The following is a 72,089-nucleotide window of genomic DNA, read 5'->3' as shown; positions in this document are numbered from 1 at the left end:
TGCTCTTCCTCGAGCTTATACTCAATCACCTTTGAAACTCCCTTGACAGCAAAAATCGAATCTCGGATTTCATTCTAGACATCATAGTCACTAGAATCCATTGCTATTCCGTAACCTTCTTCGTATAGTAATACTACTCTTTATCGATAAGAAGGAATAAATATATCATAGGTAAATGATCGCCTTAGTTAGTCTACCGATGATTACTTATACATCACCACAACCCGATTAGTGGTACCCAATCTCAACATCCATTACACTACAACTCTCACGGTTGTAATCGGCTCATTATTCAAAGAATCGTTGCTGCATTACTATGGTCCACCACTGACCTACTATAGTCATTCATTTTCTATGAAGTTTTAATAGCTAACCATACGGAGTCCATTAATATCATATCGAATCCTTCTAAGGAGGTAACATAATCACCATTCATGATTCGTGAAGAATATTCCTAATTCTGACGTACATACATGACATGAAGCAGATAAAATTGCAGAAGAGTTTCAATCAAAGCAACGATAGCAGGCTAATACCATTATTAACCATATTTCTTTACTGGGAGACATGAAGCTCAAAGGTTTATTTAGTCCTTTCGTAACATGCTCCTGGCTTATCCCAAGATAGGACCTTCTAAGATAGATAGCCCGCTCATGGTGATTACACGAATTAAACCTTTACCAAACTACTATTACAGTTGGGTATTGCACAGTCATCAGAAGGAATGTCAATCTTCTAAACCATAATACAACCTTCACGGCTTCAACCATCATCACTGTATTCCTCTGGCACGAGCGCCTATAATTATCCTCTTACATTTAAAGTGTCGGCCATCTCTTTGGGCTTTCCTGATAGTAAAATTTCCTTACAATCAATGTCATTTTAACCACCTATAAATAAATTTTCTACCTCATTTCAATCACCTCTTATGTGAAAATGCTTTTCTTAAGTCCTAGTGAGAGAGAAAAAAAATTCACCATTTTTCCATAAGGCATTGCCTTAGTCTTTAGATGTGAACATTGTCACGACCGACTCTCGATCATACTTAGGACGTCTCTTATCTTGGGTCCTTCTCGTTTTCACCAATATCGACCTTCATTGGGTCTATCTATACTTTCTTATGGTTCAACACGTGCCCACCTGGCATTATTATAATTATGTCATATTTTCTTATCAAAATTTCTATTCTTGAGAACTTTGAATATTACCTTTTTCCTTATAAAACCTCTAAGGTTATCCTTAAATTCTTCATCCGGTACTCCCTAGGTACAGGGCGTATCAAGATACCATTTACTAATACTAGAACCATTGTTTAAGTACTTCTGAAAAATTTATCTACTGATCTTTAAAGGTTGTTGTTACCTTAGTCCTTCATTCCATACTACCCAACTCATAATGTCCCTATTAAGGGTGAAATGCCAACCTTTATGCATTCCTCTATGGTTCATCTCAAGTTATCGAGGTTCCATCCTTAATTCCACCTTTTTTAAAAAGGTACTTGCATCCTTCCATAGATAAATCAAGTCATGTATCCCTGATAAGGATGTCTTATTCAATCATTCCCATCTCGATAGTATATGCCTAATTTCACAATAACATATGTACTCAAAATGAGGTCAATCAATATGGCCTCCAAAAGATAACAACGGTTATCCGCTTTTCTTGCCTGATTTGGTAATGATAACAGGGATGTTCTAGAAGATATTGGTCGTGTTCAACGTGAACTTCTTCTTAATAAATCCTTATTTACTTTTGTTGTTTATCTCAACAGTCATCTCAATGTTGGGATATCTTTCATACCTAACGTCTCCCTTTCTGGGTATCATGCCCCCGGTCTTACACTTCACTTTCTTGAAGGTCACTTCCTTCATCCAATTTTCCTAATTTCTTACTTTCTTGTCTCCTCAGTCTATCCGTGTCTCCTTGTTTATCCTTCGGACTATCTCAAGGTTTCCTCGAATCCTCCCAACTTAAAGGGGATAAAATATATGTATCTTTCATGCCTTCATCCATCAGCTTTAACTCATGGTGAATCACTCTCATCCTGACGATTACATACTTTTCTATTTTTATTGCTACGAGTCTTTAGGGTTTCCTCGTATCTAACTCCCTTATCATTCCTCCAACTCTATTGCCTTTATATTCCTTTCCACTTCAGTTTCTTTTTTTATCTACCTCTCTCTTGCAATCATTTCACGAACCCACTAATCATTGACTTCAAACATCACGTTGTTCTGGGATTCTAGTCCTCAGAACAAATCTTGACAACTTTTACAATCTTAGATTCATAATTTATCATACTCGTCCGCCTTTGTTTCGGCTCTAAAGCTTCTACACTATTTCCATAACCTTGGGAAGTACTTTCCCGAAATAATTGACTAAACTTTAATCAGTTTATTATAACCTCTGGCTCCGTGCCTTTCTTGGTCTTTCACCAGCGGGTGGCCTCTCTCTTAGGAGTGTAAGTGACAAAAATAGACTTTTGTGATTCGTCCATCAATTAGAATCTCAAATGATTCCTATATTTCCTTTAGCCAGACTCTCGCCTATACTGGGTTTGCTTGTTCCTTGGAACTCTGAGAGCTTAGCGACTTAAAGGTCCTGAAAGAATTTCCCACCGCACTGTCTCCTCAGGGTGGTGGTTGGGGATAATAGTCTAAGTTCTTTTTAGACAGGTCCATGAATTGTCGTATAGGAGTACCGTCTCAGGTCTCCTTTCCTTACTCGACTTTCTGTTTCCTTAGTATGAAATGTTTCATCCTTCTCCCATACTTGGGGTTATCTTATACGTTAAAATCCTTGTTTTCCACTTCATTATGTTATGGGCTCCTTCTTTCTTAATGGCAACCTCCCTGACTATCATATTCGGGGTTTGCCCTAAATCTTATTCCTCGAGCTATGGATTTCATCTAAGATCCAGTCCTTACGCTCTTAAACGTTTGGAACCCAAATTCTGTAGGAATACCTCGTTATTCCCTTATCATCTTTCTTGATATTAATCTCTTCTCCAGTCATTGACTCTCTGCCTTCATTCATCACTTTTTCTTGGCACAATATGATCTTTTTCGATAATTTGGGCTATATTGCAATCTCAAAAAGCGTTTCGGTATCGGCTCCGGTTACCTTCACTTCTATTTCCATTTTCTCAAAATCTCTTATCAACTCTCCCAAAGACATTTTCATCTTGAGTCTCTCCTTTATACTAAGGGCATTAGCCACCATTTTGTCTTTCCCTGGATGATAAAGAATCTCATAATCGTAATCCTTGATTACCTCTAACCACCTCCTCTGGCGCATGTTGAGCTCTTTCTGCGTGAAAATGCACTAGAGCACTTATGGCTTGTGTAAATCTCGCACTTTTCTCCATACAAGTAGTGCCTCCAATCTTTAGGGCAAAACTATTGCCACGAGCCCAAGCTCATGGGTGGGGATATCGAATTTTATATTCCCTTAATTGTCTTGACGCGTACGCGATTACCTTGTTGTGCTGTATAAGAAGCACCCTAATTCCTTATGCGAAGCGTCACTACAAATCACAAAATCTCATTTTCCATCCGGCAACGCCAACATAGGAGCCGTCACCAACCTTTGCTTCAGTTCTTGAAAGCTGTTCTCGCATTTCTCTGTCCATTCGAACTTCTCAGTCTTATGAATAAGCCGCGTTAAAGGGGCTACTATCTTTACGAACTTGAACGAACCTCTGGTACTGACCGACCAATCCTACCTCTGGTAGTTTCCCTAACCATGGTTATCAATTCCTCAGTGGTCCTTTATTCATTCTTGTCAGGATCCCCCACGGGATCCTCCTCAGCAACAATCCCTTCTAGGACAACATCTTCAACCGCTACATCTTCAATATGAACATCATCGGTCCCTCTTTAGGACGCTCTATCGGATCAACAATCTGATCCCCAATATGTAGTAAAACATCATAGCGTTGTTGCTCCTCAACCTCAGGGTTCGGAGTCCCGCTACCATATATGATAATGAACTACGCTTCTATCACGGTATTTATAAGGGTTCCCATAAGGGTTTTAACTGTCAGTACTACATTAGGTAGTCCGACTATGAACTTGGCAAGAGTTCTTATTATCTTAGTGAACTTATTATTTTAACGTCACATCATCTCTGAGGTTTATAACGCTTAGCTCTGATACCATTTCTGTAACACCCCCAAATCCGGGGTCGGGGATCCGGGTTGTCACGAGTTCCATTTCCCTTAATAACACCTAATTCTTAATAAACAATCATCTACTGCGTACTGTGACCCCACAATATACACACACACACCACAATTTATAGTCTCAGAGATGAATACCAAAAAATAACACAAGTCATTTTATTCCACAATTATAAGTCATTACACCTCAAAAGGGTTTCTGAATAAATTTACATATTATTTGCCATTATTACAATTCATAAATGTACATAAGTCTGGTACAACAAAAGTTGAAAGCCTAGCCTATTGGTAGTTCCTACCTCTACTACAACGGCATCAACGCCTACAGGAAACTGCGGAACATTTCCTATCCGCTCACGAATTGGGAGCTTGGTCCTGTTCATCATGTCTATCTGTTGTTGTGTGATGAAAGAAGAAAGCAAGGGTGAACAGCAAGCCCACCAAAATAATATGTATAATAATTAACAATATATGAGCATTCTCATAGTACTTATAAAAGTCTTGGTCAAGAAGAAATGAACCAAGTTTGATATCTTAACGCGACGAAGTCGTAAAATATTCAGTATATATACTTATATACTTTTCAAAATCTTTGAAATCCTCTGCCATGTATAATATACATAGAGTTCCAGTTTATAACTGTATAAAAATATCGTTGCAAGGTGATCTTATATATCTAACCTTGTCTCAAAATTTTTTTGAAAATCTTTGTCATGCATAAGATGAGACTACAAGATAAGACTTGCATAGATTCGATCTTTGAAATATTATTGAATGAAATGAAGTTACGAGATACTTTATTAAGTCCCGATATATATATATATATATATATATATCCATATATATCTCTCATACATCCTGAAAACCTCTGTCATGTAAAGTATGAACAGAGTTGCAATATCCAATGAATTTTGGAAAGAAAAGAATTTTGACATAAACCTGATATCTTGCTGATCAGGCAAAGATAATAATAAGTAACCTTTTCTACTAGTAGATGGATGAATCCCCCACCGGTCATCACCCTGGCCTCATTAGGACCTTGTGCTGGACCGCCACCCGGCCTCTTACGCGTTGATGGGCTGCCCCCCAGCCACTTACACTTTGATAGACCGTACCCCGGCATGTCGCTTATGCCGACTCAATTATATGGACTTACTTCCCGAACGTTGGGTAAGTAATCAATTCATTTATCAAAACAGCAACCTCGTTGCGAATATAAAATACATCACAGAGCCAGATCCCTCAATTTTTAAGCGAGTATTTAAATCCCCTTCGAAAGGAAGATCTTAAATTTGAAAACGAGTTTTGGGATCCGCTCTAACTTTTAAAAATCATTTTGAAGACTCAAAAACATTTTTAAGAATGTTTGGAGTAATGCTGATTTAATAAAATAAATCAGTCCCAATGTATTAGAAAATATCTGAATATTATTATTTAAATAATATTCCCATAAAGAATAATCTTTATAAAAATAATTGAAGTAGAAGTTTTAAAACTCATACTTGAAATGAATATTAAATAACCAAAGATATACATATACGAAAGGACGATCTTTATTTGAATAATCGAAAATAAGTTTGATTATCGAAACATTATTTGTTTGGTCACACAAACACTGTAGAGGGGGTGAATACAGTGTATAGTACACTCAAATCGAACTTTAAGAACTTAAGTAACAGAAAATAAACTTTATTGAAACAATAAACTCTGTTACAGTATGGAACTGTTACCTCTCAGTGATGAACAAATATCACGAGAGCTGCTAGGGTTACAATGAATAATCTTCTCTAATGATGATAACACTTATAGTGTAAACCCTATATCTGTGTTTATATACTACACAGTTACAAGATAATCGCTAATTGATATGGAATATAATTCTGCTTCCTAAAATATATCAATCAGATATCTTTTCTTCCAAGTATTCCATTCTTCACGGAATTCCTTCTTCATCCATATCACTTCTTATGTTTATCTTGATCTTCTTTCCTTTAATCAGCTATTGTCCTTATCTGATTGTCCTTCAGCACTTAAGTTCTGATATATATCTTCTGATGATTATCTCCTGATAACATATATATTGATATCCTTAAGTCCTGACTTCCAGTATAAGTACTGATCAACAGTTAAGTACTGATTTATCCTGTTCAAGTAAGATCTGAAAGCTAAACATAAAACATATTAGCCATGACATTATCAAATATATCTAACAATCTCCCCCAACTTGTAAATTAACATAATATACAAGTTTAACAGATATTTGATGATGTCAAAAACATTAAGTACAAATGCATGAGAATTAGACTAGATAACTACAACTTACAGTCCTTAAAGCTTTTACCAATCTCAACTTCTGATAACAACTTCAGTCTGTATAAATATCAGAATTTAAGCAGTTGTAGATCTTCGATTTGGCTTCATCATTTTCTGATCTCTCTGATGTCAGGAGTTGTTCTAAGATAGTTCTTCAACAAACATTTCTCAGCATATCTGAGTTCATCAATTATTCTCTTTTTGACATTTTTAAGCTCTGCAATATCTTCACCAGTTTGAAAGATTGCAGCTCTGAGATCATTGATCTTTGCTTTTCTCAACTCCTGATCTAGTCTTATGACATAAGCTTTGTCAGACTCTAGATTGAATTCAAGTCCCTTAATACCAAGATATGTTCTGATCTGTGCAGTATTAGGCTTCATATCAATAATATCACCATTGTGATCTCTGTACTTTGGAACATATATGCTGTCAGACTTAACAGAATAAAGCCTTTTCTGTCTCTGTTATTCTGTCATCCACTTGAAGTAAGAAAAGTACATGCTCCAATTCTTCAAAATACTTCAATGGAATGACATTTTGTCTTATATGATAAACCCTTCCATCTGTCATGAAATACAACATGATGTATTCTTTCAAGTAGGTATGGTAAACCATCTGTACAGATTCCAGTTGATTCAATCTCTCAGGAGTTGCTCCAATACCTGGTTCACTCAAGGAAGTTGGATCATTGGTAGTGTTGTGTACTCTTCTTTCATCAGCACTTCCCAATCCGGTTTTATCTCTAGCTTCCTTTCCAGTAACTACTCTTGCTTCAAAACCACTTGCAGTAGTCTTCAAAGATTGAGTCTGTTTTGCTTTAGTGAATCCTGGTAGGAGTGTCTTTGATCTATTTTCTGATATCAAGTTAACTTGAGCTCTGTCAGAGGTTACTTGCTTCTTCTGAATATCATAACTTACAATTTCTTGACTCTGAACAACTTGAGCCATGTCAGAGGTTGTTTTAAGAACTTTTCTTGAAGTCAGAGCAAGATCATCTTTTTCATCAGTAATTTCTTCTTCCTCAGGAGGTACATAAACCTTGATAGGTTCACCAACCTTTTCTTTACCCTTGGATCTTGGATCTATCTGTGGTTGTGATCTAGCCAACATTGCTTCAGTATGTGTCCTTTCTTTGATCACAATGCCTTTGATTTTTGGAAGTGACTTTTTACCAGAAGCTTCAGATTTAGATGTGACTTTCTCTGATTTAAGTCTGGCTTCTTCTTCCTTTAAACTTTCCAAGTCCATTCCTGGATTTTCTTGAAGAAATAACTGTCTTGACATTTCCTCATCAAGATCTAGAAGTTTATCAGAACTTATCCTTTTACCAGCAGCAGAACTTATTCTTTTCCCAATATCAGAACTTGTCCTGTGACTAGCTTTTCTTGATGTAAACCTTCTACCTTGACTATGACCGCTACCCATTCCAGAGTATCCTTGATCATCATTTCCATCATCTTTTCCTTGCAGTGTCTTGTTAGTGTTGCATTTAGACTTAATTACCTTCTCCCCCTTTTTGGCATCAGCCACGGGTAAAAGAGAGATATGTAATTCCACTGAGGATTGGATTTCAGTAAGTTGCGATTGCTGAGAAGCTTGATTTGTCAGAATGTCATCAAACTGAGCTTGTTGTTTCTCTTGAGTTTTCTCAATATAAGCAATCCTGTCAATGGTAGGTTGAAAGAACTTTTTCTTATCAATTTTCCAAACTTGTTCTTGTTTGATAAAGTTCTCCTGAATCTTGTGTAGCTCTGCATGAGTAGTTGAATGAAGACCTTGTAGATGTTTAATACTCAATGCAGTGACTCTAAGCTGGGTTTTTAAATTATCAGAATTTAACATTTCATCAGCTTTAGTCAAGTGTTCAGCAAGATGTATTGCAGTTGGAACACATGAAACTGAGTTCCATTCCTTAGTCCACTCCTGACCTGCAGGAGTTTCACTCCAAGGTACTGGTGCAGCCCTGGTAACAAACTTCTCTACCAGTTCAGACTTAGGAAGAGTCTGTTGAGGAGTATGTCCTGAAGGATCTGCTTCATCAGCATCTACAGTGGGAGCAGCATCACCAGTATCTCCAGCATGTGCAGCATCAGAACTTAAAGAATCAGTATCTTCTGATAAGACAACAGTGTGAGTAGCAATGGAGGCTTCAACATCCTCTAATTGCTGATCTGATACTAAGTTCTGATCAACATCCATATCCTGATGCTCACCTAAAGTCTGATCATCAGCATCTTGATGCAGAGAAGGTGTTGTTGATAACTCTGGAGTTTGAACAGCATCGGTAACAGGTGTTGTGGAAGGATTATTTGCTGTTGGAGCTTCTAAGAGAAATACTTCAGACACGACCAAGTGTTGAACATCAATATCAGCACTTGTGCCTGGATCAACAAAAGACACAGATGGTGAGTTAGCCTTGTCAGATACAGCTTCCTGAGATGGAGTTGATGGAGAAGAAGTGACAGGAGCAAATTCCTTGTCTTGTGAGATCAGAGATTCCTGATCCCCTTCCTTAGCTGCTTCCTCTTCATCATCTGAGACTGGCCTTTGTGCCCTCTGTTTCTGAACCACCAGTCTCATAATCAACATCACTAGCTGTAGAGGGCAAAGCTGTGATGGCATCCTTAGCTCTTTGCATTGAATCTGTGGTGTGCACCATATTGAGCATTCTTTCTGCATTGTCATTGCCATGTCCAGCTAGAAGTTGATATGCTGGAACAGGGTGAGTAAATGTCTCAGCATCAAGGGAGGTAGAATATATAACAACTTGACTTTGCTGAGATAGTCCCTCCCTGTTTGCATCCTGGACATTCATTAACTCATTTGCAACAACATCCACCCTTATATCTCCAGTTACTGCATTTCTCTCATTATCTCTTTTTTCTTGCATCAAGGTCTCACCTTGGCTCACACCCTCACCTTCACCATCTAAGGTGGGACTCCTCACACTCACTTTTGCCAGTCCTGAAGAAATGGACTGTATTGGATCACTCTTTTCCTCTCTTTTTTCCTGGGAGCAACCCATACTCTCACTCAAATCATTATCTTCTCTCAATCCTAAAAGTGATTGTACAATTACTAAGTCATCTGCACTTGTAGCTATAGTTGAACTTTGAATTTGAATTTGTGCAGAGACTCCCGACGGATGAGAAATATCCATCGGGTTAGTAATTTGACTATTCGACGGATGACTGCTGTTAGGCACATCCGTCGGGATACAATCACTACTCGGTGAATGAATAATATCTATCGAGTGAGTAGAAATGAATGAGTGTGGAGTGGAGAATATTGTAGACTCTGTGCATATTGAAGAAAATTTTGGCACAAGCGTTTCAACAGTCTCAGAAAGAAATGGCAAGTGAGCCAATAAATCATCTAGAAGATGATGCTCACTTGCATGGATTTTTGGCTTCTCCAAAAGAGTTAAAGATGGAGAATTTGGTTGAGATGTATGAATCATATCAACATCCAAAGAGTGTGTGGGAGAGTTTGGTGTTTGAGGTGTTTCAATTTGTACAGATTTTGGCTGTGACTCCACATTTGTTGGAGCCACATCAATTTGACTTTGAGATGGTGCAGTGACTGGGTCTTTAGCTCCAGTTTGCACTGTGTGTACCTTGTGCTTCCCCAAGGGTTTTAGTTTTCTTCTTTCTTGTGTAAGTTTGTGGTAAACTTTTGTCCCTACCCCTTTTGTTCTATGCTCCTGGTTGAGAGCTTGTTTCAATAGTTCCATCCTTTTGGGAGGATGAAACTAGAATTGAGCTTTTATCCTTATTAACAACCACAGTTTGTTAGGAAACTGTGGTGTGGCTTGGTTTGGGCAAACTCTGCTCACCATCCTTATCCTTAGGACTTCTTTGATTTTGACCCTGTCCCTCACCTGTCTTTCCCACCTTCATACTCCCCTCTTTGTGTTTAGTGGATTTTATAACTGGCATCTTTTGAGAGACACTAGAGGGGGCTTTCTTTGTCTTTGTTTTTGAAACTTTAGTTTTGGTAGCTTGGGTAGGCATATGTTTGGTCATTGACACAGATGTCATTGCTACACTAGAAGGCAAATAAATGTTTGAGGTTGGAAGAGTAGAGACGGTAGAAATTACCTCACTTACCTGAGGTGCCTCCATTACTGGAAAATAGAAGAGTGGCACCTCTTTGTGATGATCTGCTCTATTGAGATCTGCAATAATTCTTCTTTCTTGAACACAACAATTTAACTTGTTGGTTGGGATCTCAATCACAATGTCCTCAGAGAGGTCGTTATCAAGCATCATGAAAAATCTAGCATAATAAACACTCTTACCCCTCTTATTAAGCTCCCCTAACTTAAACCCCAACTCAAACAGGACTAGATCACTAAAATTGAAGTACTTATCAGTTACTAGCATGAATAGCATGTTGAGTATGGAGATATTAACAGAATCAAAATTGCTAATCTTACCAGAAAATACTTTAGTAACTACATGACATAGATAACTCCATTCTTTCCTAAGACCCAATCTCCTAATTTCACTTAATTTAGAGATGGTGAGTGCATAACCCATGGAGTTTAACATGTTAACAATATCAGTGTCTGTGTGTGGGGAAGTAACAGTATTATCAGGAATCCTAAAGCAAGCTTTAACAATGTCACTATTAACATAGAATTCCTTACCTTTAATAGTGAAAGTGATGGTCTTGTCAGTTGAGTTGTACATTATAGTTGTCCATATCTCCTCTACAACCTCATAGTAGATAGTGGGAGACTCGAGCATGGCATAGTTGAGTTTACATCCTTGCACAAAATCCATCAATTTGTGGTAGTCACCAGACTGTTGAATCCCCTTGTTCACAAAAGCTGTGAAGTTGTTCTTCTCATAGATAAATCCAGTTTGAGACATGATTTTGACGAATTGTGCCATTGTTAGAGAGTAAAATTGCAAAGAGAGGGTAATTTCTTTTGAGAAAGAAAGAAGTTAGAACAGATGAATTGAGAATGATAAAATAAAAGTAGTGTAAATGAATTTTGCTTTTATACTTTCTCAAAAATAAACTGACAAAAGTAATAAAGAACCAATCAAATTTGCCCAAAATTTCCATTTAAATTAAAATAAACTGTCAAAATTCTATCAGCCATCCATCGAAATATACTTACAGGCTGTAAGTAAACTCGATGGATGATGTTTGGAGAATTAACGGCTGTGATTTGGACAACTCGGCGGATGAGGATAAAACATTAGATCCATCGGGTTATTAAAATAATCCAGAAAAATAATTGAATTTTAGATATTCTATTCCGACGGATGATCAAACTCGATGGATAATGATCATCCTTCGGGATGTAAATTTTGACTTAGCCAAAATTTCATCCAAAGCAGAAAACTCAATTAAATTTTTGGCTGCATTACAACTTGCAAAAATATCTGAAATGATTTAAGAATAATTAAGCATACCTAACTCACTTACCAACCTTGAAAAGGTGGATTCATCCAGTGGCTTGGTAAATATATCTGCAAGTTGTTTTTCACTTGGAACAAAATGTAGTTCCATAGTACCATTCATTACATGCTCCCTAATGAAGTGGTACTTAATGTCTATGTGCTTTGTTCTTGAATGCTGTACTGGATTCTCAGTAATGCCAATTGCACTTGTGTTATCACAGAAAATAGGGATTCTTTCCACTTGCAGACCATAGCCTAGCAATTGGTTTTTCATCCACAAAATCTGTGCACGGCAACTGCCAGCAGCAATATATTCAGCTTCTGCTGTAGAAGTAGAAACTGAATTTTACTTTTTACTGAACCAGGATACTAGCTTGTTTCCTAGAAATTGATAGGTTCATGTTGTACTCTTTCTATCAATTCTACAACCTACATAATCTGCATCTGAATAACCAGTTAGATCAAAACCAGAATCTCTAGGATACCAAATGCCAAGTTTTGATGTACTTTTGAGATATCTGAAAATTCTCTTAATAGCAATTACGTGAGATTCTCTAGGATCAGCTTGAAATCTAGCACAAAAACATGTAGCAAACATTATATCTGGCCTACTAGTTGTTAAGTATAGAAGTGAGCCAACCAAGCCTCTATAACTTGAAATATCCACAGACTTTTCAGTAGTGTTTAATTCAAGTTTAGTTGCAGTGGCCATGGGAGTTTTTGCAGATGTGCAATCTATTAGTTCAAACTTCTTTAAAAGATCATGAATGTATTTAGTTTGACTAATGAATATTCCATCACTAACTTGCTTAACTTGTAAACCAAGAAAGTAAGTTAGTTCTCCCATCATGCTCATTTCATACTTACTTTGCATCAATTTGGCAAACTTTTTGCAAAGTTTTTCATCTGTAGAGCCAAATATAATATCATCTACATAGATTTGAACAAGTATGCTAGAGCCATTAACATTTCTAAAGAATAAAGTTATGTCTACAGTACCTCTAGTGAAGTGATTCTCTAAAAGAAACTTTGACAAAGTGTCATACCAGGCTCTAGGTGCTTGCTTTAATCCATAGAGTGCTTTCAAAAGATAGTAACATGATCATGTAGATTTGGATCTTCAAAACCAATAGGTTCCTCCTCCAAATCTCCATTTAGAAAGTGTGGCACCCTCCAAACCCGGGTCAGAAGTTTGGGGTCCACATACACACATACACCCTTTAATTAACCTGCTTATAATAATAATAACTAGAATAATAATATGCAGTGACCCTAATTACCAACTACTATGGATCGTGACAGGTTAAAGTATGCACACAAGCCACACACACACACTTATATTACAAACGTCCAAATCCCAACTATTCAAACTTACAACTACATAATTAACATTATTACAACTTCACAAACTTAAACTATTCCAAAAGCCTTTGGCTAGCTTATTCCGATCAACCTGAAATCCTAGCCCTCGCACTGGATTGGGGATCCGCGCTACCAACAGGTTCCTTCTTAACTGGAAAAGAACATAAACAATATCGCACAAATGAGCTAACTAGCTCAGCAAGTCATATTGACAAGACTGAGAATAATGATCATCAAATGAAAAGAATTAAAGTATCAGGTGAATAATGAGTAACAATTTAGAATTGGATATTATTTTTTCATTTTAAAAACCAAGGTTAGGCTGCTGATCAGTCACACACTAACCTCGAGCAAGGCACACAACTCTGCTCTAATTACTGGATCCAAGGCACACATTGGCCTAACTTGACCACCAATCTGGTCTGACCACGAATCTGGTCCACAATTTTATAAAACAATCTAATTCTATCATAATAACAGAATAAACAATGTAAAATAATAAATAGAATCATAATCAACATGAAAATCTACATCATGAGAGGGTCTCAATCTTCACAAGGAAACAAAGCAGTAATTACGAATAATGGATATCAATTGGTAGATAACAAAAGAATTAAAGTTTCAGAGATATAAGGATTTGGTTTGTCAATGCATAAAGTATAATGGTTTGAGTATGTAAGAAAATCTGGGTTCAGTATTTGGTATTTAGTTTATATATATTTGTGAATTAGTATCGTATGTTTGTGGTTTATATTCGGGTGTTTCTGAAAGAATAAGGTTTACAGTTCAAGATTCCATAACTGGAAATCAAGGTTCAGGGTTTAGAGCTTCAATGCACTCGCAATATGAAATTGAACTATCAACTATTCAAAATATCTCGAGAAAGTGCAGAACACTTGCCTAGTAGTAGTCTGCTACGCTTCACTAACTTTCAATCACAATCTCTTCCTCCTCGACTACTTGCTTTCCTTTCCTATGCCTGGCCTCTTATGTTCGTATATCATAAGTATCTATCAATACTCAACTCATATGATTCTATTAGGTATACACTTCTATCTACCCTTCGTTTTACCCAAATCCGACTAACGGATTACAAGTTACGCTAAAAACAAGTAAACATGGTCCGACAATCAAACAACAAGTCACATATAACATATAATAAGTCGAACAATCAATGAAATTTCATTTGTAAGGAAGTCTCGGGTCATAAACAGTCTTTCGGGCATTTAATATAATTTTTAAAACATTTTTCGGAGTCAAAACGGGTCGTTGGATAAATTTTAAAGCAATAAACAGGGTTCGGTTGGCCAAATCTGGCTTCAAAATAATTTCTAATAATTATCGAGCCTTGGGAATAATTTAAAAATAATATTTAAAAGCTCGAAACTATTTTTCAGAATTTTTAAATCATTTATAAATAATTAAATCTAATTAAATAATTAATTAAAATCAATTAATAATTAATTTAATTAATTAATTAATTAATTTTTAAATTAATTGACCAATTAACTAATTAATTATTAACTAAAATTAATTAACTAATTAATTCGGATTTATTTTTGAATTAAAAATAATTTTTGGAATTAAAATAAAAAAATTTGGAATTTTCAGAAATTAAAAACGAATTTTTATAATTAAAATAAATAGAAAATATGATTTTTAAATATTTTATAAACAGGAATCCTAAATTTGCAAGTTCTGGAAACCTGGGGGACCAAACTGTATCGTTTTTAAAACTATAGGTACTAAACTGCAATTTTACAGGGGTTCGCCGGAAAACAATCGGAATTCGGCAGAGAAGACGATTCCGGCGTCCTCACCCCACCATCACATCCAGATCACAACTACAATTCACAAGGAACACAACCATGCCATCAAATCGTCCTAATAATCCCTGAGTTGGCCGGAAATTGGCCGAGAATTTCGCCGGTTTCCGGCGAGCTCAACGTAAACTTCAAAACACAACTCCCTCCTCTACAGACCTCGTCGACTTGCAAGACTTATACGAATCGATTGCAAATTTCATAAGGAACACAACCTACCCCATTAGAACATCTATCTATCCCGAAATAAGAAACCCCCAAATTTAATTAAGAACATTCATACGGTTATAAACCCTAATTTCAAATTTCGAAAATCAAACTCAATTTTGAACATGTTATTGAACTCCAAATCAATCATATGACATACCAAAATGATCAGGAAGACAAGATCTACAACTTGCAAGCATCAAATCATACAAACAATTGCTCGAACTCAAAACCCTGATTTTAATTCTTAAAAATTCGAATATAAATAATTAAATAGCAGATTACCTGATGTTTCTAGGTTGAAATTGATGAAAGATATGGATTCTAGATTTCAGTAGCTTCGTTTTGAGTATATGTACGCCAAAATCGGATATCGATAACGCCTCCGAATTTGTGTTTGAGTATGAAGAACAGTTTATAAATATAATATTTTCTCTGAAAATTATAATTTTAACTAACTGCAAATGATTTTCTGTAAGAAATAAATTACGGTAAGGGCTATTTATATTTACGGAAAATTAATACCCCGTTGGATCATTCTGGATATAAAATAGTACGTTTATTTGTAAAAACGGATCCAAACGGTACCGGTTTTCGAGATAATTATCCAAATCTATAAGATTTGTACTGCGGTATTAGTCTCAGCGCCTGGTTACACGTATTACGAGGTGATAATTTTAATAGTTCAATAAAAAGATCCCGTTTATCGAAAATACAGGTTTTATTGATTTACCGAAACGAATTTTGTATCGAAAATATTGCGTCGGGACCCGCACAGGACAAACCGTACGCCGGATCGAAAAAGTCAAAACATGGAAAATGCTCGGAATATTGCAATTAGGTTAGGAAAGAGTTCTCGAGAAAGTTTCAGGTTATAAAAACATAAAAATGATTGAAGTCGGCTGGTTTTCGATTATACGAAATAATTTATAAATACTCGGAAAAAGAATTTATTAAATCAATAAGCTTCCTATAAAATCATTAATCAATCATAAAAATAAACAGGAAGATATGACAATTATCTATATTTTATTTTGCACATATAAAAATTAAAATACTCAGTTTATATTATTTTTAAACATCCAAACACATATACCACTTAACAATTAATTCACAGAAGTAAATACATAACATACATAATATTTATTTATTAGCCTAATAATACACGATACATCCCAGATATTACAGAAGGGCACTCTTTACATCCATTTGATAGACTTTGAAATTGGCATGAGCTGCATAGGCTAGGAAAATTCTGATGGCTTCTAGTCTTGCAACAGGAGCAAAGGTCTCATCAAAATCAATTCCTTCTTATTGACAATAGCCCTTGGCAACCAATCTAGCTTTGTTCCTTATAACTATGCCTTTTTCATCTATCTTGTTTCTGAATACCCACTTGGTGTCAATTGAATTCTTTCCTTTAGGTTTGGGTACCAGCTTCCAAATATTATTCCTTTCAAATTGGTTTAGCTCTTCCTGCATAGCTAAAATCCAATCAGGATCCAACAGAGCTTCTTCTCCCTTCTTTGGTTCTTCCTTAGAAAGGAAGCTGATGTACAGACATTCATCTTGAGTTGCTTTCCTTGTCTAAACTCTAGAAGATGCATCACCAATAATTAGCTCATAGGGGTGATCTCTTGTCCATTTTCTCTGTTGAGGTAGATTTGCTCTAGATGAAGAAGCCTAATTGTTGTATTGATGTGTGACTGAGTTTTGATTATTAGAAACTCCCCCTGAGTTTGTGAATCTTTGATTTGAGAAAGGGGAACTTTCTGTGAGTGATCTGCCTTGACTTTCAGCTTCTCTTAATGACCCAACGGATGATGTACTTTGAGTTCCGACGGATGAGGCTGATTGTCTCCCGATGGATGATATAGATTGTCTCCCTAAGGATGAAGCATTTTGTAACTCGACAGATGTTGAATTATGAGCTTCATCAGTAGTAGATTTTTCTGCATTATCCTTGGTTGTAGTTTCTTGATCACTTTCATCATCACTGTCATCACTAACCATCTCCACATTATCAAATTTGAGGCTCTCATGGAAATCTCCATCTTGCAGTCCTTCAATCTTTTTGTCATCAAACACAACATGTATTGATTCCATAACAATGTTGGTTCTTAGATTATAGACTCTATATGCTTTTCCCACAGCATATCCAACAAAATTTCCCTCATCTGCTTTAGCATCAAACTTCCCATGTTGATCAGTTTGATTCTTCAAGTTTTAACATTTACAGCCAAAGACATGAAGAAAATTTAGAGTTGGTTTCCTATTCTTGAATAATTGGTAGGGAGTCATGCACTTTGCTTGATTCACCAAAGAGATATTTTGAGTGTAGCAGGCAGTTTTCACAGCTTCAGCCCAAAAATATGTTGGTAACTTTGATTCTTCAAGCATTGTCCTTGCAGCTTCAATAAGGGACCTATTCTTTCTTTCCACTACTCCATTTTGCTGTGGAGTTCTTGCTACAGAAAATTCATGCATAATCCCAGTTTCTTCACAAAATAATCTCATCACAGAATTCTTGAACTCAGTTCCATTGTCACTCCTGATTCTCCTTACTTTAAAATCAGGATGATTGTTGACTTGCCTTATGTGATTGATGATGATTTCACTAGCTTCATCTATAGACTTTAGGAAAAATGTCCAAGAGAACTTTGAGAAATCATCCACAATTACTAGGCAAAATCTTTTCCTTAAGATGGACAACACATTGACTGGTCCAAACAAATCCATGTGTAGAAATTGCAAAGGTTCTTCAATTGTTGAATCAAGCTTCTTTCTGAATGATGTTTTGATTTGCTTTCCTTTGTGGCAAGCATCACACAGTTCATCTTTTGTAAACTCCACTTGAGGAATAGCTCTAACTAGTTCTTTCTTGACAAGTTCATTCATGGTCTTGAAGTTTAGATGGGACAACTTCTTGTGCCATAGCCAACTTTCATCTTGACTTTCTTTACTGAGAAGACAAGTGGCAGATTCTGCATTTGATGAGTTGAAGTCAGCTAGATACACATTCCCTTTTCTCACTCCAGTGAGAACCACATTGTTGCTTCTTTTGTTTGTCACAACACAGGCTATTGAATTAAATGTTACTGTGTTGCCCCTATCACAAAGCTGGCTGATACTAAATAGATTATGCTTGAGACCATCCACTAGGGCAACCTCTTCAATGATGGCATTATCTTTAGAAATCAAGCCATATCCCACAGTAAAACCCTTGCTTTCATCTCCAAAAGTAATACTTGGGCCAGCTCTTTCCTTGAATCCAGTGAGCAGGGTAGAATCTCCAGTCATGTGCCTTGAGCACCCACTATCCAGATACCATAGATTCTTTATGTTTCCCTGATTACTTGAAGAACTTGTTTCTGTCTCATCAGACTTGGCCATCAGGGCTAGGTTGACAAAGCTTGTATCTTCATCTTCATCTAGTCCAGTAGCTTCCCAATCATTTTCTTGTGTTATGAAAGCCCTTTCCTTTTGCTTGAGCAACTCAAAATACTTCTGTTTATAATCAACAGGCTCAAACTTTTTCTTTGAATCTGACTTTCTGCATTCATTTGCAAAATGACCAGCCAAGCCACATTTGAAATATTTGAATTTTGATTTATCCACCATGTTTCTATTTGGCTTAGCAGCTCCAAAGTTCTTTTTGAACTTGAGAGCTTGGCAAACCTCCTGGATAAAAATGTTAAGTGTTCATCAATATCATCCATGTCATCTTGACCAATGGATCTTCATTATCAGCTACCAACCCTTTTCCCTTGCTTTCACAAACCTTTGATGTAGATTCAACAGCTTCCATCTTCATCTCTTTCTCTTTCTCTAACTCAGCAACTAGTGTAATGGACCCTCCTTTCTTCCTCCCTTTCTCCATTCTTTCATCTTGCTCTATTTCAAGCTCATAATTCTTTAGAATGCCATACTGTCTCTCTAGAGTAAACTCCTTGTATTCTTGTGAATTTCTCAAGGAGACTGTCATTGGTTTCCATTCTTTTGGAAGGGATCTCAGGAATTCGAGGTTAGAGTCTTTGGTTTGGTAGACTCTTCCATGCAGCTTCAGAGCATTTAGTAGCTTTTGAAATCTACTAAAGATATCAGTGAGAGTTTCACCTTCTTCACAGTGAAAATGCTCATATTTCTGAATTAGTAACTGCATCTTGTTTTCTCTAACTTGTTCAGTGTCATCACAGATTATTTGAATGGTGTCCCAAACTTCCTTGGTTGTCTTGCAGTTAATGATGTTATCAAACATGTCACCATCAACTCCATTGAACAGAATATTCATGGCCTTCTTGTCTTTCCTGACTTGTTCAATATCAGGATCTAACCATTCATGCCTTGGTTTGGGAACTGATGGCTCATTTCCAGTTGCAGCCCTCATTGGTACATGAGGACCTCTCTCTATGAAATCCACATAGGCCTCATCTTGAGAAAGTAAATGAAGATGCATCTTTACCTTCCAATGGTGGTAATTATCTTTATCCAGAAAAGGAATCTTGACTCCAACATCCTTCTCGTTCATCTTGCTGTTTGTTGTGATCTTTAAACTCTTTGTACTTCAAGATCTTGCTCTAATACCAATTGTTAGTCCCTAAAAATGCAACAAGAATTATATAAGGGGGGTTGAATATAATTCTAGTAAACTTTTTCTGAATTACAAAATGTTCTAACTCAAACTATATATATGAGTGTTTTGATTTGCAAGGTACGGATTTACAAGTTAAATAAATCAAAAACACAAAGTAATAAAAACACAAGTCTTTAAAACTTTTTGGTGGATTTGAAAGTATCCACCATATATATATATATATATCGAGTAAGAACTCTGTGAAGAACAAATTGTCTCACGGCTGTTTTACAAGTGAACAAACAAACTACAGAGAAATTCTTAACAGTTACAGCTTTATCTATTTCTCTTCTAGAAGTGTTTGCTTTGTTAAGTTTGTTTCACTAGCTACACTTGGTTTATATATCACCAAGTTTACATGGTAATAAGACAGGATAATAAAAAAACTATCAAGTCAAACTCCATGCTACGTCACTACTCTATTCCAGCATCTTTGAAAATCTTCTTAACTTGCATGGAAATGGTAATGCTTCTTTGTTCTTTATTTCCTGTTAAACAGGCTCCCACATTCCTTTTGTAAACACCTGACGCATGTGACTGACTTGTCACAGTCAACAGATATTTGAACTGATCATCCGTCGGGTACATGCTTGTCATCCGTCGGGTAGCTTTGTTGATCATCCGTCGAGTTGCTTTGTTAATCATCCGTCGGGTAGCTATTTGACACTTGACTTCATTTTACTTATGCAGAATTACAAGACATCTCATATTTACAGTTAATCAGCCTATTATGCATATCTAATAATAGTCAAAATGACTCATATGATACTCCCGCGCTCGGGAAAAAAGGAGCTACTCCCAGAAAAAAATACTTTCGAGAAATGACGAGTTAAGCAAACTTTACAACGTTACAAAAGTAAAAATTTTGGTAGATAGGGTCAAAAAAATTTCAAAATAAATTAATTTCAACTGTTACAATACTTATTGTTACATAAGCTACTCACTCGATGGATGTCAAATCTATTGGATCTATCAAATCTTGGCCCTGCGTTTTATGATACTAATTGAAAGAGTACGAATAGAACACTAACCTTAATCGCTACGGCGCAAGCGATTTAAATCCACGTTTTCAATTGTATTCCCTGATTCTCCTTGGACGAAGTGTGGGCTTCGATCTCCCAAGGTGTACCTCTCCCAAAGCTCCGAAATTCCAAAACCCTAGCTGGCTCCTTGAGAAAAACGGCTGCCTCTCTCAAACCCTAGGATGTGATTTCATTTTTTGTGTGTTAACCCTAGCTTTAGGAGAATGAGAATAGTTATAGGCTACAGTAGGGATCATGGACCATTAGGTCAGGCCTTCTAATGACATTCCGGGCCAAGCCCAATGTCATTAAATATTAATTCAATTCACTAAAGAATTAATATTTGCACTACCTTCCCTATTTCCGTAAATTAATTATTTAATTCGGCTCCCATATTAATTGCTTATAAATTCCACATGTTTAAGATATCGCATGTCCATTAATTAAATTTATTTCTGACAATTAATTTAATCAATATCTTTTATCCTTGATCATCCACTCAACCTTATAATTATGCAAGAACAAATATGTCTGCAGGACTAAAGCATAATTATCTTTATGAGCTTTCAAGAGGACATCATCACCCGAATATATTTTTCGGACATAGTTTTCTTTTATAGTTAATATCCTACTCTGTATATAATATCATTTCCCGATACATAAATTCATAATTTAAAATAAACTACTTAATATATGAATCAAGGCATGTGCATTAAATACAAGTGTCAATTACTACATCCGGATTAAGAACCTAAGCAATAATAATATCGTAGAATCTTAGTTCTTCTTTATTGTCAGAATAAAAGAAATAATTATTCTACTATTTTGATCACGTTCAATATACACAAAGTATAAAAGTATTATTCAATAGTCAAGATAAACTATTTCTAAATAATACTTCAGTCGTTCCAGTGGTTTGTCTAATACCACTTAGACTGTGAACCTTTATTATATTATATAAGGAGTTTGACAATCTAATCTTCTGCTATCCCATTTGATACTAGATTGTCTACAATATATAATATATAGACTATGTGAAAACATGCATTCAAGATTCTCAAATAATTTATTATTAAAGTATATACTTCAAACGAATATTTCAGTATAAACCCTAACAAAATCATCATCCGTCGGGACTATATAGAGTCATCCGTCGGGACTATATTTGATCATCCGTCGAGTGCTACATTTTTCACTAAGTTAAATCTACTAAGGTGTTTTGTTAATGTAATCATCAAGTCCACACCTATTCCCAACAAAAATCACCATTTTTCCACAAATTATTGCCTCAATCTTTAAATATGAAAATTATCACGGCTAATTCCCAATCATACCTAGGACATCTCTTATCTTAAGTCTTTCTTGATTTAAAATAATCTCAATATTCATTGATTCAATCCATACTTTCTCTTTGTTAAACACATGTCCCTCATGGACTTATTATTATTATGTCATATATCTCCCCACCATAATTTCTATTTTGAAAATTCAAATTACTACCTTTCTTCTTATAAAATTTCTAAGGTTATCCTTAATCCTTCCTCCTGTATTTCCTAGGTACAGGCCATATCAAAATACCATTTACTAATACTATAACCATTGTGTTTATATAGTTCTGAAAACCTTCTCCACTGATCTTTAAAGGTTGATGCTATCTTAATCCTTCTAATTCCTACAGTTAGATCTCAGAATATCCCAATTAAGGGTGAAATGACAACCTTTTATGTATTCCCCCATGGTTCATCTCAAGTTATTGAGGTTTTATCCTTAACTCCACCTGTAAAAAGGTACTTGCATCCTTCTATGGATAGATCAAGTCATATATCCCTGATAAGGGTATCTTATCCAATCATTCCCACCTCGATAGTCTATACCTAGCTTCGTGGTAGCATCCTTTTTCAAACTGAGGTCAATCCATATGGCCTCCAAAAGATAACAACGGTTATCTCGCTTTTCTTGCCTGATTTGGTAATGATAGCGGGGATGTTCTGGGAGATATTAGTCGTGTTCAACGTGAACTTTTTATTTCTAGTTACTCATTTACCTCTTTTATTTGTCTCAACACTCATCTCAATGTTAGGATATCTTTTATTACCCGGTGTCTCCCTTTTGGGTATCAAGTCACATGTGTTATATACACTTCACATTCTTGAAGGTCAGTTCCTTCATCCAATTTCCTAATTTCTTGCTTTATTGTCTTTTTAGTCCATCCGTGTCTCATTATTAATCCCTTGATCTATCTCAAAGTTTCATCGAATCCTCCTAACATAAAGGGGAATAATTATATATCTCGTTTATATATGCCTTCAAACCTCAACGTTACCTCATGGTCAATCACCATCACTCTGATGATTACCTACTTCTCTTATCTTTATTGTTAGGGTTCCTTAGAATTTCCTCATACCTAACTCCCTTATCGTTCCTTAAACTCTATTTCCTTTATATTCTTTTATAATCCTTTCCCTTTCAGTCTTTTGGTTTTCATATCTCTTACAATCATTTCATGAACCAATAGTGGTCGACCTCTCCTTTTTGGAAGATAAGTGGAAAAAACAGTCTTTTGCATTTCATCAATCATGTAGAATCTAAAATGATTCCTCTTTTTCCTTTAGCCAGACCCTTGCCTTGGCTGGGTCAGCTGTTCCGTGGAACTCTGAGAGCTTAAGCGACTAAAAGGTCCAGAAGGAATTTCCCACTGTATTGATTCCTCAGGGTGGTGGTTGGGCATAATAGTTTAAGTTCTGTTTAGGCAGGTCCATGAATTGCCCCATAGGAGTGCCATCCTGAGTCTCCTTTCCTTACTCGAAATATGTTTTCAAGTTTGAAACATTTCATCTTTCTCCCCATAATCAGGGTCATCCTATACACCGGTGTTATTTGTCAAGAAGAAGGACGGAAGCATGAGATTATGCATCGACTATTAGGAACTCAACAAGCTTACTATCAAGAACAAATATCCCTTACCTCGAATCGACGATTTGTTTGACCAGCTGAAGGGAGCCAAGTATTTCCCTAAGATTGATCTGAGATCCGGATATCACCAATTGAAGATTAAACCTGAAGATATACCAAAGACAGCTTTCAGAACAAGGTATGGTCATTATGAATTCTGAGTGATGTCTTTTGGATTGACCAATGCCCCGGCAACATTTATGGACCTGATGAACATAATTTTCAAGGAATATTTGGAAGAGTTTATCATTGTGTTTATAGACGATATTTTAAGCCTTCGAGAAATCTGAGCAAATATTCGATAATATCCCGCTAATCCCAAAAAAAATCCTCACTTACGTTGGTGTTTTTGGCCTTTCCCCATTCATAACAGCTTCAATCTTCGCTAGATCCACTTTGATTCTTTCACTACTGACTATGTGTCCTAAGAACTGAACTTTCTGTAACCAAAACTCAAATTTTGAAAATTTAGCGTACAACTTCTCCTTTCTCAAAATTTCCAAAGATATCCTTAGATGCTCCGCATGGTCTTCAGTTGACTTTGAATATATAGACTAAACTTGCTGACTAGTGTGTAGGCCTGTTGTACCTTTTTGCTTTTGTTGAAGCGTTTTCACGCTTGTACTATCAAACTTTGATATATATATCAGTACATTTTCCTTTCCAGCATTATCATTTACATTACTGCACTTGTTTTATCTTACTTTATTTACTGCACTAGTTATAAACTCTTGTGATAACATGTATCCTATCCCCTTAATTGTTTACATTCTTTAAAAAAGCATGCAATGTACTTAGTTCAACCATTGAAATGTTTTTAAAAAGAGATATTTCTCTTTTACAAAAACTTTTCATAAAAAAGAATTTGATTTAAAGGCTAAATAAGTTGTTTGATTCTTTACAGAAAATGCCTCCCAGAAGAAATACCCATTCTACCAACCAGAATGAAGAAACCAACAACAACAAAAATAAAGACAACAATAACCAGAATGCTAATCCAGGTCCCATAGACCTAATTATTGCCCAGATTCTTCAGATCTTGGCTCAACAAACAATCAACCTAACTTAACAATAACAAAGACATACCAATCCTCGGGTAACTTTTAAGACTTTTCAGGCGGTGAATCCACCGGAATTCAAAGGTTCTTTAGATCCAATTAAAGCGAGAGTTTGGTTAAAAGAGATTGAGAATTTGCTTTAGTCAAGGTGAGAGAGGAACAAAAAACTGAGTTTGCGAGTTACTATATGAAGAATGAAGCCACCTACTGATGGGAAACTGTTAAGATATTTGAAGGTACGGATGTTATTGCTTGGGATAAATTCAAGGAATTGTTTCTAGAGATGTATTTTCCTCAGTTTGTTCATGATCAAATGGAATTAAAGTTTCCGGAGTTAAAGTAGGGGAATATGTCAGTAGCATATTATGAAAGTAAGTTTAAAGAATTATCTAGGTTTGTACCATCATATGTAGATACTGATAGGAAGAAAGCTAAGAGATTCCAGCAAGGTTTTAAGCCATGGATCAGAGGAAAAGTAGCCATATTTGAGTTGAGCACATATGCAGGAGTTGTACAAAAGGCTATGATTGCGGAGACAGAGAGTGAAATGTCACAGAAGGAGAAGAGAGTAAGAATAGGAAGTTTGAGGGAAATGAAGGACATTCACCAGCATGGAAGTTTCCAAATTTTAATCAGAAGAAAGTCAAGTTTCAGCCAGGAAGGAATTTTAATTTTAGAAAGCAAAATACAGGTGATGGAGGACAAGGCAACCGTCCAGCCACTGGGAATCAGCCAAATCAGCAAAGGCCAGCTTTACCAGAATGTCAGGTATATGGAAAGAAATATGGAGGGAGTTTGCAACAAGTTAAATATGGTTTGTTATAGATGTAACCCGAAAGGGCACTATTCAAGGGAGTGCCATAATCAACCAGCCAGAGAGCCAGTGAACAAGGTTCAACCTACCAGGAATCAAGCGGGCAAGGTTCCAGCAATTGGGTTTACATGCTTCAAGTGTGGAAAGCCAGGATATATAGCAAGGGATTGTAAGACACCAGCCGCAGTCAATAATGCGTTGAGAATCATGGAATCTACTACAGCAGTGAATGAACCTCCCAGAGCTAGAGTTTATGATATGTCAGTGAAAGATGCTATTCAGGACACATATGTTGTGCCAGGTACGCTTACTGTGAATTCTTTATATGCCAAAGCGTTAGTAGATTCGGGAGCAACTCAATCATTTATTTCTCAAGATTTTGTTGATAAGTTATATTGTCCAGTTGAATTGTTAAATGAGATTATAACTGTAGAATTAGCAAATCAAGAGCGTGTATCTATTAACCAAATATGTACGGACTGTGAGATTGAGATTTATGGCGACAAGGTGTATGCTGATTTGATACCATTTAAGTTAGGAGAATTTGACGTCATTCTAGGAATGGACTGGCTATCTAAGCACGATGCTCAGATAGACTTTCATAACAAGAAGGCAATTTTGAAGACACTGGACGAGAAAGTGGTAATGTTTAAAGGTCAGAGGCAAGTAAAGAAGTTCTTAATGATGATTCAAGCTAAGAAATTACTGCGACAAGGATGCGGGCATTTCATTGCTTATGTGAAAGATAGAAATCAGGAGGCAACAAAACTTGAAGATATTCCAGTAGTTAATGAGTTTCCAGACGTGTTTCCAGACGAGTTAACAGGACTTCCTCTAGACAGAGAAATTGAATTTGCAATAGACTTAGCACCTGGAACGGAACCAGTATCTAAAGTCCCGTACATAATGGAAAGATGAACCCGCAACTGAATGCCCAGTAGAGCCAGAACCAGCAGGTGGGGGTCCTCGAATAGGTGGCCTCATACCAGGGGGAATAGCTCGCAGTGGTGCAGCCGTCACAACATGAGGTAATATAGCTAACACCGGTGGAAGAGCAGGGCATGGATCAGATGACGGTCCTCCAAACCCGGGTCAGAAGTTTGGGGTTCACAAAACACACACACACAATATATAAACCTGTTTATGAAAATAATATATGTAATGACCCTACTTACCATAACCACGTATCGCAACAGATTAATGTATGCACACAAGCCACAACCTTATTTACATTACAAACGTGCCAATTCCAAACTAGTTTAACTTACATCTGAAAATAAAACATTTTTACAAACTTCAAACTCAAAACTAAAACAAAAGTCTTCAGCTAGCTTATTCCTTCTCAACGAGATTTATGAGTTCTCGAATGAGCTTGGCTTGTTGAGGTCTTCAAGTCTTTGCATGTAGAATTAACTTGTCGATATCTCTAATCTTCATATCTTCATTTTGGCTTATCGATATTTTTGAGTTCTCTAATGCAGAAATGACTTGTCGATATCTCCAATCTTCATATCTTCATTTTGGCTTGTCGATATTTCTGAAACTTCTCTATAAGCTATTTTTGACTTGTCGATAAGTCATTCTGGAGTTTTCGAATAACTTCTCTATATGACTTGATCTGTGACTTGTAGATTTCTTGACTTAAATTATTTTTCTCAAAACAGATTTATTCAATTCCAAGTTTCTTCACACTTTCTCTGGGGCATGATCTTCATGATCTTATTTCAGAGGGTATTCTTAGACTTGAGACTGTTTACAGAAAAATACTCCAATCTAATCTATTTACACTTTTACAGACTCAAGTAATACAATACAAAATGCAAACTTAGATTATCATAAAACTTACTTAGGGTTGTCAATTTTGATTTAGTTTTGTTATAGTACATGCATGTCTTGCACAACAGGTTCCGTTATTGTCCATAATTAATATTTACTTTCCACCTCTGAATAAATTGCTAAGCTATTAAAAACAAATTTAGAAACTTCTTTACGGGTCTTCACAATTTTGGTATTCGTCTAAATAAAAACTATTTAAAATATAAATCCATTCAAAATTATGGAATAAAAGCATATTTCTTTTTCAAATCAATAATTCAATATTATTATTATTATTTAGGGAAAATCAATATTAATATATTAATAAACTAGTTTTCTTAATTAAACGGGTATCGAATTAATTCAAACACTGGGCTATGTTTTGGTGTAACAGCAGACAGCCCAATTTGTTGCAATCGACATATATTGTGCAATTTAGAAAGGCCCAATACTGCACTACCACTATGGCAGCAAGCTTTCTTAAAGCCTGCAATTTAAGTTTCTTTCATATACAGGAGAGCAATAAAAAGCTCTCTCTCCGGGTAACATTTTGAAATCCGGAAGCAATTTAGATCAAGCGTAAACTTCTTTCACGGCTTTGGTATACAAAGGTCTCCCTCCCTGATAGTACTCACGTCGCGATCAGATGAGTATCGAGTGAGAAATGCAGGCTGATGAAAAAACACTTTTACGTTCTTAGCATCCGAGCCATGTCCGTCTACCGCGGATTTTGATTATAAGAATGACAGGCTCTTGATAGACTCTTCTATGAATAATGCCACAACGGTATCTGGTATTTTTGACTCTGACGAAATGCATGGACCTTCTTACATGAACTGGGATACCAGGGTACGATATAAACAAAGAACATTCGAGAGAGGAAGGGGAGGGGGCTTGCACAATCATGTCCAGATATAGGTCCTGCAAAGCTCGTACTTGCACGTATGAGAAATCCAATTATTACAGACTGTACGGACCTTGAGACACACTCGACCTTGCTGTACATCATTTAAATTCTTGATTAGTAGACACTTACTCATTGCGTCAAGCGCGACCTTGTTGCTGGTGCTGTGATTGCTTAAAGTGATAACACAAAAGAAGGGTTTCTACAGAACATCTAATATTCTAAGGTTTAATATTGTTTAATAATAAGAATTTTTGCTGGGGGCAACTGAGGAATGGACTTATGTGGACCTCATCCTCTCAACTATATCAAAAAAAGAGGAAAAAATAGTTAAATACATATATATCGATAAAAAAAAAGCAGGATGCCAACGACACTCGTGAGATAAAATATGAATGACAGGCAACAATTTCACAAAATCCGTTTCCATTAAAGACGTGTCCCTTTGACTTTTGATAGTTTGTACTAACATCCAACAAAGAAAATAAAGCTCACAAACAAACAAGCATATCACACAATATTACATCAACATGTTTGTGAATTGAAGTTGCAAAGCATAGAGCTAAAGATCAAGAATGGACTCAGCATCGTCGTCCATCTCATTCACTGCTTGAAGTGGACCACTTCCATGAACAAACGCACTGTCGGAAAAGCTAGTTCCAAAGCTACTCCCAAATAAGCATACTTGTGGCTCTATCTGGTTTAGGCGGTTCCACTCACTATCCGACAACGACCAACTGAAAATGTCTATGTTTTTTCTTATGCGATCAGGCTTTACACTACAAGGCAGAACACTTGTGCCTCTCTGGAGTCCCCACCGCAGAATAATCTAATTTTTTAAGAAAATTAAATAAATAACAAACTGTAAGTGATGATTTTAAGACTTTGCCGATAAAAGATTAAATTAAAAACCAGACTTATCCCTTCATATACGCATAACATTATTAACTTTTCTCAATACACGAGACTTTCTAATAAACTAAAATCGCAAGTGCTGAAGTGCATAAGCTACCTATAGAGTCAAGTTGAACATTAATTGCCCCAGAAACAGAAAAAGAAAATATTCGAGTTATCTTCCACAACTCTAACAGGGACAGAGGAACAAAGAAAAGAGAGCCTACACATATAAGAGATTGTGGGACTCCACAACCTAGTAATAGCAACAAGTAATTTGCCGCTAATCTTTGCCACATGTTGAGTTGTGTGAGTGTGGACCACCATGTCACCAAATTGTGCAAATTTTTTATCTATTAGAAAAAATCACCATGTTGTTCCACCAATTTTCAGCAGACATGAACTTGAGTACTTGCAAATCTTTTTATCCAAACTAGTTGAGTCTGACCATCAATGTGAATGCAGTAAGGTAACTTTTAATTAGAAAATAGAGGTAATGTAACTTCTACAAGGTACAAACTAACTTTTACGGATTGCACTTCAAATCGTTCTCATTGTTGGAGAAAGGCAAAATGAGCAAGTTGATATATCCGAATGTAATAATTTGTGATCCAACCTAAGGAAAGCATGCTATCAATTAAAAGTAAATCTGTTTCGATGAATCAATATTACGAGGTACAAACGCCTCGCTGTTGTCAAAGAGGTAAGCCAAAGAAAATGATTACAAACACCGACTAGATCAGAGATCCTCTAAGGCGAAAATGGAAAACGAACAATCAATACAAGCTTCTTCTACCTCTTACTATTCAGTAACCAAAATCATTGTTCGGCAATCACATTTTCTTTTTTGCTAAATTCAGCAAGCACGTAAGCTTTCAAAGTAGTGGGAGTGAGCCCTATCTTCATTGCTTACATGTCAAAACAGTACATTTTTCCACTTCAAATTTAAAGCAATAAATATACTAGACTCACTTTAGGTACTTGTGACAAATGGTTTGCTTGCAGGAGGTAAAAAAAACAGAAAATTGTTTTCCAAAAAACCACAGTTCTTTACATGCTAAACTTTAGGGGTTCAGAGATTCATAAAATAATATTATAAATTTCTCATAATTAATTACTAACATGTCAACATATTAAAAGGAAAAGGGAGTGATGGAACAATGAGAACTGGAATGGTCTCTGAATTATATATTTGGAACCAACACAGAGCATAGAAATAGATATTAACATTTTGGGGGAAAACAAACAAATCATCAAGATCAGGGGATACAAGTCAACTCTACCTGTTCTGGTGTTTTTTTATGCTTGTCTGCAATCTCAGCAACGACTGACAATTTTAACATTGGCCCATGAACTGATCTTGACCTTCTAAAAGAAATGCGTGGAGTTCCAGGCTCATCATCTTCACCCGATCCACTTTCAGAGAGAGTAGGAGTGGAAGTTGGTACTCCTAATGGTGTGTGAGCAGATACATGAATACTTCTTGACTGACAGAACTTGACAAGTTCATCTTGCCTCCAGAATGGATGTAACTCCATCTAATATAAACAATCAAAAATCAGTCATAACATCTGAAAAGTTTCTATTTCAGTTTGTTAAATATTACATTACAAAACATCCAACACTAGACCCTAAACCAGTAAGATATGGAGTGCAGTTAAAGTCCATCACTTCTTTTACGATAACAAGCTTTTATTGTATAATTGGAACTTTAATATACTCTACAATTTCATTGTTTCTTGCACCAAGAAAGAGGCCTATATATGCATAATCCAGAATAACAGCGTCAACTAAAAGAAAGAAACTTTTCACCAATTTGTTTCTAGAAACTACTTAAGCTTAGAGTTTCAATCTTTTGATCCATCAAAGTGATTTTTTGTTTCATCTTGGGATCATCCACAAAAAATAAAGATATTATTGTAATTGTTCACACACTCTTATGGTTAAGCAATCCTTGTTTTTCTCTTCTATACAAGCTTTTGATTGGATATATTTAAATTAGGTAGTCATGATAACTACTTTTCTTTTTCTAAGTATACCATGAAAACTTTGTTTTTGCTTGTGCGCTCATATTTACAAAAATAAACATGCATATATCTACGTAATGCTTTAGTTTGGTTTAATAAAATCTTTTAAATTATGTAAATTTCAAAGTTAATATTTCAGATTCACAAGGTTGGTGGTCACTTCAAGGGGTGAACCATTTATTCAGAATAGCATATTTCCAGCTAACTGCAATCCAAACTCCAGTACCTTGGTACTGCTGGAAAAGTTTCTTCATATAAACTTATCATAGGTATTTTTTTTAAAAAAGTGAAAAAAATTAGTGAGGTTTTAAATAGAAACAGTTAAAAACAGTATCAGTATGGAGGAAAAATGATAGAAGATGACCACCACTAGATATTCCCAGTTTCAATTCCATACCAAAACATTGGAGAACTTTTTCATTCAATTCTAATTCAGACTTATTTTCGATATGATAAAGATATGAAAAAAGACTAAATAGAAAGAGTTGCTTGTCATTCAGCTATTTTATTTGGCCTAGAAAACATCAAAGGTTGGAGCTTTTATACAAATATCAAGGAATGAGCTAATGACAATTTCTCGCTAATATCTATACACTTAAAATTTGCAGGAAGAACATGTTACCGACCTGATTAACTGCTGGCACAATTTTGGCGAATTTAAGCAATTCTTTCATCTGCTGTAGACTAAAATTGCTAACTCCAATTGCTCGTACAATACCCAACTGAATCAGATCTTCCATTGATTGCCATGTAGCTTTAAGCCGGTTTAAAAATTGCCTATATTCACTACCGGTCTGAGCAGGAGGATCAGTAGCATCCCCAAACGCAGAGCTCTCAGGCCAATGCATCAAATAAAGATCCAAATACGACACTCCAAGATTCTTAAGCGAAACTCTAACAGACTTTTCAATTTTATTAATCGAATTCATAGTACAATACAACTTCGATGTCAAAAAAAGATCCTCTCTTTTCAATGAACCTTTAAAAGCTTCACCCAACGCTTCACCGACTTCAACCTCATTCCCATAAAGATGTGCACAATCTATATGTCGGTAACCGACAGATAATGCAGTCTTTACTGCTTCAGCACAAAGATCACCACCACTCTGCCAAGTCCCTAACCCTATAGCCGGAATTTTAGCCCCCGTATTCAACACAAAGTAACTATTCAAAGTCTCAATCTTTCCTTTCATCCCTCAAAATTTCCAACTCAACAACCACAAAAACACCCAAAAACCCTCAAAACCAAAATTCAAATGAAACCCAGATCGAAAAATCCCAACTTTAGCAAACTGCAATCAACACAACCCAATCAGAAAAAAACCCATGAAAGATAATCACTAAAAATTCAATCTTGGCATACATACACACATAAAAATATATTTAAAGAGTACCCAATTGAGATATACTAAAAAGATTCCTAAAAAACAAGACAATGAAACATTTATAGTAAAAACACAACAAGAATCTTAAAAAAAAACAAACAACAACCGTCGGTTGAAGTATTATAACAAAAACCCAAATAAGCAAATGATCATAAAAAGAACCAAACTAAAAAAAAGGCTGTAAGATTGACTAAAGTTAAGAAAGGTCTGACCTTTGTTTACAAGAAAATGAGACCAATGTAATGACTGTGTTCTCACTGTAAGTATATATGTAAGTATGTATGAGGGGGGTTGGTCAACAATGGCAACACAGGAGAAAACAGAAAACAAAGAGGAGTTAGAGTAATCGAGATGGTGTGTTGTGTTCTCTTTCCTACTCATTGGAGTCCCTATCCCTTTGGAAGAAAAGACAATTGCTAATCATTTTTTTATGATACGTAGCAATTGTATGCGTTTCTTTCTTTTGTTTTGTTACTTGGACACTTGCATTGTTTATATCCCACCTAAAATTTAATACAAAATTCAATACAAAATTTGGTATAAAATAAAACGTGTTAAATTTTAATCGGAATGATTCATGTATTTATATCAATAATTTCAATTAAAACATTTAAAATCAATTGTTATGTCATTGTGTGCAAATTTTTGTACACGAATTTGTGTACCTAGCACTACTTAAATTTATTATGAGTATTTTTTTAAAAAAAATTATATTGGACAAAGCGAGGGGCGAACCTGGAATAATAAATGATATAGGATAAATTCTTAAACACGATTTAAAAACTGGAATAACAGAAAATAAACTCTTTAAAAACTCCATTATGCATAATTTTAGTTAAAATTTAGGGATGATGAGATAGTGATTTAAGTCTCTTCGTGATTAGTCCGGAAGGTTAAAATAATCCGAACACCTGATTATCTAAAAAATAGTTTAAATTATGAGAAATTACAAATAATGAAAGAAAAGGACTTGGCAGGGAGGATGGAGATCCAAATTATATATTTTAAACATAATATTATTTATTGAGAAATTTTGTTTTAAATGTGTATCGTTTAAAATGTCATTTTTTAAGAAATTTAATATTCAATGTGTCTCATAAATGAACGTTGAATATTCATTTTTGATCGAGTGAAAAATAGGTTTAAAATATTAAAATATAATATAATAATATTATAAACAAAATATGTATTTGCGTTAGATAGGTCAAGTAAGTTTTGCATGCAGCATACGCGTCATATTACAAAAATATGTAAAATAAAATTAGAGATAAACATGATTTTTCTCTCTTTTTTTAATTGATTACACACGCACATATCTACATATCTAGACCTTTTGTAGAATGGACAAAAACTGGAGCGAATATTTTGTTATTGCCAACATCACATAAACCATTTTATATAATAAAATTTTAGCTAATAAGAAAACTAAAAATAATCACACTACGAAAATGTTGTACAGTTTGTGTGGTTTATTTATTCAGAAAAATAATATTTCATATAAATATAATAAAATTTTAGCTAATAAGAAAGCTAAAAATAATAAATTTTTGATTCAAAATAAAAATTTGTCAATAATTTGTAATATATAAATTAGTATTTATAATACAAAATTATAATAAATAAGAAATGAATCTATAATATATAAATATATCTGTATGTACATTATATATTTATATGTTATAAATAAATTATACATATGTGGTACATTTTGAACCGCAATATTAAAATATCAAACCGCAAATCGCATCGCACCGCACAGTTTATGTAAAACTCAAACCGCAATCGTATCATAAAAATTAAAAATTACATTTTACGGTGTGGTATAGAATGGTGCGAGCGATTTGATGATCACCCGAACAGGCATGTAATCAAATAGCAAAAGAAAATGAGTTTCACTTCCTAGTTTTCATCTTCTCCGAAGCTCAAACGAAATTTTAAGTTTAATAGTTAATTAAGTTGTACTCCATTTTAGAAATGTGTTTAATTTTTAAATGATAATAACCTCTTTCCTTTTTTTTAGCCAAGGATAATAGTCTTTTTCTATGCCCCGGTCGTACTCCTGTATTTTTCTTTTTGCTTTATGAAATTAAATACATATACAATTACACTGGTCGAACTCGTAACATTTCGCAAGTTGCGGGGACAAAGAGCACCAACCGTTGCTGGGATATTCCTGTATATCGTTAGTATATTCTTGTATTTCGTTCTAGTGTAAAGTTGAAAGGAAAAAATGTAAACTTGAGGTAAAAAAAAAACACAACAGAGAGGCCTAACCAACTCAACTGCACCAGCCTAGCTGGCTTCTCCAGACAACGGACTAGTAGTCATGAGTTAAATCTTGAAAAAAGATGGGCCAAGCCAAGACAATTACAGTTCCTTTGTCTGTGGGGGGGGCATTCCACGTGGCCCAACAAAAAAATGACAGAACAGCATTGCAGATGGGGGCTGGTGGGGGGCTCCAAAAGTCTAAATTGTGGAACTAAAATGCAAATAGTCATGGGGGGTATTGCTTATTTTCCTAGCAAGGCTTTCTTTCTTCTACACTTTTTCCGCAATTTTTTCATGTTATTTTTTTCATGACAGGGAATCCCCCCTTGCTATTCTAGAACCTAAATATCTATATTATACTATGTAGGAAATGTTATATTTTACAACATAATTTTAATTTATATAGAAAAATGGACCAAAAAGATGATAATACTTTTATATATTTTGATTTATGTACTTCGTGGGATAATTTTGTATTTTACGTTAAATTTGTTTTAAAATTTTAAAATTCTGAAAATAGCGTTTACCTAAATTATTAGATGTGTGATATTTTTTGAAGTTGGCTATTAAAACGTTTTTTTTTTTGGTTAAAAACTTAAAATTATGCTCCATTTGGTAGTGAAAGATGATATCGGTGACTCACGAACTCCTCTAAAATCATATACTTCAAACAAAAAAATATTATTTTAAAATAATCATTATATTAGAGGAGTTTGTGTAACAGAATTTATGAATTTAAAGAATATTAAGTTATTGAAATTCTTTTTATATTCAACTTTATATTTACTGAAAATCTAAATTTTGAATTATTTAAGTCAAAAATAAATTATTTTTGTCATTTTTTCTTTGGGTGAAGTCAAATTGGTCACTAAAATTAATGTCATTTATCATCTATTATCTTTATAATCTGCAACATCAAGTTTTTAGGGAAATATTTTATTCGAAATTACTATTTTACCCATATATTTTAATAATAGGAATCGAACCTATGCCAACTATTTGTAAATTAAACACATCAACCACTTGAGCTATAGAAACTTTTGGTTAAACTTTTATAACATTAAGTATTGAGTTAGAACTTATTTATTTACATAAGGTGTCTTGCCTTATATTAAATTTTATATTTATTTTAATATTTATATAAACATAATGATTTGAGACTTGATTGAATAACTCATTTATAAAATTTTAATATATATATAAACATAATGATTTGAGACTTGATTGAATAACTCATTTCGATATGTTAAATTTACACTTATAACAAACATATGACTTCGACCAAATGAGCTAAAAGCTCATTTGGTTAAATTTTGATAAAATCAAGTATTGAGTTACATACTTCTTTCTTTATTTTGGGTGACTAAACATATATAATTCAATATTTATATAAAATAAAATTATTCAAAGACTTGGGTAATTAGTTGATTACAATATAATAACTTTACACTCATGTGCAACAACGGGATTATAATTTTTTTTAAAATTATACATTCAATATATAACTTCTTATTAATAATATATTATCATATTAACTTGTTAATAATATCTTACCATATAATAATAATTTATTAATTATCGAAAATCGGATAATTAACTCACATCGAGATACTAACTTTATAATTGTGTAACAACCAGGGGTATAATCAATCCGAGACGAGTCGAAAACTGTTAGGCTCGTACTCGATTAAAAATATTCGTGTTCGAGCACGAACTCGAGTTCAACCGAACTTTAAATTTCAAACTCGAAATTCAGGTCGTTAAAAGTTCGATAGGTTCAAATTTTTTGGTGAAAATATATAATTCGAAATTAATATTTTGCGCCCTTATTTGAATGAATATGAAAAAATATTATTGGCTTGTATAATTTGAACTTGTGACACCTATATCCAAACATGTGACTTCAATCGATTGAGTTAGAGGCTCATTTGATTATATTTTGATAACATCAAATACCAAGTTATATATTTGTTTCTTTATATTGGATGGTTAAACCTATATAATCTAATATTGATATATAATAAAATTATTCTAAGAGTACTTGAGTAATTAGCTCACTACAATATACTAACTTTATACTCATGTGTTAGGAAATAAATAACACATAGAGGGGGGTGAATGTGTTTTACTGTTTTTAGGCTTTTCTTGAATGTTTTTGGCTTGGTTGAACAAAGTAAATTAATTCTTGTAGTGAAATGTGTTCATGCAGAGTTTAAGTTTGCAGAAAATAAAGAACACAGATCTTCAAAACTCACTTAATTTTATATTAAAATTAAGACTATTTTGCTACAAAATTTCTAGGCTCTTTGTTGATAAAGAGCTTAGCTTCTTCTTGAGAGTGTTACAAGAAATTTGATCTAAATTGTTACAACTGACTAATGACCAGTGTTAACTTTATAACTCAGTTAATTGCTGGTTTACACAGTGTGTAATAAGACATGTTATTAGCTTTTCTAAACTGTCACTTGTCATTTCTATTTATAGAAAAGTAGATCTTCCAATTCTGGCTTAACATATCTTTAGCATCCCGTGTTCACTTTGATCTTCCTCTGTCAGTTAATCTTTACCATTGATCTTGCACATTCTTCAAGCTGCTTTTTGTAGACTTGTCAATCCCGCTGTTGGATTGTTTGTTGATTGTTTATCTTGGATATTGAACTGATCTACAACTTTGTACTTTGAGATTGTACCTCGAGATCTCCAGTTTAGGTCTATAGAACATTTGACATCTCGATAAGTATAAGTATATTGGCTTATCGAGATCTCTAGTACTCCATATTTAGTTTGACTTGTAAAGGTCTTCAGTTCTCTATAAGAGAATTTAGGCTTGTCGAGATCTCTGGTCTTCACATCTTCATTTGACTTATCGATAACTCTTAGTTCACTAGTAGCTTTTTGATTTGTCGATATCTCAGAGTTCTCTAGTCAAATTTAACTTGTCGATATCTCAGAGTTCTCTAGTCAAAATTTAACTTGTCGATGTCTCTGAGTTCTCTAGTGAATTTTGACTTATCGATATCTCTGAGTTCACTAGTAGACTTAGACTTATCGATAACTCAGAGTTCTCTAATGAATGTAGACTTGTCGATAACTCTGAGTTCTTTAGTGAAGAAATAACTTGTCGATATCTCCAATCTTCATGTCTTCTTGACTTGTCCATATCTCACTGAGTTCTCTAGTAGCTTTTCTGACTTCTCGATAAGCCATTCTGGAGTTCTTGAATGACTTCTCTGTATCATTAAATCTGTGACTTGTAGAGATCTTGACTTAGAGTATTTTTCCTAAAACAAATTTATTCAACTCCAAATTTCTTCATAATTCTTCTGAGGCATGATCTTCTTGATCTTTTTCAGATAGAATTCTTAGGCTTGATACTGTTTATAGAAAAAGACTCCAGTCTGCTCCTTTGACATTTTTACAGACTTTAAATGTTACAAGTACAAAATACAAATTAAGATAACAATACAACTTACTTAGGGTTGACAAAATGTCTTAGTCTTGTTAAAGTACAAGCATGTCTTTCACAACATCATGTACAACCACACGATTTTAATTATTTTTTTTATTTATAAAAAGTTTACAAATATTAAATAAATAACTTGTTGATATTATGTTGCCATATTAATTTATTGATCATATATTACCATTTAATAATAGTTTATTAAATATTGAGACTTGGGTAATTAACTTACTTCGAAATACCAACTTTACAACAACTAAGGGTATAATCAAGCCGAGTCAAAAACTTTCATACTTGATCTCGATTAAAAATGTCCGTTTCATACTTGAGCACGAGCTCGGTTTCACCCGAATCTTAAATCAAGCATGAAACTCGGGTCGTATATAGTCTGGTAGCCTCAAGTCCAGCTCAAAAACTTGAATCAATTTCACCAAATATAGACAAAAACTCGAAATAGGATAGGTTATGCTCGAATTCGATTCTAATAAATATAAAAAATATTAATAAAATATTAAATATTTAGATAAAAATATATTTCTATTAAAAAATAATATCGGCTCGATATGACTCGTGAACCGTATGAGTCGAGTAATTTGAAATTCGAGTTCGACCGTGCAAAAAAAGTTACTATTTTGCCCCCATATTTTAATAAACATGTCACCTAAACATTATAATATTTTTTGTATCTCCCGTTGAAAAAATCATTGAGACTTGATAGAAAACCATTATTTTTAATGATAAGAGTGCACTCTTAACTTTACATTCGCGACACAATATAAATTTAAGGATATTCGTCGTTACAGTAGTCCTTCTAACATGAACCACACAATATGGTATGAAACAACACGCAAATATCATAAAAGTACACAAAAATAGCAATTTTTTTATAAATAAAGCTAGCTCGTGCCTTACACGGGTAATAAAGCTAGTTTATCTTAACGACATATCAAAGCCGTAGAAAATGTAAAATATACCTCTAAACATGTGTCAATAAAGTAAATATTCTCTTTTATTGAGTTTTATACAATTTTCTTCAACACTACTATAATTAAATGAAAATTGTGAATTCTAGTATTTTAGATAACATATCTAGATTTTTAAAAAATATTTACTATTTATTTTAAATTTTACAATATTTTATCCTGTTAAGAAAATATAAATAGTACATAATTTTTTTAAATAAAGATATATTATCCAAAATACTAGAGTTTATAATTTTTCATTCGGTTATAGTATTCTTAGAAAAAAAAATTATATAAAACTTAACAAACAAAAAATATTTACTTTATCGACACATGTTTCGAGGTATTTATGATATTTTATATGACTTTAACTGAAAAAAATGATCACCGAAAGAAGTTTTATCTATACTCTTTATTAATAAGAGAAATCATATTTAGTTTGGTACTAAAAGTATCAAAATACCATAGTACAAAATTTTGGTACTATAATTACTATTTTCATCTCTTTATATTTATTTTCAAATTATTTAATTAAATTCTATCTCACGAGTCCTATTCTCCATCGACTTTAATTAATATCCACCGAAATATTGACATCTATATATTTTAAAATTGAAAGACCTTAATTTACTTTTAAAATTAATTTTTTAAAAAATAAATTATATTTGTATTTAAATTTAATTAAGTAGAATTAAACTAATATCTATTTACTTTTAAATTAAAAAAATTTATCAAGTAATATTCTCTTAAAAGTTCAATGGAGACCACATTTTCTTTGAATACCACTTATGTTCTGCAATTAAAATCTTGCATAAAAATACTGCAAAACGTATTATTTTGCGAATAATGTTCTACAAAGATCATTATTTTATTCAAAATTTTGAATATCATACATGTACCACATGTAAAACATCACAAAAAGTTTTATTTTACGAAACATGTTTAGTTTGCTGAACATTTGTTCAAATTGCAGAACATACACATTATATTTATTAAACTTATATGATCTTGAACAATTTTAAATACTTTACAAAATAATATATTTCATAGTGTTTTAATTGCAAAATATAGGTGGTTTCCGAGTTCTGCGATAAAAAAATGTGGTCTGCATAGAATTTTTCTCTTAAATAATATTAAATTATCTAAAATAATAAAGATGTTTGGTTAGTAGTAATAAAATTAACCTCTTGAAATTTTATAACAAGTAAAACTAGTGTGGGTTCATAACTATACCTTTATGGTGAAATTTCATAACACCACATGGGATTTAGGATTTAATAATATTTATGTACTCTTTATTAATAAGTGAATTCAATTTTCACTTGTACTAAAAATATCAAAATATCATAATACCAAATTTTGGTATTAATGCTATAATTATTATTTTGATTCCTATATAGTTATTTTAAAATTATTTTATTAATTAATTAAATTTACTATCAACACGAGATGAATACAACTTCTTTTAGTTAATATCCACCGAAATATTAATTCTATATATTTCTAAATTGAAAGACATTGTATTTAAATTCAAATTAAGCAGAATTAAAATAATATCTTTTTACTTTTAAATTGAAAAAAATATATCAATAATTATCAAGTAATATTAAATATTAAATTATCTAAAATAATAAAAATATTTGATTCATATGTTAATTATACAATTCGTTTAATAATTTTTTTTTGATAATAATAAAGTTAAAATTCTATAACAAGTAAAATAAGTACATGATCAAGACTATAAAATTTCATAATATTCAATACTAACATTTATGTATTATACATTCTTGTCTGGTTCAATGTTTTACGAGTAATAACTACCATTTTATATTAATATTTTAATTTCGATCCGTGTCTCACATGGAATTATAAGATTGAATTATATACAAATAAGGATTTAAGTTTGTAATATACTATACATTTTCATTAGGTTCAGTTATTTACAAGTACTAATTAAATATTTTATATGAATATTTTAATTTCGATCCGTATTCATAAAAGATTGTAAGATTACTAGATTTAATTTTATACAAGTAATAATTAATTTTTTTTAATCTGCTTGACAGCTGTTATCAACTGATATCATTTAGAATTTGATACTTAAACATTTTTTCTTTTATACGATCCTTTGCTGCCTCAGCCTGCATGCTTGTATGTATGGCGATATTAGAAAATTGGTCCATGACCTCATGTTACTGGTCCAAGCCTGACAATATAATCGATTTTATTAAGCTGCCATAGAAGCAGCCGCCTCATTACATATGTTTTGATTATATCCAAGTTGAAACAGCCAGATAAAATATAAAGATTACATAGTATGATCTTCCAATGCTGCATGGGCTAGATTGTTCCACTATTACAATTATTATCTTATTAGTATTTTAATTTATAATACCCATATGACATGTTTAATCAGAAATATAGTTTCACTTGCCAAAGCCAGTTTCATAGTTACAACTTATAAGATACCTTTGCTTTGTTTCCATGTAAAATAACTGTACCTGCTGTATTTTCTATAACTAAACACAAACAAATGATGTATGATGGAACACACAGCTACTGGAAATAGTAGATATAACATCTGTGTTTTAACACAGACATCAGAATTGATCACCAAAGCAGTGTGTAAGGATGGCTTAGACCGCTATTAAAAACACCAATGTCTAAAGCTAATGGCTTTTAATAGCACATGCAAAGATATCGGTTAAATCTGAAAAAGACAAACGGCTAAAAACCGATGTCTGATGGCATATTTTTAGTAGTGACACACAGGGATTGCACAATTCATGATGTTATCAGCGAATCGGGTGATATAGTGTGAATCCTGGCTTTGGAGGCAACTTTCTTAGAATGAAAAGGACTAAAATGAATGGCAGTATCTCTAACAACTGCAAAGTTGTAATGGAGAATGTAAACCTCTGATTTATGTGGGGATCATGTATCCTCATAGCACTCCCCCTAGGGGTCCAAACATAAATGGTTAAGTAGTATGAACTCCATTATGTGCACAAGGTTTAGCAATATTTAGCAGTGGAGAATGGAGTATACTTCTTTTACTACAAGTTGTCTCTCTGTTGCTTATAAGCATTTCCAAAATATGCAAATTACATGCAATCAACTTAGAAATAGTAATTATATTGAGTGAAATACTGAAGGTGGCATTCTTAACATGCACTTTTCATTATGAACATATTTTTACACATAATTACAGAACATATCTAGGCTGCCCTTTGAACTGCACTTAGATGAAGGCCTCCGTTGATGTGGAGTGTGAACATGGTCCTATAAGTCACATTTTCTTTCTCATCACCAAGTTTGAAACGAATAAATCGAAGCAGAGCAATTGATACTATCTTCATTTGTCGATAAGCAAAATCTTTGCCAAGACAGATTCGCGGTCCAGCCTACAAAATAATCACAATTTGAGCTAAAAATGTCAGATGTTCTTGCTATTTATTATTAGTTCTGTTGTAGCCAAAAGAAATGAGACATACATGAAAAGCTACAAACTTGAATGGTGATTCAGGAACGAAAACACCGTCACTGTTAAGCCATCTTTCTGGTCGAAAATCCTCAGCATCGTCTCCCCATATATCAGGCATCCTTCCCATCGCGTATGACAAGTAATAAACACCATCCCCTTTATTCAACTTATAACCATCAGGGAGAATGTCATCTTCTTCAGCACACCTTCCATCCTTAAACATACAACAAAAATTTGTTAGTAGTAGACATTCTGCAATTTACCGATATATCAGTGAGGTTATTTGGATAATACCACAGGCACTGCAGGGTATAGCCTTAAGGTCTCTGACAAAGCCGAATGCAGGTAGTGCATTTTCTCAAGTATTTCATCACTTATAGAGCCTACGAAATCTTCAATGCTACTTTCATCGTACTTACTCCCGAAAACATCTCTGATTTCATGTGATATTCTCTCCTGTACAAGTGGATTCTTGCAGACCATATAAAAAAACCATGAAAGTGTATTTGCAGTTGTATCTTTGCCAGCAATTATAAAATTCAGAATTATATCCATAAGGTATTGATCATTCATGTTCTCTGGATCCTTCTTGCTCTCCACCAGAAATCTTGAAAGTATGTCCTCCTTTTCATTCTGAAACTCATTGAGGTTAACGCGTAATTGATATAAATTAATTACAGGGAAATAGTGGGAATGTAAGGGGAAAAAGGACGTTGAGTACTTACGGTATGATGTTGCATTTCTGATTGTTCCCTCTTGTAACACCCCCTTCCCAAAATGAGACGAGGGGTTACTTATTAAATCTAAACCTAAAAAAAACAGAGCACTAAAATCCAACATATAATATTATAAAGTCTCCAAAATTATCCAAGTCAATAAATGCGAAGAAAATTAAATACTTTAATAATAAATGTCTAAAATAAATGCTAGAAGTCCAAAGATCCTAAGAAATTGTCACAAAGGTATCGCTCCATCACACAGCCCCAAAAGTTCCCCTAAGTACCTGCCAGAAGAAGAATACGGCATGAGCCAAAAGCCCAGTACGGATTTGGAATACAATTTATAAAACAAGAGATCAAAAAAAAAAAAAAATAAATAAATAAATAATCAGCCATTTATAATAAAACAAAAATTTTAAAAATAAGTAAGGCTGAAGCAACGAGGGCTAAGATATTTCATACCGAGAGCAAAACAAATAACAAATACACACATCATAGGGTACCTAATGTGTGCAACAAACCAGTTAACGAGTACGGCATATACAACGTCACTGTCGAATCAAATCACAAATCAAACTCTGGGTGCACCCACGTATCCTGAAACAAATATCACAATGGCCAAAGCTCTCCTCCTGAGCTATCAAAAGGATACGCCATGACCAATCACACTGCCATGGAAGTGTCATGCCAATGGTGCCGCAATGACATGGCTGTAGTACCCCTACAGCTGGTTAACTCGGTATACCCTATTTCACTCTAAGGGTTCAAATAAAATAATTTTCACAATTTTAAGAATCACTTGCAGCAGATATTTCAAATATTCTAAACAGATATTTAACAAACATAATTTTAAAGCTCGCAAGATTAAATATTTAAAACTTCCAGAACAGATTTAAAATAATTTTCAGAGATCAAACGAATAAGAACGGAATGAATAAAAATATGAAGGGAAAGAATCAGATATATTTAATAATAAAAGGAGTAGCACTGAAAGAAAGGGGACGAAATCCGTACCTCATCTGATGGACCATTAAATCGGATTGTTGAAATACGATTGAAAGTGAACAACTTATACTAATTCGAATTTTAACAGCAGATAAGTTAAGGATTTGAAATAATGGTCAACTGGAGAAATAAAGTAGATTTAACAAGGATTCCAAAATGATAAGATTCATCAAAAACGCACTGATAACGAATTAGTTATGAATTTTTGAAGTTCAGGTATCACAGCAGAAATTATTCAGGAACAGATTACAAAGAAGGCAAATTTAGACAATAAAGACAATCTGATCTCACTTCGACTATAACTAGACAATGAAAGAGAATTCTCAGAGGTTTCATAATTTATAAAGATCATAATTTTATGACGAATAATGAAGAAGATATGAATTTTTGAACATGAAACAACTATGCTGATAAGTATAAACAGACCAGAATATTTGTAAGGCAATTTAGGCAATTTAAAAGATTTAAATATATAATGGGTATACCATATAATGAAAGAGAATTTCATAAGCTTTCCAGATTGATATCATGAGTAATTTTCCGACATAAGATCGATTTATAACGAATTTTAGAAGGTATGAAAAACTGTTCACGTCATAAATCTGAAGGGTCACAAAGAATGGATATTTGCACATAGTTAGAGGCTGATTCCACAAAATATGTAAACATGGAAGTTGTAGGTATCGAAACAAGCTTTCCAGAAAATCAAGAATCAATGAATTCCGTGTACAAACGAATAAGTTATGGATTTTACAACAGATACGAGATGCTGATTTTATCACATACGAATTTCAGCACAAACAAATAAGAAGATGAACATGATATGATTATGAAGAAGAAAAGATCGATTCTCGTACCTTGATCAATCGAATAACACAAGAATAAACTTCTAAGATCTTCTTGTCTTCTCAAACCCTAGCCTCTAAGAGCGGCTCCAATTAAAAAGACATAGAATAGGACATAACTTGTATATATATATATTTATAGGCCCACAAGCCCACAATTAATAGAATCCTATCCCTAATCTAATTAATAATATAATTACTAATTCTATTCCAAATCAAATTGTATTAAAAATTACTATTATTACTAATTCTAATCTATTTCTAACTAATACAAATATTAAATAGATAATAATTAAAATAAAAATACGGATATTACACCTCTTCTTAATTATCAAATTATGCACATAATCATGTATGATTTTTATGTTCTTGCTAAGTGAAGCTTCTGAGCCAATATTAAGAAACCGCTTCAGCTGCCAAGTTGGATCAACATAGCGCCAATATGTTAATGCATTTGAATCATCAAATGCCTTGATAAATGCTTTTTCTTTTTCATCCGATCCTTCCAGACAATTCAAATCGACTCCGAATCCTACTTTAAATATGGAGTCCAAAGTACATCTCATTAGCAAGTCCTGCAAATTTTTCAAAACAGCTATGTTCTGTAGATCCACAAGACTAACTTTCATTTGGACTAATTCTCAATAATTGATTGGAATTGCTTACTTGTATATCAAAAACTGTGCTTGCCATAGAAAACTCAGAAACAGTTTTAACCAATTTTGTTGCATTCTTTCTGAATACTGTGCAGCTAAAATCTCGAAGCACCCTTGTCGAGAACTCATGACTTGCAAGCTTTCTCTGCTGGCGCCACTTAACACCATCAACAACAAAGATACCTTGGCCAAACAGATCAGTAACTATATTAACATTGTATTGACCTTTGGAGTATTTATGAAAACTCGTCTTAAGTACATGTTCGATATTTTGTACATCAGTTGTGTAGAGTTCACTTTGATCTGGAGCAAGAAGCCTAAAAGTACCATGTCTTTTACAAAGTTCTGCCAGGTAGTCATGGAGCCTGTTGTAATAAAACAGCTGACCGAATACAGTTCCAGCCACCGGAGGGTATTGGAGATCTCTGATCGATTTCCCGGTGAAGATTTTTAGCATTAGAGCTGAGAAGATTATAAGAGGAAGTAGTGCTAAAATTACCAAGAAAGCAATGATAGTACTGATGAAGTCCATCTTTGAAGGTCAGTAGAAATAGTTGATCATATCTTGTTGTGTTTGTATTTATAAATGCCAAATTCGATGACCTATTTTCGATTGGAAATAATGAGGCCAATTAATATTAGTAGTTGTTGGATTAAAACAGTCCAAGATGATCCAAATTAACCCACTATCTGAAACACATGTAAATATGTTATGTCATAGATAAGGACATAAACCGTTTCTAAACTGTTGTCACCTTCTGTTTGCTTCCTTCCTAACGAAGGAAAAGCAAGATTACAAATTTATTTATCTACAACAATGAGTATCTTCTTTCTTTCTTCCTCGAAACACTCCAATTCGATTGAGGTGCAAAAAAATGTGCTTATTCTTTAATGATAGAATGATAGAATGATAATGAGTTGCAGCAAAAGGCCAAGTCCATAGGACAATTATTAGAATAACGTCTAGTTTAAGTAATGTAATTCCGGTCTAGACCTCCTGTTAATCTTATGTTTAAAATTCACTGAAGCACATATATAAAAATGGTGTTGGAAAATGGAAATTTGAGGACATAGCATGTCTTGTTGATTTAAGTGGAGGTTGTTCCTTACTATAAGAACATAAACTTTCGTATTTGGATTAAGACATTTTCTTAGTGAAATCTATGTAACAATAAGAGCAAGAATGCTTATTTGTATAAGAGTTGTTTCGGTTTTAGCTGACAAGCATATTGTGAAATTTATGCAATGTTCAGGGCCTGAGGCTAGAGGTTCAGGGCCTGATAATGTGCTGAAATAAGTTTCTGCAATGTTCAGGACATGAGGTTGGAAGCTCAGGACCTGATGGTATGCTGAAAACGTTTCTGGAATGTTCAGGGCCTGAGACTAGATGTTTAGGTCCTGAGGTGCTGAAAAGTTTTGGTTTGTTTAGGGACTGAGGCCTGAAGTGGAAGCTAATTGTTAAAACTATATAAACATGTTTTGTATAAATAAGTATATTATATATTAATATTTGAGTGAGGATTATTATTATTTTAATAATAATAATAATTGGACTCTTATAAAATATATAATAGATCAGATTACATACGTTACTTTAGTAGAGAAGAGCAAAAGTTGAAGTTGTAAAAATCTGAGAGGGAGATAGATTGGGAAAAATAGAAAGAAACCCTAGAACATCATCTCCCTGACTCTCTCCCACATATACATACATATATTCATTGATTTTCTAGGTGAATTGAGGTGCTGATCGTTGTTGAGCCTTCTCGTATTTGTGAACGGATCGCTCTGAGCTGTTTTATCCTGAAAGTGATATTGCGGCAACCCATCACAGCGTAAGTGGGACAATAATCTCTTCAAGAACAGTCAAGTCTTCTCGAGGGCTTGGCGACTCAGCTGATTCTTTAATTATGATAAAACTTCATAGAGCTAAGTGATTTTATCTAATTTCTTGTCAATTCGGTCTCTAATTATAGATTATTTGTGCCTTCGTGTTTGTTTCGTTACTTGGTTGAATTTGCATGTTCTTGTTAATTTGTTATATATAACTGTCCCATTGTTGCACGTAGTGTTACTTCTATTTAGAATTATACCCAGCAATCTTGAAGAGATTATCTGTGTTATATATTAATTAGCAAGATGGTTAACGAAACTGAAGTTCCTAAGACTGTTGAAACTGGTTCCGGTTCTGGTGGTACTGTTTCTATTGATTGGACTATGTACTGTTTTCCCCAGCCAATTGATTTATCGGGTATGCCTGATAAATTCGGTGGTGGAGTTTCTTTTTCTTTTTGGCAGAAAAAGATGGAGCTCTGGTTAACGGTTAAGGATCTATGGCCAGTGGTACAATATGATCCTCCTGAGTTGGATCAAGAGAAAGCTGAATCTGTTAAGCCTTATACTTTATGGGCTGAGAAGGATGAGGTGGCTAGGGTAGCCATTTTGGCAGCCTTGGAGAACACTTTGTTTGATGTTTATTCATCAGATGCCTATACTGTTAAAGTCTTATGGGATAAGCTGGACTAAACCCATAATACTGATTCTCAAGGTTTTGAGAAGTATTTTGTGGCTAGGTTTCTTGATTTCAAATTGGTGGATGGGAAATCCATGACTGAAGAGGTTCATGAGTTTGAGATGTTGGTTCATGCTTTGGGTGAGTCCGATATGGTCTTGCCTGAGAAGTTTCGAGTGATGTCTGTGATTGAAAAGCTCTCTAAGTCTTGGGAAAAGTTTGCTATCTCCCTGAAAAGACAGAAAGGAGAGATCAAATGGACTAACTTGATGTAGGACATCTCTGTACATGAACAACACAAGTCCAAATAGGGACATGTGTTGCCTGTAAAAAATGGGAGCTCGAAGTTGAATGTAGTGACTGTAGGACAGAAAAGAAAGGTAGTCACTAAGAAGGCTAACACTAAACCTGACAAGAACAAGGCTAAGAAACCAAAAGCGAACAAACCATGCCGGTCTTGTGGATATGTTGGTCATTGGAGTAAGGACTGTCCAAGTAAGAAAGCTAAGAAAGCTGGAGTGGTAGCTCAAGTAAATACTGTGCTTGGACTTGGAACCACGAGTGGGCCAGTAGCTAACATGATCATTGGTGAGGTTGTTGCCTCTGGAACCGATGACGGGTATGTTACTTACAACCCTGTACTACTTTTCACTTATCTGTCACATGAGTAGTTGATTGATACTGGAGCTAATGTACATATTTATGCTGATATTAGCTTGTTTGTATCTTATCAACAGATTCATGGAGTGACAGTGATGATGGGGAATGCTAGTGCTGCACAAGTGCTTGGAATAGGAAACGTGGACCTGAAGTTTGCTTTTGGGCGGATTCTATCTCTCACTAGAGTGCATCATGTTCCCTCTATTCGTAGAAATATTATAAGTGGAAATTGTTTAGTTAAAAATGGCTTTGAACTTTCTTTGAAGTGTAATAAAGTAGTTATTACTCATACTGGTACATTCTTTGGCAAGGGTTACTTGTCTGATGGTTTGTTTTTAATAAATATTGAACCCAGGTGGTTTTATTAATGATAATATTGCACCTTCTGTCAATTGTGTAGAATCATCTAATTTGTGGCACTTACGACTTGGTCATTTAAATTTTGGTGCTCTAAAGAATATGATGAATTTATAGTTGATTCCAAAGTACGACATTGATAAGAAATCTAAGTGTCAAGTGTGTGTAACTGCTAAACAAACAAGGAAACCTTTTCATAATGTTAGGGATTCAGACTTGTTAGATTTAGTGCACTCAGACATATGTGAATTTGGTGGTATATTGACTAAGAATCACTGTAGATATTTCATTACCTTTATAGATGATTGTAGTAGATATTGTTATGTTTATTTGCTTAAACATAAGGATGAAGCACTAGATAAATTCATTATGTATAAAAATGAAGCTGAAACATAAACTGGCAAAGTACTTAAACGTTTGAGGTCTGATAGAGGTGGTGAGTATACGAGTACCTTTTTTAATAAATTTTGCGCAAGCAATGGTATAGTTCATGATGTTACTCCACCATACACACCTGAGTCTAATGGGGTGGCAGAACGAAAGAACAAAACTTTTAAAGACATGATTAACAGTATGCTAATTAATTCTGAGTTACCTAAGTACATGGCAGAGGCTCTAAATACGACTTGCCATATTCTGAATAGAGTCCCTCTGAAACATATGGACAAGACACCATACGAATTATGGAGAAAGCATATGACAAGTTTGAGTTATCTTCGTGTGTGGGGGTGCCTTGCTAAGGTGCTTGTCCCTGAACACAAGAGAAAGAAACTGAGTTCGAAAACTGTTGATTGTATTTTTCTGGGCTATCTTGAAACCACAACTACTATGAGATTTTTAGTATTAAAATCTGACATAGATGGTATTGTGGCGAATATGATAGTTGAGTTTCGCGATACAACTTTCTTTGAGGAAGTATTCCCTATTAAGACTGGTATACCTTTGGGTAGTTCTGAGGATGATCCCACTCACACATTGAGTTCTATTCCTGATCATGTGGAAAAGATGACAAATGTGGGGGTGACTCCTGGTAGTAGCTCTACTCCTAACGAAGTAGAGGAACCTAGAAGGAGTAAGGGTGCAAAGGTAGTTAAGGACTTTGGAAGTGACTTTATCACTTACAATATCGAGGATGAGCCTTTAAATTTCCGTCAAGCCAAGGATTCTTCGGAGTCAAGGCATTGGAAAGGTGCTGTAAAGAGTGAAATTGACTCAATTATTTCAAACGAAACATGGGAGTTAGTTGATCTCCCTCCTGGGTGTTCTACTATTGGATGTAAATGGATCTTCAAGAGGAAGCTAAACCCTGATGGCTCAATAGATAAGTACAAGGCTAGGCTAGTTGCTAAGGGCTTTAGGCAAAGGGAAGGCATTAATTACTTTGATACATATTCTCCAATTGCCCGAATGACAACAATCAGAATGCTTATTGCATTGGCTTCAATACATGGTCTTATCATCCATCAAATGGATGTAAAAACAGCTTTTCTTCATGGTGACCTTGAAGAAGAGATTTATATGGATCATCCTGAGGGATTTGTTGCTTCTGGTAATGAGAGGAAAGTATGTAGACTAGTCAAGTCCATCTATGGCCTTAAACAAGCACCTATAGACTGACATAAAAAGTTTAATAAATCTGTTTTAGACTTCGAGTTTTTAGTTAATGAAAGTGACAAGTGTGTCTACTATAAGGTTAGAGATAATGATTGTGTGATCGTGTGCTTGTATGTAGATGATATCTTGTTGTTTGGAATCAATATTGAGAATATTAACGAGACAAAGAGTTTCTTGAAGAGGCACTTTGAGATGAAGGATATGGGTAAGGCTAGCGTGATTCTTGGGATCAAGTTGACTCAGTCAACTGATGGAATAACTTTGTCACAGTCACATTATATAGAGAAATCTATACTTGAGAAGTACGGTTATTCAAATTATAGAATCACTAGTACACCATATGATTCAAAAGTTGCCTTAGTCAAGAATAGTTTAGGAGTTCCTGTGTCTCAGTTAAGGTATTCTCAGATTATTGGGAGTTTGTAATCTCTTGCTAATGTGACTAGGCCATATATTTCTTATTCTGTGTCTATGTTGACTAGATATACAAGTTGTCCAAACAAGACTCATTGGAAGGCACTGGATAGAGTTCTTAGATATCTGAAGGGAACTATTTCCCTTGACTTGCATTACCAGAGATTTCGGGGGTACTCGAGGGGTACAGTGATGCAAGTTGGATAGCTAAGAAATCTGGTTCCAATGGAGTGACTGGATATGTGTTTACCCTTGCGGGTGGAGCAGTGTCCTTGAAGTCTTCTAGACAGACTTTGATTACCCGGTCTACGTTTGAGGCTGAATTATGTGCACTTGATGCCATGGGGATGGAGGTTGAATGGTTACATGGACTCATGAGTATGTTACCTGTAGTAAGCAATCCGCTTCCTGCCATTTCTGTTCATTGTGATAGCCGTACAACTATCGACAAAGTCAGAAGTGTAAAGTATAATGCTAAAACAAAGAGACACATCCAAGTTAGACTAAAGTCTATAAGGGGTCTTGTGTCTGATAGGATTATTGCTATAGAGTTCATAGGAACTCAGGATAATATAGCTGATCCGCTGACTAAAGGGTTTGAGCATGATGTAGTCCTTAAGTCGAGGTTGGGGATGAGTTTGATAACCCATCATAATTCATCAACAGCGGGAACCCAATACACCTGAGAGGAGATCCCTCGAAGTGTATTTAACGTGGTAATAACAAGTTGTAAGAATGAATTGGTAGTACCTCTACCATATACTTTTAGATACTTATGTATCTGAGTCTATCCCCTGTAAACCTTAAGAGGTACTTGGACTGCTAGTTAGCAAGAGTTTTAATAAACTCTGATTGTAACAGTTTTGGATCAGGATTTGATAAATTCTGATGGACCAAATACTGTGTCAGAATTTGTAAACTCTGAATGGGGTCAAGTCGAAAGATGAGATGTTAGCAGTACATCTTTGGAGATGCCCAACTAAGCGAATGTAATTGTGTGGTCACAATTAGAGGAAAGGGTTATTCCTTGAATTATTCGACGAACAGGATCGAGACAAGACCATAACGTCTCAAAGCCATAGATCTGCACCATAGCCTTTTGACTTGTCGTTGTCTATGGAGTGTGGTTACACCAAACAAATAGAGATTCAAGGTGAAGCATTCCATCTATATCTGGTAGCCATCGAAGTAGGGGACTTAGGAGGGTTCAAACTCGGAAGGGTACCGACTCTGAAAAACAAGTCATGATAAAATCTGATATGCATTTATGTATGGATTTGTGGGGGATTGTTAGAAATTGAAATTTGAGGACAAATGTAATATGTCTTTTTGATGTAATTTCCAGTTAATAACAAGTGGATGTTGTTCCTAGGGATGATAATCAGGTCGGATCGGGTCGGGTATTGCAGAATCCATATCCAAAAATTTTATCCATATCTGAACCCGAAAAATACCCGAAAATGAATACCCGATCCATCGGATTTCGGATCGGATTCGGGTATACCCAAAACCCGAAATTTTCTTGAATTGGATATTCATACCCGAACCCAAAACCCGAACCCGAAATCTAAAAATTTGTATAATTATTGATATTGCAAGTGTTTGGGATCGAACACACGACTTTTAAAGAAAGAGTTATAACGTGTCATCTTTAACCACTCCACCACATCATTAATTGTATAACTAATATTTAAAATATCAACTCAATTGATACCCAGTTTTTTTAGATTTATTACTAAAAGAAGTTTTATTAACCTTATAAACCTTATCATCCATTTAAATGATTGAATAATTGTATTTCATTAAACTTTATAATTAGTTATTTTTTTAACATAAATATAAAAATATATGTTCTAAAAATTATATAATAATATGTATAATGTATATTATAATATATATATATTATATAATGTTATAATTTATAATATATAAAATTCAATTATTATATATATATATATATATAATATATATATATATAAAATAATTCGGGTTTTTTCGGATTTCGGGTTCAGATCGGGTTCAGATAGAGTTTCGGATTTCGGATCGGATATCCGTTGGATCGGATATCCGTCGGATCGGATTATTTTGCCATCCCTAGTTGTTCCTTGCTATAAGGACATAAACTTTCGTATTTGGATCAAAGACATTTTCTTAGTGAAATTCATGTAGAAATAAGAGCAAGAATGCTTATTTGTATAAGAGTTGTTTCAGTTTTAGCTGAGAAGCATATTGTGAAATTTATGCAATGTTCAGGACCCGAGGCTAGAGGTTCAGGGCCTGATGATGTGCTGAAATAAGTTTCTGCAATGTTCAGGGCCTGAGGTTGGAAGCTCAGAACCTGATGGTATGCTGAAAACATTTCTGGAATGTTCAGGGCCTGAGTTGAAAATGGTTGGAAGCTCTGAGCTGTTTTATCCTGAAAGTGATTTTCTCTAATTTCTTGTTAATTCAGTCTCTAATTATAGATTATTTGTGCCTTCGTGTTTGTTTCGTTACTTGGTTGAATTTGTCTGTTCTTGTTAATTTGTGTTATACCCAAAATTTGGCATTGGATTGACTCAGGTCAAATGCGGATTAAGTACAGTCAAAACCGGTATTGCATCGTAGATGGTTAGGACGCATCCAAGCACGTAGGACGCGTCTACCTTTAAGGAGATGTTTAATGGTCTAGTGATGGTGAAGCTTGGAAGTGCATGATTAGGGAAGGACGCGCCCAATCATGGTAGATGCGTCAGTCTTGGTAAAAGTATTTGATAATTGTGGCTTTGCGGCAATAGAAGTTGGAGGACGCGCCTGTATCTCTGAGGACGCGTCCTGAGTATTGGAATGTTATGTGTAACGGTTTCCAAAGAGACAATACAGGTTTCATAGAGGTTAGGACGCGCCCAGTATCTTAGGATGCGTCCTGCGCTTGGTCTGTGTATCCTTAATGATGACTTCAAGATAAAACTTGCATGGAGAGGAGCAATGGAGATTGTTTTCTACTAACGAATTTGTTGTAGGTACTCTTTGAAGAATTCCTTCCTTGAGACGGTCAAGGAGGGGGATGTCCATGAAAAGCTTGAAGGCCTCCAGGGGTACGCCTGATGATTGAAGGCCTCCTCCTGTATTCAACGGGTGTCCTTGTTGGGGATGCGGGGTTAACATTGGTGTGTGCTTTGGGAACTCTGTTCTTATATTCAACGGGTGTCCTCGTTGAGAACTTTGGAGTCATCCCGCACTTTGCACCCAAGAGCTTGGGATCACCTGTCCTGTTATCTGGTGGGTTATCCTCATTCGGGGGACAGGGATGCGTCCGACACTTGGGGTGAACCGTGACTATACCTGCATCCGTAAATCAAGGGAGATAGCTGTAGTGGAATATTATCCTTGCGCAGGGAGATGCACTATCCGTGAAGTCCTGCGATTACGGATGAGCCTTGGGCCTTCGCTGTCGGGCCTCATAGTTGGACATTCCTAAAGCTAGCGGAAGATGGATTTTGGATGGGCTTTTACCGGGCCTAAGAATAAGAAGTCTAAGCCCATTAGATTTCTTGTTCCCCAAGAACTACGTCAGGCTTGATCCCTATGTAAAGGGTACGTAGGCACATTGAGAGGGGTAAGAAGTTGAGAGCTGAAAAGGATCCACCACTTGCCCTAATCAATCTCAGCCACCAATTTACACACAACCACCACACATCGTTGATTTTACGGCGAAGAACCACTGTCATAGATCTTAATTCCGGCGAGAAACCTCAAACTTTGTTGTTACCAAATTCCCCCGTCAACAAATTGGCGCTAGAAGGAGGGGTGCTGATTAAGATCATAGTCTTGGGAGGAAAAGATGTCTTATAATCATGATGGAAGTTCTTATGATGGAAGTGATAGAAGATCTGAAGGAGAGGGTGAAGGAGGCTACCCCCGCCATGAACCCTACGTGCCCAGAAACATGACAGATCCACCGAGGGCTCCGGATGTGGGAGAAACACCTCCGGTTCTCATTAGCAACACTGATATCTTGGAGCAGTTGTATCGCATGGGGGATAATCTTAACAGCTTTCAGTCAAGACTGAGCACGGTGGAGCGTCGCAGGACGAGGAGGGGTCATCATTTTCCCTTTTATGGCCACGCCGTAGGAAAAGCGCCCGTAGTTGAGGGGAATACACAGGCTAGCGGAGGAAACCCGCGAATCACTCCGCGGTGCTTGGAATATTCTGATGATGTAGAACCTATTGTGGAGCATGTTGATGAGGATACAGACGGTAGAGCGGGGCCCCGTCCCGGCAGCCAGGATGTACCGCACCCACATAGGTCTGGGCGTACGATGGAGGAGCGTCGCCGTGTAGAGGATATTCAGAACCCGGGTGAAGAAAGAAGAGATTTTTCGTCCTTGAAGAGGAGGTTGGGTATAAAATTGGGAGACGACGATTTGAGAATGCTGCTGGTGGAATGGAAGAAAGAAAGAAACGCTGGAGAAACGAGGCCCCGTGATACAACGCGTGTGCCCCCTACATACCCAAGGGATGATGGGGTGCGGCACCGCGAACATGAGCGTGCCCCTCCGCGATGAAGGTTTGGAAATTATGGTCGAGGCTATCAAGGGAATGAACGAGGAAGGATCGGATTCCATCATGGGAGGGCGCCATACAATGGAAGAAGGGATGGCGCGCCCTCTATTGAAGAGCCCCTCGTCGTTGTTCCTGTGGCTTTCCACAACGCTACAGGCAATGGAACCGGGACGCGTCCTCATGGCCGGGATGACACGCAAGGTCAAGAAAGGGTGCAAAATAATGATGAGGTACCACAACGCGGTCAGGAGCAACTCCATGCGTAAGGGAATGCTCAAAACCAAGATGGAGAGATACCACAGCCGCAGCCTCAGGGCGAGGGGCGGCAAGATCCACCGGTACACCCGGGGGGTAACCAAGGGGAACAACCCCACGTTCAAACCATTCCTGGGGTAGGGACGTTCAACGTGAATGATCTTAAGAGGTTGTTCAACCATCTTAAAGGAGGTAGGGTGACAGCAACTGCGCAGGCTCCTTCTCCTTTTGCTGCTGTTGTGAGGGAAACGCAATTACCGGCAGGATACATGAACACAACCATTGTCTTGTGTTTTCATGGAACTCTGACCCTGTGGAGTTTCTGGGGCGTTTCAACATTGAAATGGATGTATATCAAGTACCTGATATGGCTCGATGATGTCTCCTGGCGGCCACCTTTAGAGAAGGCACTCAACAGTGGTTCCAGAAACTTGGTCCAGGTGTGATCACATCTTGGGAACAGATGAAAACCTTGTTTCTAACTCAGTTTCAGGCTGCAGTGAAGTATACACCTCCGTTTACCATGCTGGCCAATGTGAAATAGAAAGAGGGGAAAAGCCTGACCTCATACTTTAAAAGGTTCAATGCGGAGTCTACTTTGGTGAGGGGCGCAACTGATGAAACACTGAAAATACTTCTTATAGCCGGTCTGCGTGTGGGAACAGACTTTTGGAAGCACCTGCAAGGGAAGGACCCTGTGTCGCTGGCTGATGTACTTGCGCAGGCGGAATCATTCAAAGCGATTGAGCAGTCGCTTGCAGAAACAAAAAAGAATAATAACATCCACAACTCCAAGGGGCGAACGAAAATGAGAGATAGATCCGTGAGCCTGGATTATCGACGGAATGCCATTAGCCCTAATAAGGTGAACTCTGTGAACACACGGAGAGAATGGAGCCCGCCATCGAACTATGAAAGGAGAGTAAACAACTACACTCCACTGGCAGCATCCATTGATCATATTTTCGAGGTGAATAAGGACAGAGGAATCTTCAAGAAACCAGACCGTATGACTTCATGGCAGAGTAGAGATAAGAAGAAATATTTTGATTACCATGAGTCTACCGGCCATGACACCCATGAGTGTCGTCACCTGAAAGATGAAATTGAAGAGTTGATCAAGGTGAAACGACGCAGGGGGGATGATGACAAGGGGAAAGATGAAAGGCAACCCCCGTGAGAAGAAGATGATGAAAAGACAGTGGAGGTTAAGTTCCAAAGAGCTGGCAGTATCAGGGCAATTTTTGGAGGGCACCCTTTTGTCGGTGACAGTAATCGGGCGTTGGAAAGAAATGCAAGGGAAGCACGACACCCGCCACTCACCAACATTCATAGTTTGGAAGATAGACCTACAAAAATATTCAAAGGGGAGTCAGCTGATATTACGTTCAGGGAGAGAGAGTCAAGATGGGTACATCATCCCCATAACAATGCGCTGGTAATAACTATGCTTATCGGAGCAATGAACGTGCATCGGGTCTTCTTGGACAACGGGAGCTCTACGAACATCCTGTATTACAGCACGTACAAAAAATTGGGTTTTCCGGATAGCGACATGTATTTTGAAGATGCACACGTCTATGGCTTTACTGGAGAAGCAGTAAGAGTTATGGGTTCAGTTAGGCTTCCCGTTATACTTGGGGAAGGAGCTTTGTCTGTCACTCAAATGATAGATTTCAAAGTGTTGGATCAGGATTCTGCGCACAACGTGTTGGTGGGAAGACCATGGTTACGGGCGTTCAGGGTGATAACCTCGATACATCACTTGATGATAAAGTTCCCAACACCTAACGGAGTAGATAGTCTGAGAGGGTCGCAATACGAGTCACGCAACTGCTATCACATGGCTGTTAAGGAATTCTGTAGGAGAAGATATGAGGAAAGGGTCTTCCATTTGAGGGTGCGAAGGACATTCATACAAAACCAAGTGGAGAGGTGCATGCCCACTATTTCGTAGAAGGCCCCGAGGAGGAAGAAACCCATATCACCGGGAACTCCGTTTTGATGTTAGGGAATGTTTCGAGGATCCGTAGTGTGGAAGAAGTTGTGGTGAACCATGCAGAGAAGATCATGCAGAAGGAGGTTAACGGGGAGAAATTGGAAGGAAGAAGTGAGATTTTGCAAAGTCTCGAAAATAACTTCAAGGTGGATGCTCTTCAAAAAGAGGATGCGCCCTTGAAGAGTAAAAATGGAATTGAGGTTGATGCTCCTCCAAATGAGGACGCGTCCTCTACGCCTGCGTTGCACAAAACCATGCCTTGTCCTGAGGTAGAAGCTCCTACTCATGGGGACGCACCCTCAGATAAAAGAATGAACGTCGAGGACCCCTGTGACTTTGATTTCGATTTGGATACCAGGATCCCTATGCCTGCCGAAAAGACGGGGTCGGCCGAAGACACAGTATCTATTCCGGTCGACAAGAATGACCCGAGCAAGGTTTTGAAAGTGGGATCCCAGTTAGGTGTTGAAATGAGGGAAAGTCTTACCTGCTTCTTGATTTCAAATCTCGATGTCTTCGCATGGAGTCATTCAGATATGGTGAAAATTGACCCAGGAGTAATGTGTCACCGGTTGAATATCTTCCCGAATTGTACGGGCATACGTCAAAAACGTCGCCCAGTGAGCGGGGAAAGGGCGATAGCATTAAAAGAAGAAGTAGACCGATTGTTGGAGGTGGGACTAATCAAAGAATCTTACTACCCCGAATGGCTTGCAAATCCTGTGCTCGTAAAAAATCCGAACGGGAAGTGGATGACGTGTGTGGATTTCACAGATCTCAACAAGGCATGTCCAAAGGATAGTTTCCCGCTCCCACGAATTGGTCAGTTGGTTGACGCGACGGCAGGGCATGCCTTACTAAGTTTCATGGATGCATATTTTGGTTACAATCAGATCCCCATGTATGGTCCCGACCAAGAGCATACATCCTTCATCACCGACAGGGGGCTATACTGTTATATAGGAATGCCATTTGGATTCATTAATGCTGGCGCAACCTATCAGCGGTTTGTAAATATGATGTTCAAAAATCAGATTGGGAGAACCATGGAGGTGTATGTGGATGATATATTGGTAAAATCCAAGGAGGTGAATAACCATATCGAACACTTGATGGAAATGTTCAACATTCTAAGGAGGTTTTGCATGAAGTTGAACCCTCAAAAGTGCGTATTCAGCGTGGAGTCGGGTAAGTTTCTCGGGTTCATCATCAACCATCGGGGAATCGAGGCCAATCCCGCAAAGATTAAGACATTGTTGGATATGAAATCACCCGCCAATGTGAAACAGGTGCAAAGTTTAACTGGGAGGATTGCCGCGCTGAATCGATTTGTTTCCAAATCTTCTAACAGATGCAAGGAGTTCTTTAAGGCGATTAGGTTGGCAGGGAAAGACTTTGTATGGACACCAGGATGCGAAGAGGCTTTCAGAAGGATCAAGGAACAACTGGGAAACCCTCCCATGTTGTCAAAACCGTTAGATGGAGAATCTCTAATATTGTACCTCGCGGTGTTGGAATATTCTATTAGCGTTGTTCTGGTAAGGGAGGAAGATGTGAAACAGTCACCAGTGTATTATGTGAGCAAGCGATTATACGACGCTGAGACTCGCTACACAAGCATGGAGAAACTGGTCTATGCCTTGGTTCTTGCATCAAGGAAATTACGGCCGTACTTCCAGGCCCATAGAATTGAAGTCCGCACAGCATATCCACTACGACAAGTCCTTCACAAGCCAGAATCATCGGGAAGGATGTTGAAATGGGCCGTAGAATTGGGACAATTTGACCTGGAATACATGCCTCATACAGCAATTAAAGTACAAGCCTTAGCCGATTTTTTTTGGAATTTGATTCTGCGGTTGATGATAAGGATTTGGTGGTGTTGCAGCCCCCTCGTAATGAAGAATCCTTAGAAGAGTTCCCGTATCCCTGGTGGATCTTATATGTAGATGGGGCAGTTAATAATGGAGGAGCAGTTGCAGGCATAGTACTCGTGTCTCCAGAAGGCCATCATCTGATGACTACTATTCACTTCAAATTTTATGCAACAAATAATGACGCGGAGTATGAAGCATTGATTAATGGCTTAAAGATCGCTTTGGAAATGGGGGTGCGAAACCTAATTGCAAGGAGCGATTCGGAACTGGCGGTGAATCAGGTTAATGGGGGGTTTCAGGCGCGAGGCCCGTGAACGGAATTGTACTTGAGATGCACGCAGTGTTTGATCGGAAAGTTCAAAGAGGTTAGGTTAGAATGTGTACCGCGGGAAAAGAACAACAACGCGGATGCTTTAGCAAAAATGAGGTCACAGCAAGAGGTTGTGTTATTGGGATCCATACCTTTAGAGATTTAGGAAATTCCTAGAATCCCAGAGATAGAGGCGATGCAAGTAGATGATGCTCCCAAGGAAACATGGATGACGCCCCTCCTTGCCTACATTCACAAGGGAACACTCCCCGAGGATAAGTTCAAGGCTCGTCGACTCTGCTACTAGGCTGCAAGGTATGTGGTGTAAGATGAAGTTCTGTATAAGAGAGGCTTCAATCAATCACTGCCCAGGTATGTTGATGAAGAAGAGGGAAATTACATCTTGAGGGAGGTGCATGAAGGAATTTGTGGTAATCACTCAGGGGTAACTCGTTGGCGATGAAGATTTTGCGCCAAGGATATTATTGGCCTACAATGAAAGAGGATGCGGCGAATTTTGCCAGAGCATGCGATCGCTGCCAACGCTTTGCAAACTACTCATCTATGCTTGCGATGCTCTTAACATCTATGGTAAGCCCGTGGCCATTTGCCATGTGAGGAATAGATCTTATTGGCGAGCTCCCCAAGGATAAAGGGGATGTTAAGTATGTGGTAGTCGCGGTTGATTATTTTACTAAATGGGCAGAGGCTATGCCATTGGCTACTATAACTGCAAAGAAAATCAGAGATTTTGACTTCAACTCCATCGTGTGTAGGTTTGGAATCCCTTACAAGCTTGTATCTGACAACAGAAAGCAATTTGATAGTACGGAGTTGCGACAACTGTGTGAGGATTTAAAAATTAAGAAGGAGTTTACAGCGGTCTATCATCCTCAAAGCAATGGGCAGACAGAAGCTGTGAATAAAATAATAAAGCATACCCTCAAAGCCAAGCTGGAAGACCGCAAAGGAAATTGGCCTGAAGAACTCCCAAAAGTGATGTGGTCCTACAACACTACACCACGATCTACTACGGGAGAAACTCCGTTTATGCTTACTTACGGCTATGAAGCTATGGTCCCCGTGGAAGTTGGTTCGGGATCACTTCGCAGAGATCGTTACACGGAGGAAGGTGCAGAGGTTAATCAAAGGCTTCATTTGGATCTTTTGGAAGAAACAAGGGAAAATTCTCAGCTGAGGCTTGCAGCGTATCAGCAGCGTGCCGCAAGGTACTATAACAAGAAGGTAAAGGGACAATTGCTGAAGGTGGGAGATTTGGTGCTTAGGAAGGTGATGCCGAACACGAAGAACCCCCAATATGGAGTGTTTGGAGCTAATTGGGAAGGACCATACAAGATAAAGGCCATCTTATGAAAGGGGACTTATCACCTTGAGGATATGGAAGGGAAGCTGGTTCCACGAGTATGGAACGCAGAACATCTCCGAAAGTATTATCACTAAGGCGCGACTTTGGCCCCTTACGTACCTCTTTTATTATATATTTAGGGCTATGCCCAGATTATAGACTAGAATTAAATAAATTCCTCCTAGCCTAGGGGGGTAGTGCATGTACTATTTACCTTAGAACTAGTTGAAGGATCATTTTTCGAATAAATTCCCCACAGAGCATAGTAGCCGTGGGACTGGTGCACTTCTGACACTAGAGCGCATTATTAATAAAAACTTTGAAAATTTTCCAAATGGTTGTTTATTTTATTTACTTAGTTGTATGACGCGTCCTAATCACAGGACGCGCCCTGAGTAGTAATTCGGTTAAAGAGAACAGCAAAGTCAAGGTAAAAATGGAACACAGACGCATACTGTTGCTAAGGACGCGCCCAAGTTATCTTGGTTGATGCTCTTAGGATGCGCCCCATTTTGCTTTGTGCCTTGCCTAAATACATATGTACATCATGGTATCATGCTCATATACTATCCAAAATAAACAAAGATGCGTTCAAAAAGAAAGGACGCGCCCTTAAAAGACATCTATTTAACAGATAATAATATAAACACAGCAAAATTCAAAAGGCGGCGCGTCCTCATAGTAGGACGCGCCCAAATATATGACAAACTAAATAATCAAGTGAGTAAAAGTTTGCATGATTGAGGCATAAAAAGCATCATAAAACGTGCAGACAAATGAAGTTCAAAAGTGATCATTACAATTTGCAAGGCTTGAAGGGGCCCGCACCCTCAAAGTCGTTCAGATAAAATTTCAAGGATGGAGAAAGGACGCGTCCTAGGCAGGAGGCGCACCCAGTGGCTTGTCTTGGTTGTCTGCAAGAGGAGGTTGAGTCTGAAGCAGAGAAGTAGCAGGGGACGCGTCCTCTTCCTCCAAGCCTAGAAAGATCCTTTTGCTCTTAATGGAATCTGCAGCCCTAACTCTGAAGTCATTTAACCATGTTTGGGTGTCTGCATCGAACTTTCAAAAGGTATACTCTGGGTCATTTACAATAAACCCAGAGCACCACTCTTCGAACCCAGCTGCGAAGCCATTTTGGTAAACCAGCTTTTTCTCCTCTTTCCACCCATGCAGCCTGTCATCGTTTAGAGTGTCAAGCTCTAGCTGCATGGTGGAATTCAGTGTGATAACACTCTCCATCGTTTTCTTCATAGAGGAGACATTACCTTCCAACACAACCTTCTCCGTCTCAAGACGCGTCTTGTCCTCCTCCAGGCGTTTGATCTCGGCATCTTTTTCTTGGACAAGCAGACTAATGTACTTTTCCAGAGATTTTATCTTATCTTCAGCTTGGCTCTTTTCCAACTACGAAGCACAAAGGATTGATCATCTGGCACTACTTTCTGGCGCTTTGAGGGCGCGTCCTCCCCCTTCTCAGGGATGTCGAGCACAGTTGTGTCAATTATTTTTGGTGGAGGAGAAGGAGTTACAGCAGGAGTGGAGTCTTTAAACTTTGAATCAGGCTTTGCAGGGGCCTGCTTCCTGGCCCTTAGATTTTTGGAAGCTCCAATAGCAAATCCTTTTGGGAGAGAAGCCATATCTGTGACATGAACATGAAAAAACATTAGTTCTATAAGGTAGACGCATCCTGATAGTAGGGCGCGCCTAGAATATAATTTAAAGACTGTCAATGCAAATGTCAAATAAAATGTATGTGAAAACATGTAAGTGCATGAAGATATGTCAGGGAAAGTAAATGAGACATGAAGAATGCATATATGTGTCAAATAAGGAAAGGATGACGCGTCCTAAATATATTAGGCGCCCACCTAAGTTATGGGAAAAGTGTAAGTCACGGGAAAATGGTGTGAGTCCCAAATGACTGGAACAAGACGTGCCCTGAGATTAAGGCGCACCCAAAACATAGATATGTTTGCAGGAAACACCCGTAAAATGTATTAAGTTTTGGGTATAAAAGGAAAGACAAACATTAGTATGAAGCGTCAAAGAATCATGACGCGCCCTACGGATTTAGGTAAATTGATATTTTTAAAAAATGAGGAGCTAATTCTATAGTTTTGGACGCGTCCAAAAAGGATGACGTGTTGTAAGAACCCTGATTTTTGTAATATTTTAAAACTTCAGTGAATAGTAACTGGAACTAGTTATGTAATACGTATGGAGTTCATTACAAATACGAATAGTGGAATTTTGGAAATCCGAGATAATATTCTTGTTTATCGAGGAAAATAAGTGAATGTAAAAGCCGTCGGAATTCGAAGATTCCCGATTATACTACGTGTTTTCGTATCCGTAAGGAATGGCGTAGAACCGGGAATACTACATGGAATAAACATTATATCAAGGTGTTTCTATGATCAAGAGAAAGGAATAGAATTGGTTAAAGGATTATAAGCGATAAAAGAATTCACTACGAAACGAAATGTTATACGATTAAACTATCGGGATGGAACGACAATCGCGTGTACGATAAATAATCGAATGATAAATTAATTCCATTCAATTTGGCCATGAAAAACCAAGCTAACTAGTGGTTAGGATATGTAACTAGGGAATTAGAAGCTAACTAGAATGGTTAGTGGAATAGTAGTAGAATAGTAAGTGAATAGTAATGGGGAGACAAGGAAGTACAAGGCCATACCTCCTCATTTCTACTCATCTAAATTGTCAACCAAGCCATTTTTTTTTCTGATTATTATTCCCATATATACACACTATCAAACCCATCTTTTACACTCCCACACTTTAACAAAAATCAAGCCAACCCCCCCCCCCACCTCTCTCTTGCTCTTGACTGTGCATGCAGAAAAGGAGGAAGGACCCTCTTCTTCACTTCACTTCTCCATCCTTAACTCTATTAAAAATTCTATAAAAATTCACAAAGCTTCTTTACATCCTAGTAAAGGTATGTCTATGATTTCATGGCCAAATTCTTAATGGTTTGTGAGAAACAAATTCTTGAAGTACAAGAACTTTATGGACTATTTTGACTAACATGGTTTCTTGGTTTTGTTTCTTAAGGATCTAGCCCTTCTAAGTGTTTTTCAAGCAAACCAAGCCCTAATCATCTTATTAATAACCCTCCTAGTTCTCAAGAAGGTATAACTTCCAACTCTTTAAAGTTTTAAGGGTGGATTTAAGAGTTATTTATGATGTAGTGTCAAGATCCAAAAGTTTGTGTATGGGTGAGGTTGTTTTGCTCATATTCTTGCTAAGTACTTGTGTTTTTGAGTTGTGATGCTTGTATGTGATACTAGATAAAGTATATAAGGTGTATGTGGGTGGATCTTGAGAAGTAAAGAGTGTTGTGTTGGTCATAAGTAGTGATTGTGTCAAGAGCAAGTAATAGAAATGGAATATGGAGCCTATTGCACTTGGTCTGCCTTCTGCAGTGTATTCGGCCATGTAAATGTTTGAAACTTGTGAGTCACTGGCCATGAATGGGCTTTTGATTTGTAGTTTCTGTACATGTGTGGATCGTCACGAGGGGATTTACGGTTTAGGAGTTATGACCGTTTTAGTGTAGAGCGTTCATACGAAAAGCCAACTGCATATAGGCCACTAGCTTGATGATTTGAAAGGCTAAAAATGATTTCATAATCTTGGAAAAATCATAATAATTAAATAATGCAGCAAGGAAGACTATCCAAAAAGAATTTTAAGAAAATATTAATTTTTCGATTTTATAAAAATGTTTTAGTGAAGCGAATCGATAATCGCGTACTAACTAAGATCGTTGGTTATTGATTTTAGATCGCCAATAAAAGCCCCGAGACCATACCACTCCTAGCACTCGAGGCAAGTTTACGAAACCCTATCACAAATTATCCATGCTATATACTGTTGTGATATTGATGCCATGATTTACAGTTTTAAAATATAAGCTTGTCCATGATATCAATACATTCAAATCATGCAATTGTTTACGAAAACAAACTTCGTTTTATACGAGTATGAGAAATTGAAACGTAATTTTAATATAATAAAAGATAGTTGGAGTCGGAGATATTTTAAATCGATTTAATTCCGGAAGGAGCCGGACGCGAAAGATTTCTATTTCAATAAACAAAGTACTTTCGCGTAACATACATATTAAGCGAACGACTGAGATTTGATTTATAACTATAAGAGATAATCGAATATTCACTCAAGGGATATCCTATTTGATTATTTATTTATAAGTAATACCTAAAGAGTTAAATATCCGGAAAATACTTAATGAGATATTGAAAAGTTTTTAAATCAATTCACTCTATCTAAAACGTATGTAACCATTCGAAGGATAATTATAAGATGTCAAATCCTGTCTTAAGTATTTAATTAAGATTTTTATCAATTCATTGAACCTTATTGAGAAATATTTAGTACTTAAGGTTTTATCAATTCATTGAACCTTTCTTAAAAATATTATGAGACCGTAAATATTTAATATTACGTACTTCTAAAAATCATTTAAAAATAGACATAGTTCCCAAGGATACTTTCTAAATTATTCAAAATTCTCGGAAGAGATCAATCATCTGAAACCTATCAAAACCTTAGGGAACTTAGTCTAGAAGCAGGAGGGTTTTGCTTCCTCGCTCAACGAAAAACAAGTGATCAATATATGTAAAGCTCTACTACAGTTAAGGGTTTGAAAATGATTTTAAATTCAAAACTCCGACAACTCCCAAGGATCAATTGAATTAAAAGTGATGAATAAATCATCTTATTTAAAGGTCAACTCAGAATGACCTATTCCTTCGATATAGGATTTTATGTAAATGATATAATTATTTTGGGACTGGAATGTGGCCTGCCCGGCACGGAGAGGTATCGGGTAGTGACCTAGCGCGGAGTGGCGCAATATACAGTTATATGGTCTCTGTGACCATTGCCTTTCGGACTTGCACGGAAATGGGCAACCATCGTGTAATGTCTTGATAAGCCCAAAGGCGGCTAGGTTTGTATTCCTTCTACTAGTAGAGAAAATTTCATATTCGGCTGATCACCGGTACGTGGTTTATTCCAGTATAGTCCCTTTCCTCCACTTTGGATAAATTATTGTGAAACCTACAGCAGAAGGCCGATAAGGCTGAGTTTTAAATAAGGATGTTGATGTATGAAAGGCATATGTCATAGCCTATTTGTTTATTTGAGGATTTAACTCAACTCAAATAAGGATTGTAACAAGTAAATAGTGGTTCTATCGTCAGAGAGATCTCTCAAAGTAACATATGTCAAAGGATTAAGTAACATTGTTCATCTACAGACTTGAGTACTTAATTCACTGGAAGAAGCTCAAGAAATTGATCAAGCCTCAGTGATATAAATCAAGATTGTGGATTTAATCAAGTGACAGAGATCTCGTCAGGGTATCAATTAATTACAGGGATTTAATCTGAAGAAAATCAAGACATGAAGAAACATCACAAATGTTAGTCATTCATGAACCAGATAGTACATCTAGTGTCAACATTGAAGTGGTGAAATGGATTCATAAGTTTCAGCGATTTCAGCAGATTGTCAGAAGAGTGGTTGATGTTCAAGAATAGTATTAATTCTCTATTAATTAATTAAGTCGTATAATTTAATTAAGAAAATAAATTATATCTGCAAAGATTAATTTATTGATTAATTGGATTAATTGATTAATTAATTCTGAATTAATATTATGGTTTTTCAGAATTGATTTTGAATTTAAAATCAAAATTAATTCAGCAAAGACAATCTTTTGTATTAGTATGACAATCGGTATGACAATCAATAGTCATACCGAAAGTCATGCCAGTTTATTTAGATTGTCTTGCTGAAAGTCATGCCAGTTCATTTAGATTGTCTTGCCGAAAGTCATGCCAGTTCAATAGATTGTCCTGCCGAAAGTTCTACCAGTTAAAAGGATTGTCTTGCCGAGCTAACAGGATTGTCTTGCCAGTTAAATCAAGGATTGATTTAATATAAAAGCAGCAACTGATTTTCTAAAGACACAACATTGAATATCAAATTAACAGAAGAACACAGAACCAAGAAAACAACAGAGAACTTATTGCAATTTCTCAGATCATTAATTTCTAGTATTCATTGTTAAATCTAAGCTACTAGAAATCCTTTTCTTGTTCTTGTGTAACTATCTAGCGGATCAAAATCCCTAGAACTTAATCTCAAATTGCTTTTAGCATTTGATCCTTTTTATTTCAAAAATAGAAAAAGTTCATGTCGAATTATTCTAGATTTGGAATAATTTATTTGAGATTAATCCCTTGTAAACGATACTGTTGTTGTAACACCTTTCAGTTTAATAATAGTTTTATTTAACTTGAATTTTGTTTCACCTTTTTTATTCCGCATTTTATTCGATTAAACGGTATAGTTTGTATTCAACCCCCCCTTCTACAAACATATTGAGACCTAACAATTGGTATCAGAGCCTTCTGATTAACGAACAAATCAAGATTCTAGACTTTTCTGATTCTTCCACTCCTTGAATTTTTATTTACTCAAAAATTCATAATGACTACACAAAAAGTTGGAACCGTTAAAATTCCACTATTCGATAAAGAAAATTATGTTATGTGGAAGAAGAAGATGCTATTGTTTTTACAAGTTGCAATCCCAAATATCTGGAAGTGTTAAAGAAGGGTCCGAAAATTCCGATGGTTATTGAACCAGAGGTAATAGAAAATGATGTGGTGATTACCAAAGCTAGAACTTATGTAAAGAATCCTGAGGATTTTTCTCCTGCTGAAAAAGAAGAAGCCTCCCTGGATGTTAGCCTTCAATTAATTTTAGTTGATTCCCTTGATCCCTTGATGAATAGACATGTGATGAACTGTAAAGATTCCAAACACATCTGGGAAACTATTGAGGTGATTAAGGAAGGCACAGAGGAAGTTAGGGAGAACAAGTTAGAAATCCTAACCTCTGAGTATGAATACTTTAAATCCAATCCAGGAGAAAGAATCACTGAAGTGTTTGAGAGGTACAATGCATTGATCAACAACCTGAACATTAATGGTAAATACTATTCAATCAGGGAGGTCAACAAAAAGTTCCTTTCAACACTGCCAACTCATCTCGAATATAGAATCACTGCCATAAGAGAAGCAAGAGATCTGAGTGAGATTTCTTTGGAAAGGCTCTATGGTGTGTTAAAACCTATGAGTTGGAGCAGATTCAACAGAAGGAAGTCTACGGGAAAGGAAGAGTGGTCAGCACATCTAATGCTCTAGTAGCTGAAGAACAACAACAACAACCACAATAACAACAACAATCTCAACAGTCAGAAGAATGGTACAGTCTTCCAAGGCTGAAGAAAATGTGATAGTAGCAGAATTTGATCCTCCTACTACAAATCAATCAGGAGATGATTTTATTCCTTGGAAGAACTGGAGCAATTGGAAGATGAGTCAATGGCCCTGATTGTCAAGAGATTCTCTAATGTCAGATTCAAGAGGAATCCAAGTTCAAGTACAAGGTCCAACTACAACAGATTCCAGAAAGGTGGATCTTCATCCTCTAACACCAGTAGTGGTGGGTACAAAACATGGATGGTTGATCGAAGCACCATTCGATGCTTCAACTGCAATGAGTTGGGACACTTTGCCACAGAATGCAGGAAGCCAAAACAAGTTAGGAAGAACTCTTATGATTCTAATCAGAAGAGTAAATCTGAAAGGGCTTACCTGGAAAAGGGAAGAAGCTAGGATGATACTGACAGTGAAGATGAAGAAGTTGGGAATCTTGCTCTCATGGCTAGTGATGCAAACACCTCATCGTCAAGAAAAAGAGGTAAAATTTACTGATGCTGAATTAGTTTATCATCTAGGAGGTTCCTTAGATTGTGCTCGTCGTGATAATGAAATGTTAAATCAACAAATCAAAGACCTTGAGGAAGAGGTCAATGAATTAAGACTTGTGCACATTAATCAAGATAAATTAAAAGAACAAGTATCTTTTCTAGAGAATAGAGTTGACTATTATAGACAACTCGAAACTATTCTCAAAGACAAGATCACCGGTCTTGAGACTAAGGTCAAAGCTTACTTTAATTCTTGCTCTAAGGGTAAAGAGTTCACACATAAGCAAGCTATTAATCAAATATCTGGAGTATGTTATGATTATAATGTTGCTATTGGAGAATTAGGCATAAACTCCCCTCCTCATGTCTGTGCTAAAGGTAGGGAAATACCACATGTGCTTAAGGGTGTTGATGAACCCCTCTATAAAAAATCAATTGCTGAACCATTTGATGAGACCTCATTTATTATTCAAGAAGAAATCTGTGCTGAAGATCTTGCTAATGAGAAAATTATTTCCAAGTCAAGTATGTCAAAGGTTCCAGTCAAAGTTGTGAAAGCAACTGAGACTAACTCAGACACACATGAGTTGGATAACAAAAATGCCATGTCTACCATGCATAAGTTGCCTGTTGTTAATCCCTCTCATAAAGCATATGGTGTTCCTGATTGTATGTCTTGTGCTTTTAATTTGATGTATGCTTATTTTAATGGTAAGCATGTTTCTAATGATAAGACTACTCCTCGTCAGCATGTGAATAATAGGAAGCATGATAGGTCTAAGACTGCTAGTCCTCCTAAAGCTAGAAAGAAACATTTGTGCCTAAGCCTAAACAAAATTTGTCAAGGCTGTTTACAAGGTCAAATGTCCAGTCATTGAGAAAGTTGAGAACATTAAAGCTAAGAATGTTGTTTTGCCTGATAAAGGCCAATTTTACAAGTATGCCGGACCCAACCAAGCTTGGGTTCCGAAGAAGGTCTAATCCATTTGTATTGCAGGGCATTAAACAGGTACAACCGGTAGTGTGGATTCTTGACAGCGGATCGTCAAGATATATGACCGGAGATAGAGCCCTGCTATCAAATGTGGTTGAGAAAGCTAGCCCAGTGGTTACCTTCGGAGATAACAGCAAAGGTCTAACTGAGGGATATGGCTGTTTGCTAGCTAGTAATGTTATCATTGAAAATATGTATGTTGTGCAAGGACTTGAACACAACCTGCTTAGTATTAGTCAGTTCTGTGACAACGGCTACAATGTTTTATTCGACAAGCTGAAGTGTCAGATTCTGCACAAGAAAATGAAAAACCCTCCTTGATGGGAATCCGGAAAGGAAATCTGTTCGTAGATGACATGAACTCTGGAAGCAATCCTGAAGTCAATTGTTTCTATTCAAAGGCATCGTCAGATGAGAGTTGGCTATGGCACAAGAGACTTTCCCATCTCAATTTCAAAACAATGAATTCTCTTGTCAAAAGAGAATTGGTCAGAGGTCTGCCTCAACTGGAATTCTCCCCAGAAGGACTGTGTGAGGCTTTCCAGAAAGGAAAGTCAAAGAAAGCAAGTCACAAAGGCACTGACACATCCTCCATAACTGGTGTTCTATAATTATTGCACATGGATTTATTTGGACAGTTAAGTGTTCTTTCGATGTCAAAGAAGTGTTACTATCTTGTGATAGTTGATGACTATTCCAAGTATACGTGGGTTTAATTCCTTCACTATAAGGATGAAACACCACAAGTTGTGATTGATAATATCAAGTTGATCGAGTTAGATTCTAATGTCCCTGTTAGAGCAATAAGGTCAGATAATGGAATAGAATTCAAGAATTCACTTCTCAATGGATTATGTACATACAAAGGGATTACCAGACAATTTTCAGCTCCTAGAACCCCTCAGCAAAATGGAGTGGTAGAAAGGAAGAATCGTACATTGATTGAAGCTGCAAGAACGATGTTAAGTGAATCAGGTCTTCCAATGTACTTTTGGGCTGAAGCTGTCAATACTGCATGTTATACTCAGAATCGATCTCTAATCAACAAAGACTTCATGAAAACTCCTTATGAGATTATGAATGAACAGAAACCTTCTATCAAATACTTTCATGTATTTGGTGCCAGATGCTTCGTGCTCAAG

General features: G+C 36.0%; 2 protein-coding genes across 3 annotated transcripts; both read right to left on the bottom strand.

Moving 5' to 3' along the window:
- Positions 1-28,880: 28,880 nt before the first annotated feature.
- Positions 28,881-33,238, bottom strand: LOC141677702 (aldo-keto reductase family 4 member C10-like). The gene is made up of 4 exons (XM_074483741.1): positions 33,022-33,238; positions 32,051-32,716; positions 30,681-30,935; positions 28,881-29,332 (listed from the first exon to the last, which is right to left on the bottom strand). Exons 2-4 carry the CDS (start codon positions 32,615-32,617, stop codon positions 29,066-29,068), a joined length of 1,089 nt encoding a protein of 362 aa, XP_074339842.1. The 5' UTR covers positions 32,618-32,716; positions 33,022-33,238; the 3' UTR covers positions 28,881-29,065.
- A 9,403-nt stretch (positions 33,239-42,641) lies between these two features.
- LOC141676708 (cytochrome P450 704C1-like) lies at positions 42,642-46,874 on the bottom strand. Of its 2 annotated transcripts, none has more exons than XM_074482412.1 (6): positions 46,219-46,874; positions 45,871-46,127; positions 43,709-43,736; positions 43,281-43,616; positions 42,994-43,197; positions 42,642-42,903 (listed from the first exon to the last, which is right to left on the bottom strand). In XM_074482412.1, exons 1-6 carry the CDS (start codon positions 46,738-46,740, stop codon positions 42,718-42,720), a joined length of 1,533 nt encoding a protein of 510 aa, XP_074338513.1. In that variant the 5' UTR covers positions 46,741-46,874; the 3' UTR covers positions 42,642-42,717. The 2 variants fall into 2 exon arrangements, with proteins under 2 accessions (XP_074338513.1, XP_074338512.1); XM_074482411.1 differs by having other exon boundaries at positions 43,278-43,616; positions 46,219-46,867.
- Positions 46,875-72,089: the final 25,215 nt, after the last annotated feature.

The sequence above is a fragment of the Apium graveolens genome, chromosome 8 (genome assembly GCF_009905375.1).
Source record: "Apium graveolens cultivar Ventura chromosome 8, ASM990537v1, whole genome shotgun sequence".
NCBI lineage: Eukaryota > Viridiplantae > Streptophyta > Magnoliopsida > Apiales > Apiaceae > Apium > Apium graveolens.
The sequence above is the reverse complement of the archived record's forward strand: the minus strand, read 5'-3'. Positions and strand labels throughout refer to the sequence as shown.

Excerpts from the sequence above, each read along its gene's own strand:
- LOC141676708 (XM_074482411.1), bottom strand. The coding sequence starts at position 46,740 with ATGGACTTCATCAGTACTATCATTGCTTTCTTGGTAATTTTAGCACTA. Across the intron at positions 46,128-46,218 it reads GCACAGTTTTTGATATACAA|GACTTGCTAATGAGATGTAC; the intron begins GTAAGCAATTCC and ends AAAAATTTGCAG. Across the intron at positions 43,198-43,277 it reads TATACCCTGCAGTGCCTGTG|GATGGAAGGTGTGCTGAAGA; the intron begins GTATTATCCAAA and ends TGTATGTTTAAG.
- LOC141677702 (XM_074483741.1), bottom strand. The coding sequence starts at position 32,617 with ATGAAAGGAAAGATTGAGACTTTGAATAGTTACTTTGTGTTGAATACG. Across the intron at positions 30,936-32,050 it reads TTGTGCCAGCAGTTAATCAG|ATGGAGTTACATCCATTCTG; the intron begins GTCGGTAACATG and ends TGTTTATATTAG. Across the intron at positions 29,333-30,680 it reads ATAAAAAAACACCAGAACAG|ATTATTCTGCGGTGGGGACT; the intron begins GTAGAGTTGACT and ends TTAAAAAATTAG.